Source organism: Vitis riparia, chromosome 3 (genome assembly GCF_004353265.1).
Source record: "Vitis riparia cultivar Riparia Gloire de Montpellier isolate 1030 chromosome 3, EGFV_Vit.rip_1.0, whole genome shotgun sequence".
Classification (NCBI taxonomy): Eukaryota; Viridiplantae; Streptophyta; class Magnoliopsida; order Vitales; family Vitaceae; genus Vitis; species Vitis riparia.
This window is the reverse complement of record NC_048433.1, coordinates 4,146,477-4,211,637: the sequence shown is the minus strand read 5'-3', so window position 1 is coordinate 4,211,637 and position 65,161 is coordinate 4,146,477. Positions and strand designations below refer to the sequence as shown.

The window sequence follows — 65,161 nt, the reverse complement described above, 5'->3', positions numbered from 1 at the left end:
CCGATCTTAGAAATCTACTTGCTGCAAAGCTGAAGATTTATTGCATTCCAGCCTCCCAAAAACCTCTCTATTTCATACTTTCAACTTCTTTTTGATTCCTTCATCTTAGCAGCCAATCTAAAACTAGCACTGCCCCTGACTTCGATCCCCTACCACCAGTTTCGAACAAGTCTTTGAATCCCTCAACCTTAAGCCACATGTTTTCGAATCTAAATGGAGTAGGGCCTCTTCTTATCCCACCCCTGCTAGAACAATTGGGAAATGATCAGAAATTGGCTGAGACATTCTGCTTTGAGTAACCCCACTAAACTGGTCTAACCAACTAGGGACACAAGAATCTATCCAATCTAGCCCATGCCTGGTTATTGAGACCCCCATTCCAGGTGAACTCTCCTCCCTGTAGTGGAAGATCCACTAGCCCTAGATCATCAACAATCTCAGCAAATTTCCTCATTGCTGAATTTATTCTCCTCTGACTGCTCCTTTCCCTTTGGAAGAAGGTGATGTTAAAATCCCCTCCTAGGCACCAGGGGTCTTCCCAAAGGCCTCTAATTGCCCCAAATTCTTCCCACATGCCATCCCTTTCCACTTGGTAAACAGACCATAAACTCTCGTGAACACCCAAACAACCCCATTTCCACAATCTTGAATCTGCAAGACAGAGTGAATTGGCCCTCCTCCCAATCCAGGATATCCAGAGACCTCTTGTCCCAGCAAATCAAAATACCGCCCGCAGCCCCCTCCGCATTCAGAGCTCTCCAATCTAAAAATCTCCCAGAGCCTAAACTTCTCACAATGCCCTCCGACATAGATTGAATTTTTGTCTCCTGTATACATAGTAAATCCACCCTCTGATTCCTTCTAAAAGACTTAATAATTTTCCTTTTAGAGCTATCGTTTGCTCCTCTCACATTCCAACTCAGAACTTTTAGCTTCATTGGACAACTACAATCTGATTCCCTTTGCCCTGTGATGGCCTTTCTGCTTATTCCCCCCCTCATAGTTCACAGAACATTCCAACCTCTTTAATTCCCTTTCGAACTTTGACTTCTCCAGAAGGTCTTTGTTATGAATCTTCTCCCGTCTCTTTCTGATTTTAATTTTAATTAGAAAGCTCAAGATTTCCTTTTCCAAACCCTCTGCTGAAAATCCCAAAAATTGGCTGAATTTTGCCAAACTACTTTCTTCCCATCTTTCCTCTTTCTCCTTTCCCATAGTTTGGTTCTCAGGCGTGCCAGAATCCCCCTTCGTACCCCTAACTTTATCACTGATTCTATTGGCTTCTCCCAAGTCCCAGCAAACATTATCATTCTCAGCAGGCCCCTCATACACTGTTAACCATGTTGTTTTATTACCCCATGATTCCTCCTCTATATCCCCTAAACGATCGAAAGACTCCCCCTCCGAATCCCAATCAGAATAAAGAGAAATAAGATGAGACGTCCCCAATATCTTTTTTCCCCTTGAATAGAAAGTCGAATCATACCTCAAAGCTTCCTCTTCAAGCGCCCCGGTCTGTCACTGAGAAGCAAGCGTTCATTTGCTGCTTCCTGAGATCCTTTGAATCCCAGGCCACAAAAGGCTCCATCTCTGAACTGGACCCATTTCTGGAAATGAGGCAGTCCAGAAGGCAGACTTTCTCCTGAGAGCCCTTACTTGGGGCTTGGGGGATTGGGCCAGCCCTTTCCATACCTTCAAAACCACTCAGCCTTTGGTAGCCCATTTCTGTAGCCCATCTCCTTGACGATGGGCCTGTTTTTGATCCATCATCATCCGTTGCCGCTTCTTTTGATTTTGAGCCCAAGTATCCATTAGCCACAACAGGCCCATTAGCCCTCCTCGCCTCTTTAAGGCCCACGATTGGGCCCAATGAGGACGACCCAAACGCTAGCCCATCTATGAGGCCCAATCTCGGGTCACCGGGCCTTGAACCCGGTTTCCCAACTCCCGGCCCCGACCCATTCTCCTGGGCACCCCTCACATCAGCTGGTAGGTTCAGCGTCTCGAGCCTCGCGCTTACCAGCTCCTTCTCCACGCTTTGCTCCGCGCGTGAAATCACATCACCCCTAACCTCATCACTCTTTCGACCAGACGCTTCATTGTGTTTCATCCTCACCACCGGTCTGACCTCCCACCATAACGACAAGACATAGACATCCTCCTCTACTTCAATTTCCAGCACACTCGGCCTAAGTCTCCTCTCGTTTTAACCAAAAGCCTAGCCCATTGAATCTCCCCCATCGTCTTTGTCCGATCATCAACTGCTACAAAGCCCCCGCATTCTTCCCTTACTCTTTTCAAAATCATCGGACTCCACAACGAGATTGGAAGCCTAATGATTTTGACCCAGACTTCGCTTTCTACCTCCTCTTCTGTCCAGCAGCCCATCCTAGGATTCCATTGTTCTAGCCCTAACTGAGCCCTCCCAACTCTCTATTCCCTGAGGATACGACGCGTCTTGCTTCTTTTAGCTCTTCAAATTCTAGCAAGACCCTATCCTTCTCCAATTTAGCCAGCCCTAATTTTACTTTTAGGCCCTAAGAATTTGCCATAAACTTCCCAATCTCTCCAGGTCCTCTTCTCTCTCCTGTTCTAGATTTCCAACTCGCAACAATGCAGTGCTCCAATTTCTGCAAATTTCCTAGAGTTTCCTCCCTTCTAACCTTCACTTTGATTGAGTTGAATCTCTCCAGCTTGGTCTCTTAACTACCGTCGCATACGAACTCTCCAAGGCAGATTTTCCCGCGGCCCTTACTTCCTGCATGTTTGCTTTTCTGCCAATAGATCCTTCCATTTGATGGATTTTCTCTGCCATAGTCACCTAACCCCTTTTGTCTTCTCTGCCTCTCGGTATAAAGATACAGAATCTCTTCCTTTCCAAATCAACAACCCCCGGCCTTAGAAACCATCCCGCTCTATTAAACCCTCGTGTTAGGGAATACGATTTCCCTTTATCCTTCCATTCCTTTCCCCATCTCCCTTCTTTCTCGTCCTTGATGCTGTGGATTAGGCCCTCCATGAAAAACCCTAGACTTTCCGGTCCTAATCGGACCCATGACGAAACCCCTCTCTTCTTCTCCACGATAAGAAACTGAGGTTTTCCTTTTCTTTCATCGAAGACGATCTCGAACATCTTGGAGTCCACCATAAAACTGCTCTCTTTCCTTCTTTTCGAATCGCCGCGCTAATCTCTCCTTCTTCTCCATCGCACACTCTCTCACTCTCTCTCACTCTCTCCCATAGCTCTCTTCTTTGTGCTATTTTAAAGTTTTTTTTGTAAGACAAAAACCATTTTTTAAGGGCATTGTAAGTGTGTCTCTTTCCGGACAATAATTCATTACATGCATTCTCCTTGATGTTTTGTGATTCTTGTATTACACCAAGGAAGATGAGAATGACCAGATGTATTGAAGATAACTATTAGATTGCCGCATGTTAGTAATGGGTCGTAAGCTTGGTGTATGGGTGGCTTCTCATATGATATGCTTGACTTACAATGCTAATGCATGAATAATGATTAAGAAAGCCAGTGTTGGTTACGTTAGGTGTCGGGCTTGGATCCAAATCCATGTTGCTCTAAATAACTTGTTGAAAATATCTTTTATTGGACATGGTTTTCGGAACCTCATAGTTGTATATATTTACTTAGTTTGGAGGTTCTGACTTTCTTTTTGTGATCTTTTGGAGGATTTCACATCCTTCTATGTAATTATTTTTACTATACTGTTGTTTCTCATAAATAAAAAATAAAAAAATAGCGGAAAACAAATTGGATAGAGTGTTATTATGGACTGTTGCTTGGGCACCCTAGCTTGGTGACTGAAATATTCTTCTAGGTTGTGCTGTAACCTTCTTGACAGGTTTAATTTGAGGATAATTCTAAGTTCATATGATATAGAGGCATCCTTGGACAGTTGACCATGCTTTTCCTGAAATCGATGTTGGAGCAGGAATATATATTGTTTTGTTGTGACAGTCAAAATGTCATTCACTTGGCCTAGAATTGGTGGTCCATGCTAGAGCTTGGCCTTTATTTTGTTTCCTTAGTTTTTTTTTTTCTTTTAAGGTATTTGCTTTGTATACTTTTCTGTACAGGGTTCAGGCCCCTTATTTTGGCATTTTAGGGTACTTATTGTTAGGCTGGTAGACATTATGGGCCCAAATCCTAATATCTTAAGAAGGCTTTCATTAACAAAAGAATTTTCAATGAAGAAGAGCTTTTAGAGGTTAGGTTGAAGGAGGTTTTCATTAAATCCCTTAGGAGTGCTCCCAAGCTTCTTTGCAAATGGAGGGTTTTTCTTTGGTGGAGTTCTTAGATTCTCTGTTCTGTGGTTAGGTTGACTTGTTAGGTCTCTTGTTGTATTGGTTTTGGCACTTTTTCATAGGGTGCTTGGTGTATGCTGCCTGTGTACATAGGGTGTGCCCCCTCTTTTCGTGCTTTTAATAGATGTTGTTTTGTCTATCAGGAAAAAAAAATTTAAAAAAATCCTAATATCTTGATCTTTAAGGGAAGTTGGTAGCTTAACATGATATTAAAGCTTGGGGTCTTGAATTCAAGTCTCTCCTACTGCTACTGGCCCATTTATTTATACATTGCTGCTGATTTGTCTTTCCACATGCAGATGTGGGGCCACACCTGAGAATGGGTGTTGACCTGGTGTATATTGGCAGCCCAAATCCTAAGAGCTTAAGGTTTTAGGAAATTTGGTAGCTTAGAACCTAACATTTCTTATTAAATAAGGTACAGATTGCTGTAGCTTTCCTATGGGTTTGCCTTGAGTTCTCAGCCCTGGGGTTAGTTCCCTTACCAGAGGACTGTGATTTATTCCTATTAGAGAGTGGGGTTGGGCTGGATGCAGCCATAACATGAAAAGGAGAGGTGAGAGTTAGTGAAGAGAGAAAGATTGAGAAAAAGGATGTTAAAGAGCTTTGGGAAAGCAGCAGTAGACCCCTTGCTGAATTCATTTCTTTCATCTGTTGGAATAGTCTCCGGAAATCTCCCCTGATGTAGACCATGATGTTGAATCAAGTAGAACTATTCTCTCTTTCTTGTGCCCACTTTTATTTTATGTTCTTTATTGCTTCTTAATGCATGATTTAAATTTTGATCTACTTGGCCATGTTTTTTATTTTAACCTTTTGTGAGGTACAACCAAAAAATTTCTTCAGAGCATATGAAGGTAATGGGAAAATTTTGTTTTGTGCAGAGTAAGCTTTACCCAAGACTAATTCAGGATGTTCAGCTCATGATCAATGAACTAGAAAATGTAACTGTTCTTTGGGAGGAGCTATGGCTCAGCACACTTCAAGATCTTCACTCAGGTAGCCTTTGCTCCCTTAAACGAGGCTTTTATTGTTCTGGGCACCTTTTTGTTCAAAGATGTTTCTCATGATATTCTGGTATATTTTAAAAAATTATACAAGTTTCACTTTCTCTTATATGGTCCTAGTAACAAAGAAATAAACATAGATGCTAGTATCTAAATGTAACAACCTCAAATCTGCAAATCTCTAAAAAGAGGGGGTGGGGAGAAGAACAGAAGAGAAGAGGGAAAAAAATATGCTGCATCTGTACTTGAATCCAAAATTTTCACAATAGATATGTTGGTGTGTTTGACACCAGATGATTGCTAAATCAAGAGTTTACTTGTTACAAAGTGTATCCTTAAAGAACAATGACATATCTTTACTAGATCATGAATTCATGATGAATCTTTAACTGGTACTAGCATACAAGATTTTGGGTTGACACATTTTTTTTTGCTCTTTTGCCAATTTATTTTTCTCTAAACACTGTATATATGAGCTTTGACTGATTTTCTTTCAGATGTGATGAGGCGCATAAATTTGCTGAAAGAGGAAGCTGCACGAATTGCAGAAAATGTCACTCTTAGCCAGGGTGAGAAGAACAAAATAAATGCTGCAAAATACTCTGCCATGATGGCTCCAGTTGTTGTGGCCTTGGAACGTCGTCTAGCTTCAACTTCTCGGAAACCTGAAACCCCTCATGAGATATGGTTCCATGAGGAGTACAGAGAACAACTCAAATCAGCCATCTTAACCTTTAAAACTCCTCCAGCATCTAGTGCTGCACTTGGAGATGTGTGGCGACCATTTGATAATATTGCTGCATCCTTGTCATCTTACCAAAGGAAGTCATCAATTTCCTTGGAGAAGTTGCACCACAATTGGCTCTGTTATCATCTTCTGATGTTCCAATGCCTGGTCTTGAGAGGCAAATCATAGCATCTGAATCTGATCGAGGCCTCACTGCTACTCTCCAGGGAATTGTCACAATTGCTTCTTTCTCTGAGCAGGTGGCTATCTTATCCACCAAAACAAAGCCTAAAAAAATTGTTATACTGGGCTCAGATGGTCACAAGTACACATATCTCTTGAAAGGGCGAGAAGATCTGCGTCTTGATGCCAGAATCATGCAGCTGCTGCAAGCGTTTAATGGTTTTCTGCGTTCATCTCCTGAAACTCGTAGTCATTCTCTTGTCATTCGCTACTATTCCGTGACACCAATTAGTGGTCGGGCTGGACTTATCCAGTGGGTGGACAATGTGATAAGTATTTATAGTATCTTTAAGTCTTGGCAGAATCGTGCCCAGCTGGCACATCTCTCTTCTTTAGGTGCTGGTAATACAAAAAATTCAGTTCCCCCACCTGTTCCCCGGCCAAGTGACATGTTCTATGGTAAAATTATACCAGCACTGAAAGAGAAAGGTATAAGAAGAGTAATTTCACGAAGAGACTGGCCTCATGAAGTGAAGAGAAAGGTTCTTCTGGATCTCATGAAGGAGGCTCCTAGGCAGCTTCTTCATCAAGAACTTTGGTGCGCTAGTGAAGGATTCAAAGCTTTCAGCTTAAAATTGAAGAGGTACTTTATCAGGAACTTGAAAAGCTCTTCAACTTCTTTGTTCTCGGGCAAATTGCATTCTGTGCTGAAGTTTTTCTTGCTCCCATGCTGTAGAATGCCAATATTTTATGGTTTTGTGCTGTTGAAGCTATGAAGTTTGAAATATTTCATGCTAAATGTGCTTGAATATAATGTAAAAAAATTTGATGACATGTTGGAAACACGTATAGGTACGTTTTAAAGTTAATTTGTTGCTAAATGATGATGAGGGTGTGATTAACAAGGTTTGTCATTTACCTTTAACAAGCAATATTATATGCATACCCAGTTAGAAATAAGCCTCATTTTAATGTTCATAGAATGTAATGAAAATTTAGATGGAACCACTTTTAAGCAGGTAGAACAATGGTTTTGGCCAAAAATGGATTGGATGGATATATTGGTGTATTTCCACAACAATGTTTTCAGTGCTAGTGAATGGAACACCTTCAAGTTTTTTCCAGATTTTAAGGGGGTTGAGACAAGAGGATCCTCTTTCCCCTTGTTTGTTCTAGCCATGGAGGTGTTGAATTGCCTATGGAGAGGGTTAGCGAGGGGGTTACTTGTTAGGTTTTCGGGTGAGAGGGGGTGGAAGTCTCTCATCTTTTGTTTGTAGATGATATGTTGGTCTTTAGTGAAGATTCCAAAAATTAATTGGTTCATCTAAGTTGGATACTCATATGGTTTGAAGCATTATTAAAGCTTAAAATTTATCTTGAAAAAAATGAACCGATCCCAATTGGGAGGGAATTGATCCGAATTGGGAGGCTACAGATGTAGAAGTTTTGGCAATGGAAATGGGTTGCAAGGTGGGGAAAATTCCTTTTTTTTTTTACCTAGGATTGCTTCTAGGAGCCCCTTTCAGATCTAAGCAGTTTGGGACAAAGTGGAGGAGAAGTTTGTAGAAGACTATTGATGTAGAAAAGACAATACATCTCAAAACAGGGGCAAAATTACTTTGATTAGAGGTACTTTGTCGAGCTTGACAATCTACTTCATGTCCTTGTTTGTAATCCCTAGAAAGGTAACAATGCGATTAAAAAAGATTCAAAGGGACTTCCTTTGGGGTGGTGGAAATTTGGAAAAGAAACCTCATTTGGTTTAAGGGTAGGATCTCTTCTTCAGTTACTGAAATGACTGAAGAATTATTAAAAATGAAGTATGTAAATATTATGGGATTGATGTTTGGAAAACTATAAGAAAGGGATTGGGTAGAATTATTAAAAATGATGTAACTATTATGTCTGGAAAATAAATTGTCTTAAAATAATAACAAAATCTTCGAATGACCTAAACTACATTAGCTATGTTGGTGTCTATGTGAATAAATATGTGAAGATCAATGAATGCAGGAGTGTAAAAATCTCAGTCTTTTAGAAGTTTTCTTTGTTGTATAACGAGATGAGAGATCAAAGAAGACAACAAAAAGAGGAATCCTTGGCAATCACATCAAGGCTCCTAGGCTATCACACCCTCAGAAGAAGCATGAAAGATGCTGAAATCCTTTTTTAAAATTCTGGTTATCCACTTAAAAGACTAGATAGGTATATACATATAGATTCTTATGTTTCTCTTCTTTAACAGGACAAGTTTCCTAATTCCTCATCTTTTCTTACAAGGATAGAAATATATAAAGGCCCTTTTCTAGTTAATTTTTTTGCACTAGGGCGCTCATCCGTTGCTTGTTGGATTCACTTACCGAATTTGAATGGCTCCAATCCAAGTACAATAAGGAAGATCGAATAGTATAATCAACTGCTCATTAGACTATCCTTTATCTTGAAATTCGTCCTCTATTCATCTTCAGTGTTCCATCTGAAGTAGTTGATAACCTGTCTTCAAATAGATCTTCAAGAGGATTGTAGAATCTGTTATAATGTCTAATATAGCATCAATTTGATACATTCTTACGCTAACAACCATCCCTTTTAGGTTTGAGCAAAGATGTTGCAACCCATGTCTAAAACTTCAACTGCTTTTAAGTTGTCACAGTAGTGTTGTCCTTAGGCTCTGATGCCAAATATGGTGCCGGATTGTTAGATTTCTAACAGTATACGAGCTTCTTGGGTCAGAATTGGGATGAATAGGTTAAAGATTGTTGCAAGGAAGAAAAAATCCTTGGTGACCACTGACCACACCAGGGTTCCTAGGTAATCACAGGTAACATTTTTTAAATAATCACACTTAATAAAAAGACAATCACACCCACTCATCAAAAGAGAAAAAAAGAAAAGAAAAGAAAAAAACAATCACACCTTTAAGGGAAGCATAATAGATGCTGAAATATTTTATTAAACTTCTAGTCCTCCACTTTAAGACTACATAGGTATATACTGTATGCATAGACTCTTATAACTCTCTTCCTTAACATGGTAACTTTCCTAATTCCTTCTTTCTTTACAGGAATAGAAATGGATACAAGAAATAAGTATATTTAGAAATTAAAAGAAATAAAAAATTTCCTAATGTAACAAGAAGACAAAAAGAAATAGAAACTTTTGGAAGACAAAAAGAAATTGAAACTTAAGTAAGGAGTACCTAAAATAGAAACTTAACAAAAAACCAACTTAACCTAAGCTGACTAGAAGTCTAGAACAAGCCCCAAGTAGAACTTACATCATCATTGTTGCTCTAGTCTAGATTAAGGCTTGGGCATTAGAAGCGACCTTTGCCTTCATGATTTAAAAAAAAAAAAAAAAAAAAAAAAAGAACCAACCTTTCCCTTCTTTTGTAAGTCTTTAAAGGATTTTTCTAGCAATGTTTTCCATCACAAATGTTTTGGTAGTTTCTGAAATAACCTATTGGACAGTTGAAACTAAAGACTAATGGAGTTTAAATATGTAAATGCAGAAGTCCATGATGTTGCTGACCTGGTTTTAGATACATCTTTAGACTCATAACCTTTATGCTACCTTGTTTCTTTATTGTTCTTCTTTGGGAATTTCAACTGCTTATTAATACATAAAAGAATAGGAAAAGTTGATTGAACATGAACATCTTGGGAAGCATATGTGGCAAAAAATGATCTGAAAGTACACAATGGCTTGTGTTACAGACAGATTCCACAGACCATGTGCTAGAATTCTTTACTCTGTTTAGTAGGCTAATTATTAGACATGATCATTGTTGCAATTTGACAGTTGGGATAAGGTGCCATGAAATCTTTGTTGCTTCTATGTTATAGGGATGATAGTGGTGTTGGATCTGTTCTTTAACAACATGGTATAATCATGACTGCTGATATGATCTTATGACCATATTAGTTGAGAATTTGGAAAATGTTTAGTTCCTTAAACTGGATATATGTTCTCTCCACTTGTAGGTATTCTGGAAGTGTAGCAGCCATGAGTATGGTTGGCCACATTCTGGGCCTGGGTGATAGACATTTGGATAACATTCTTATGGATTTCTTTACTGGGGATATTGTACATATTGATTACAATGTGTGCTTCGATAAGGGGCAAAGGTTAAAGATTCCAGAGATTGTTCCCTTCCGTCTTACCCAGATGATTGAAACAGCTTTAGGGCTGACTGGAATTGAAGGCACCTTCAGAGCAAACTGTGAAGCAGTTGTTGGTGTTCTGAGGAAGAATAAAGATATACTCTTAATGTTATTAGAGGTATTTGTTTGGGATCCACTTGTAGAATGGACACGGGGAGATTTTCATGATGATGCAGCAATTGGTGGTGAGGAAAGAAAGGGAATGGAGTTGGCGGTTAGTTTAAGTTTATTTGCATCTCGGGTGCAAGAAATCCGGGTTCCTTTACAGGTACTTATTCATCTTAAATCCTAATATATGTCTTCTTTTGGGGGAATAGTGGGATTTATCTGGTTCTTGTCTTTTGGTGTAACAACCACAAAATACTCCTTTTTAGTTACTATTAACCCTTAGCCTTCAGTTATCTTTCTTATATCATTATATTCCTTATTGTGCCATTCCTAGTGGTACCTTGTGTAACATCCACATGCTTAAATTACCTTTTATCTGGTGCAATGCACTGTGATAGTTTTTACTGAAGCTTTACATTTTTCATGCAATATCAATATCCTGAGGTTTTAAATCCTTGCATTTATTTGGCATTGTGGCAAGGTTGGTCTTTTTAAACTTTTATTTATTTATTGATAGGCTATAGTTTTCCTATTTTGTTGTTTTGTTTTTTTTCCATGTTTCTATTTTGGCTCCTTGGTTGTTTTTTAGGGGTTCATGGTACTTTAATGATGAGGATGAATCTCCAAGATCTACTTTAGAGAGGAATAAAAGAAAATAAAGAAATTCTAAATTATTCTATTAAGGGTATTTAGATAATTTTACAGTTTTTTAGAGTCTCTAGTGTCTTGATTAATTAGTAGTTGATTTGATTTTATATAGAATTTGAAAATTTTTAGAAATCTCCTTAATTTTTTTTTTAAATTTCTATTTTCTTAATTAATCTCTCTCTCTCTCTCTCTCTCTCTCTCTATCCAAGTTTTTAATTTCTTAAAAATTAGAAGTTTTCTTTATTAAAAACTTAGTACAAGAAGTTTTTATAATTCTAAAGCCTAAACCAGTAATTCAATCTCTAGAATTACTCCATGATCTATTCCCAACCAAGTATACACAAAACATTGACTAAACCAGATTCATAATCAGGACAGGTTCTATCAATGTGGACTGATTCTATATTACTCCTACTAACACTTGCAATTTTCAATGGTGAGTCTCCATTGATTTTTTTTTAGATGAGATTCCTAGAAGGCCTTAGTGGGATTCTAAGGTTTTTATCTCTTCTTCTTTATTTATTTTTTCCTATGGTTTTAATCTTTCTTTATCTTTTTTATCCTAGAAGTTATTTATTTATTTTCCTTGCTATCATAATTTGTATTCCTTGTTCCTGTTCTTAAGCACTAAAAGATTGAAGCCTTAGCCCACCTATTTGATTAAAACCGTCTTAGGGTTGCCCTACTTTGAGTTGCACTTCTTTTGTCACCCTTTAACATGCTATTTTATGCTTGTTTCAGCTACCAATTTGATCCAACAACTCAAACTATTAAGAAATAGACTAGCAATATATATTAAGCCAACTTGGCTATAGCCCTAATACCCCATCCACGGGCAACATTCTTTGAACTTGCACATAAGCTCACTAAAAAGGAAAATAACATTCGTGAGGTCCGAACTCATGACTTCCTGTGAACCAAGGTTCTAATAGCTTGTTAAATTATTGATTTGACCCAAAAGCTTAAGTTGTTAGGTAATGGACCAACCATATATATATCAAGTTACTTTAGGTTAAAGCTCTAATTATTCTTGCCTATTGGAAAAAAAATATATAAAGGAAAAACAAAAACACAGAACAGTTTCAGCTGGACTGCATTTGAATAAATGATTTATGGTGGAAAGGGTTCATCTCCCCTCTACAGACCCTAGTTCACATTCCTTCATGTAGATTAATGAAGTGTTTTGAAAAGTGATTTTGTAAAATCATACAGATGAATTGAGCTGTGAATTTATATCCCCAGGTGTCATTTCATATGTCTTAATTGTGAGGAATTAATATATAGACACCACTATAGCACATGACCATTTCAGTGCAACTGTCCTGGGGCTATCAGCATCCCATCACCTCCATTATCATTATAACCCCTATCACCATTGTCCCATCACTACAATTGATGTCATTTATACTTCTACAGTCATCACCATGGTCATCTCAGTTGTTATTATCTTTATACTTGGGGAACGAATGGTTTGATTCTGGTTCATCTCATTACGCAGAACTAGACCCTATAGTAAACTTAAGTTTTGGCTCCAGCTCTGGCTTTGGAAACATGAGAGAACCAGTTCTGAAATGACAACTGTCTGATATTTATTGAGTACTATGATAGTGGATTAAGATGAAAGAAATTACCATGTTGGTGTCAGGGAAAATATGGTTGCCACTCACCATCTGTTGGGTCCTATACAGTAACATCTTGGTTTCAAGTTTGAAGAGGTCATGGAAAATGAATCTTCCTCTTATAGATAGGAAATTTTGATAATTGGGAAAAGTGGGTTTGACTCAGTAATTTGAAAAAATATGAAAAAAGGAATCCCAAATTTTTTAAATCAATATTATCTTCATCTATTAAAAAATAATTTAAAATACATGCACTTTTTAATGAATCAGATAATTATTCCCTAAAATGGCCCTCTTACTTGTCATGTCAACAATACCGATCAACAAGTAGACTCTTGCTTCCCTTCCTTATAGATCTGTTCTTTATTATTATTATTATTATTATTAATATGCTTCCCTTCCTTGTAGATTTGTTCTTTATTATTATTATTATTTGGGAATTTTTTTCTTTATAAACAAACATCCCATAGGAAAAGTTGAAGTTTTTTTTTCTCCATAAACAAACATCTTGTAGGAAAAGAATCTGAATTTTTAGGAATTTGTTCTAAGAGCATTTTAGGAATTTATTCTAAGAGCATTTTTTTTGGCTATAGGATGTTTGTTTATGGAGGAAAAAAAGAAAGTTCAAACTTTTCCTTGGGATGTTTATTTTTTGAAGGAAAAAAACCTAATAATAATAATAATAATAAAGAGATCTAAAAGGAAAGGAAGCATCTATGTGGAGGAGTCTACTTGTCAATTGGTTTTGTTGACATGACAAGCAAAAGGGTCATTTAATGGAATAATTATCTAACTTATTAAAAAGTGTATGTATTTTTAAATGGATGAAGAAAATACTGATTTAAAATATTTGGGGTCCTTTTTTTCATATTTTTTCAGATTAGTGAGTCAAAACCCACTTTTCCCTTGATACTTTTTATTTTTAATCCAAGCTAACCCAAAGAACTGATCATGTTTACTTTCTTTTTATTAGTTCTTTTTCAATTGAAGAGTTTCTATTCAAAATTTCTAATGATGTTGCAAAAAGTAAATGACTGCATTACCAGTTGTATTGATGGACACCCGATTTTTATGGTCATTGTTTTAATTAAACCCATCATGTCATACCCAGAACCAGCTAATTACTTGTGGATAACTTAGATAATCAAGTAAATGGGTTTCAATTGATTGCAGAATCTCTGCCGTCACCAATTTGTTGTAAGTTCCTGCTTTTCCAAACAGTTGATTTTTAATTCAATGGAATTTCAATTCTATTGATTTCAAATCCACTGATTCTTCAACTCTTTTAAATTCATGCTAAATCCTTCTTTCAAAGAGCATCTTGACATCCTTATGTACATGACCTGGAAGCCATCCTTATGTACATGACCAGGAAGCCATATGGGTATGTAGATGATGCTTGATTTGTTTCATTTTGTTCAGGAACATCATGATCTTTTATTGGCTACCTTACCAGCTGTTGAATCTGCTCTTGAGGTAGGGAAAAAATTGTCTCATTTTTATTTCACTACTTCTGAGTTTTGAGTTTGTTTTTGAATTGGAACTCATTTTAACATGATAATTTATGTACCAGAGGTTTTCAGACATTCTAAACAAATACGAGCTTGTTTCTGCTCTTTTTTATCGTGCTGACCAAGAGAGATCAAACCTTATTCTGCATGAGACATCTGCAAAGTCAATTGTTGCTGAGGCAACTTGTAATTCAGAGAAAACTCGTGCATCATTTGAAATACAGGCACGTGAGTTTGCTCAAGCAAAGGCTGTGGTAGCTGAGATGGCTCAAGAAGCAACTACTTGGATGGAGCAACATGGAAGGATTCTTGAGGCTTTACGAAGCAGTTTGATACCAGAAATCAAAGCATGCATAAACCTGAGTAGTATGCAAGATGCTTTATCTCTTACATCTGCTGTATTAGTGGCAGGGGTTCCATTGACCATTGTTCCTGAGCCCACTCAAGCACAATGCCATGATATAGATAGGGAAGTTTCTCAGCTCATAGCTGAGTTGGATCATGGACTCTCTTGTTCTGTAACAGCCCTCCAAGCATATTCTTTGGCTTTACAAAGAATCCTACCATTAAATTACCTCACGACAAGCCCACTACATGGCTGGGCACAGGTTCTGCAACTGTCTTCAAGTACCCTTTCTTCTGATATCCTCTCCATTACTATAAGACAGGCTGCTGAACTTGTTGCAAAGGTAAATGGGGATGATTTTGATTCTATTAAATGCGATCATGATGACCTTTGTCTTAAGGTGGAGAAATATGCTGTAGAGATAGAGAAAGTTGAAGAAGAGTGTGCTGAACTGGTAAACTCCATTGGTTCAGAGACTGAATCAAAAGCCAAGGATCGCCTTCTATCTGCCTTCATGAAATACATGCAGTCTGCTGGTCTTGCAAGGAAGGAAGATACCATCTCTTCTGTGCAATTAGGACAATTTAAACATGATGGTACAAAGGAGGCCAGATTTCAAGGAGCACTTGAAGAGAAGAAGGACAAGGTGTTATATATTTTGAGTATAGCTGTAAGCTCTCTGTATGATGAGGTTACGCATAGGGTTCTGGGCATTTTTAGTAATTTGGCTGAAAGAAGCAGTGCAGATAACTGGTTGCAGTCTGATTTTGGAACTATTTTCTGCAAATTTGAAGAGCAAGTAGAGAAATGCATACTTGTAGCAGGATTTGCTAATGAATTGCAGCAAGTAATCAATGGGGATATGCCTACTGTTCGTACAGATATAGAACATTCAAGATATTATTCAGAAAGGAACTGGGCTTCCATTTTTAGAACAAGTTTACTTTCCTGTAAGGGCTTGGTGGGGAAAATGACTGAAGATATTTTACCAGATGTAATTAAATCCATTGTTTCATTTAACTCGGAAGTAATGGATGCATTTGGATCCCTCTCACAAATCCGGGGGTCTATTGATATGGCACTGGAACAGCTTGTTGAGGTTGAAATCGAGAGAGCTTCTTTAGTAGAACTGGAGCAGAATTACTTTCTCAAGGTTGGTGTCATTACTGAGCAACAATTGGCTCTTGAAGAGGCTGCTTTGAAGGGTAGGGATCATCTTTCTTGGGAAGAGGCAGAAGAGCTAGCTTCCCAAGAAGAAGCTTGTAGGGCACAGCTGGACCAACTCCATCAAACATGGAATCAGAAGGACAAGAGGACTTCTTCTCTGATTAAGAAGGAAGCTGTTATTAAAAATGCCTTGGTTTCTTCAAAACGCCTATTTCAATCTCTTATTATTGATGGTGAGGAAAGGGAGCCTCAAGGTAGGGGTGGCAAAGGTCTATTGGCAAAACTAGTTAAGCCCTTCTCTGAGTTAGAATCAATTGATAAAGCGCTCTCTTCATTTGGTGGTTCTGTTGCTTTCTACTCAAGGGCAATTCCTAATCCTGCAGATTTGATGAGTTCTGCATATCCAATGTCTGAATATATCTGGAAGTTTGACAGCTTGCTGAACAGCCATACTTTCTTTGTTTGGGAAATTGGTGTTATGGATTCTTTTCTTGATTCATGCATACATGATGTAACTTCATCTGTAGATCAAAGTTTAGGATTCGACCAGCTCTTCAATGTTATCAAGAAAAAACTTGAAATCCAACTTCAAGAACATATTGTTCAGTACCTTAAAGAGCGTGTAGCTCCTATTCTATTGGCTTTGTTAGATAAAGAAAAGGAGCATTTGAAGCAATTGACAGAGGCAACAAAGGAACTTGCTTTTGATCAAGGGAAAAAAGATCTTGGGGCTCTGAAAAAGGTGCAACTCATGCTTGAGGAATACTGCAATGCACATGAAACTGCCAGTGCAGCAAGATCAGCAGCTTCTCTTATGAAAAGGCAGGTGAATGAGCTTCGGGAGGCTGTTCTCAAGACTAGCCTAGAGATTGTTCAAATGGAGTGGATGCACGATGTTTCGTTGACCTCATCACATAATAACAGGGTCATATGGCAGAAGTTTATTGCAAATGATGATAGCTTGTATCCCATTATCCTGAACCTAAACAGACCCAAATTATTGGAAAGTATGCAATCTGCTGTATCAAAAATAGCTAGGTCAGTGGAATTCCTGCAAGCCTGTGAAAGAACTTCCATAACAGCAGAAGGACAGCTTGAGAGAGCCATGGGATGGGCCTGTGGTGGCCCAAATTCAAGTGCAACTGGAAACACCTCAACTAAGAGTTCTGGAATTCCTCCTGAATTCAATGATCACCTTACGAGGCGAAGACAATTATTATGGGAAGTTCGAGAAAAGGCATCCGATATGATCAAAATTTGTGTATCAGTATTGGAGTTTGAAGCATCAAGAGATGGCATCTTTCGGATTCCTGGTGGTGATGGCAGGACATGGCAGCAAGCTTACTTCAATGCACTAACAAGACTAGATGTCACTTATCATTCATTTACACGTGAGTAATGTTAACCAGTCTTTAATGACTTGGGCATGGCTGAATTTTTTGTTATTGATTACAATATTTTATGGGTGCTGGATGTATGGTTTTATGTTTCTTGTATTAGGTACTGAGCAAGAATGGAAACTTGCACAAAGCAGTGTGGAAGCTGCTTCAAATGGCTTGTATACTGCAACTAATGAACTCTGCATTGCTTCTGTTAAAGCAAAGTCGGCATCAGGTTCTGTCACCTTTCTTTACTTATATTCATGACCACATCCTTAGACATGCATTTATATGTGATCCATGGGGTGCGGACATACAAACATGAATATTAGGCATCATTCTTGATATATCTGTGGTATGTCCATCACTGCAAGATGAGGTGTTGATTTGTCTTCTGCAGCTGATTTACAAAGCACTGTTCTTGCAATGAGGGATTGTGCCTATGAAGCCAGTGTTGCTCTCTCTGCTTTTAGTCGTGTTACAAGGGGCCATACTGCTTTGACTTCTGAATGCGGTTCCATGCTTGAAGAGGTATTAGTCTATAATATAGACACAAACAGTGATTCCTGAGATTTTGGGAGTAAATGAGTGAATTTTATTGTATGCTGAGTAATGGAGAAATTATTTTTCTAAATTTTACTGGTGAAATTGTAAAATTTCAAATACTCTACCATCTAATAAATAATTCCATTCAGTAACCTACTGAGCCAAAGAGGATACTCAACCCCAAGAGCAGAGTTTCCATCCTTGCTTCACCAACAGGGGGTTACTAGGAGCTTTATGTGGTTAGGCTTTTATTCATGTATATATACAAAAAAGAAAGAAAGGAAAAAAAAGAGACATCACAAGCCTTCGGCACATAATATAACCTTAAATATGCATGTGCACATAAATATTCCATGACAACTTTCAAGGCAGAAAAAGGAGAATATTATTGACTTTCCCCTGTTGGGTCCATTTATTTGGAAGCCTTGGTCTCTTTCTTTCTTTCTTTCCATTTTTTTTTTCCTTCTCTCTCTATTTGTGCTTCAACTGGGTATCATAGGAAATGTAGTTTGAGGAAATCCTAACACTTCTTTGTTTTTAATTTGTGGCTACTGTCCTTATACTTCTCTGTAGGTTCTGGTAATTACTGAAGGTCTCCATGATGTTCATAGTTTAGGAAAGGAGGCTGCTGCAGTACACCATTCTCTCATGGAAGATCTTTCAAAGGTTTTCTTTCTTTCTCATTCATATTTTCTAATTTGTTTGGTTGCATAATTTTTAAAGTTAGCTAATTTCATATATATATCTTTAGTGACCCACTCTGCAACTTTCACTAACTTGATTTTTCTTCAGAAATTTGGTGATTTTGGTCTACTTTCGGGTCACAAATCCATGTTTTGATTGTTTTAATTTTTGTGCAGGCAAATATGGTCCTTCTTCCACTTGAATCAGTGTTGTCTAAGGATGTAGCAGCTATGACTGATGCTATGACTCGAGAAAGAGAGACCAAGTTGGAAATATCCCCCATTCATGGTCAAGCCATTTACCAGTCCTATTGTTTAAGGATTAGAGAGGCTTGTCCGGCCTTTAAGCCCTTGGTACCATCACTTACATTCTCTGTGAAGGGACTCTATTCCATGTTAACCAGGCTGGCACGCACTGCAAGTCTACATGCTGGGAATCTTCATAAAGTAATTTTGAGCTGCAAGACTATCATGCTGATTATATGCTTCCAGTTTTTATTTTTGAGAATGCGAGATTACTAATTAATATTTTCCTTTTTCTTAATAGGCACTTGAAGGACTAGGAGAAAGCCAAGAAGTTAGGTCCCAAGAAATTAATTTGTCAAGGACAAACCTCGCAAGTGATGCCTCTCAATCCGGTAACAAAGACAGAGAGATCTTCTCCAGATCTGATGAGGGAAATGCTGAGGATTTGCTTGGTGTAGCTGGATTGTCCTTGCAAGATAAAGGCTGGATATCCCCACCAGATAGTGTCTATAGTAGCAGCTCAGAATCTGTCATCATCTCAGATGAAGCAAGTCTTCCAGATAGCCACACTGCTCCAGCAGAAATGATGGCACGGCTCTCATATGGGTCTAATAGCAGAGAGGGCACAGATTACTTGAACTCTGTTTCATCTTCTGGGACTGATTTCCAAGAAATCTCATTGAATTGTGGGCAGTCAGAGTCTAAGTACACGGAGTACGATAACAGCGATGCTAGTTCTGTCAAATCTCCAACTAATGAGCCAAGTGAACATCTGAAAGCTGCGGCATCACCAAAGAATGAATCCATAACTGTCATTGACACTTCCAAGTCTTTGAATGAGGAAGACTTTGAGGGTAAAGATGAAACATCCTCATCAAATCAAGTTAAGATTGAAGATGAAAATCGGGAGGCCCGACTTCCTAATACAGATGCTGGCAGCCGAATAGCCCGAGGTAAGAATCATATTATCCCATCTGTTACCATTTTAGGAGCTCACGTCTTCTTTTGCTCTTTTGGTTGATTTCTGAAGCAAGTTTTGTGGTTGAAATTTTTTAACTCATATTCCTGTCTTCAGTGGTTAAATTAGCAAATGTGGAGGGTTTAAACTTTTGAACTTTTAATCAACCTACATCATGTCCAGAAATGGAAATAATTCTTGAAAGTTAGAAGTTTGGTACCACCCATAATTATGAGTTTATCAATAATGATTTTAAGATTTGACTTAGAATCAATCACTTGTTAATCTGGAAGTGAAACTAATTAGCAGTAATTAAAGATAAAAGACCCAGAACCAATCCCCTTACTAGGCCTGTTCACTTATTGGCTAGTGCTATAAACACTGGCAAAAAGTAGACAAAACCCTCCCACCCAATGTTTTAGTTTTAAAAACTGAAACTCATGCACACAGGTTCGTTCTTTTACATAGATTTTGGGATTGCTCCCTTTTGTACCCTCAGTTTCGAAGTGTGAGTTTTTTTTCCCTTTTTTATTTTATTTATGCTTTGGTGTGTGTGAATTCAGCCATGTTGTTTCAGTCTTGAAGGCATATACTTCAGTCAAAGCATGGGGTTTGATCCATTCTTGCCAATATTGTCTGAAGCGTTGTTGTGTGGATCAATGACTTCTAAATAGGATCCTAGTGCTGACATTTATTATCAATATATGCTCCATTCTTGCCAATATCGTCTAAAGCATTGTTATGTGGATCAATGACTTCAAAATAGGATCCTAGTGCTGACATTTACTTATCAATATGCATATATTGTAAGAATGTTGGAATACATGGAAAGTTGGAAAATTGTGGGTTTTAAAATATACTAATTTTAAATTAAAGATACACTATGCTAATAAAGTGAATAGAAAACTTAAGATTGATGCACATGTATTCATGTTTTCTAATCGTACATCTATTCATAGAAATACTATAGAAACTTCATTTTTTTTCCCTTTTATAGGCAAATAAGCATATATTAAAAGTGCCAAAAAGGGTGTTCCCCTAGTGCATAGGAATCATACAAAGGAATTGAAAGACTAAAAGTTGCACAAAGAAATCAGCATTGACATTCTCACTATTTAGAGCACAACCACTCAATGGAGTGTAGCATGGACAGAAAACCAGCTTGAAAATCATCTTGGTGTAGTCCTCCAAGTTTGTCCAAAATATTCTCTTTGGTACCTCCTATGATGAAAGAGTTGCTAATGGATGAGGACAAAAAGTGCCATAGCCCCCTATCTGTCCCATAATGGATGAGGAGGTTGACGACTGATTCTTCTGCACTTTTATACATATAACTATAACTCACCAAAAGCCACTCTTTTTTTTTTTTTTAAGTTAATCAGAGGTTAGGGTTCTTCCCCATTTATCTTCCCATGCAAAGAAACCCACGTTTTTTAGGAGCCTAAGAGCTGCAGCAACACACTTCCTTTGAGGGGAAAGATACTCCTCCATCCAACTCCAAGACTGAAACAGGATTTCATTGAGAACTTTTCACTTTTATTAGCCTCCCAAACCAGACTATCCTTCTGCACAATACACCTCCCTAACACTTTGAAGCTTTTAGAACAACTCTGCAATGTTGTCCACCTCCCAATCATGGAAGTGCCTTAAGAAATATGGATCCCAAATGACTTGCCCATCCTCTACCACCCAACCCTCCTTATAAGTTGCAAAAGAGGAAAGGGAAAAGAGTCTTTTAAAAGGAGAATTATCACACTAAGCATCTTACCAAAACTTGATTCTTCTCCAATTGCATACGACAAATCTTCTTCTCCAATTCCTCTTCTTATGGCCTTCCACAAGCCAACAACATACTATTTCCTTCTAATTGAGAGCACAACCTCCTGGTTCTTCCTCAAACTTTCCCATTATGACCTTTCTCCGAAGGACTTCCTTATCCACTGCAAATCTCTAACACAATTTTCCAAGTTAGGGGTTATCATGAGCGGATAACAACCCCTCTTTCTTATCTTTGTGATTGACGACCACTTCACTAGATGTGGTTTTGTCTTAGGAACCCCTCCCCCTCACAAGATATCTTGTTGAATTTTTTCCATTCTCAATGTTACTCCCTTAGGATAACAAAAAGGGACATGAAGTAAATAAGCAAAGCTACTAAGAGTACTTTTTAGCAGATTCAGTCTCCCACCTTTCGAGGGGTATTGTCTTTTCCAAAGAATTATTCTTTTTTAAAACCTCTCCTCAAGATTTGCTAATGAGAATGAGCCTCTATGGAAGCAAATTATTTCTAGCAAGTATGACCTTCAAGAGGGAGGATGGTGCTCCAAAGGAGTAAGAGACCGGCATGGGGTGGGGGTTTGGAAGGCCATCAAAAATGGTTGGGAGAACTTTCGCTCTCACTCTCGCTTCATCGTAGGGGATGGCACTAGAGTGAAGTTTTGGAAGGACTTGTGGTGTGAAAACCAATCTCTGGAAGAAGCTTTCCCCTTCTTGTTTAATCTCTCCGTCAACAAAGAAGGATGTGTTGCTGAGGCTTGGGAGGAAAATGAAGTTGGGGGTAGTTGGGGGCTTCGTTTCACTAGACATCTTAATGATTGGGAGGTGGGAGAAGTAGAAAGCTTATTAAGCAAGCTTCATCCTTTGACCATTAGAAGAGGTGTGAATGACTCGCTTCGGTGGAAAGAGAACAAGAATGGGACCTTTTCTGTCAAGTCTTTCTATAGTTCCTTCTCAAGGGACATCAAGCCCCCCTTCCCGGCTAGAACTATTTGGACGCCTTGGGTTCCAATTAGGACTAGCTTCTTTGGATGGGAGGCGGCCTAGTGCAGGTTGCTCACCATTGACCGCCTAAAGAGATGTTTTTTGTTGGAGCATCCCCAACAGGTGTTTTTTGTGCAAATATGAGGAGGAAACCACAGATCACCTTCTCTTGTTTTGTGAGAAGGCCAGAATGTTATGGCTTTTGATCTTCTCCCTTTTTGGGGTGCAATGGGTGATGCACTCCTCTGTGAAAAGGAACCTCCTCGGATGGCATGGATCTTTCGTGGGCAAGAAAAGGGAGAAAGCTTGGAGAGCTGCCCCCCTTTGCCTAATGTGGACCATTTGGAAAGAAAGGAATAGGAGGGCCTTTGATGATATTGAGAGGAACGACCAAGATATTAAATCCATTTTTTTGTACACTTTTGTGAATTGGGCTAGGGTGTATATAGAGGAACACACTCTCTCTTTGATAGATTTTGTAGACTAGCTAGCTACCAAGTAAGGGTCAGCTTGTTTATCTTTTTGTTTTTTTGCCTCTTTGTATTTTGGTATACTCCGTGTATACCCTTTCTCTAGCCTTTTGGCTCTTAATGAATTATCTTTACCTATCAAAAAAAAAACATCTCAAACATCTGAAGACTTGAAAGAAGTTCCTATAGGCAAACCTAAATAAGTGGCTGTAAGCTTCCTCACAACCCAATGCCAAAGCAAGCTCCTCCATACTAGGGACCTTCCTTACTAGAATTAATAAAAGCCTCAAACCATAGTAAAACCCAACTCATATAAGTCCATTGATATGGACAAGGATCACAGAACAGTAAGGTGCTGTCAGCAAAAAGGAGGTAAGAAACCTCCACTATCACTCCTCACCACCTCTCACCTTAAAGCCTGAAATGAAGCCTTGCTCCCCTATCTTCTCAATCGGATGCTAAAGGACTCCATCACCAAAACAAATAAATAAGTGGGTAAGGGGTCACCTTGTTTCAAACCCTTTGTACCCTGAAAAAAAGCTAGAACAAACCATTCACCAAAATTGGAAACCTTGCTGTTGAGATGCAAACCTGAATTCAATCAATCCGCTTCTGCTCAATTCCCAGTTAATGCAGCACCACTAGAAGAAAACTCCAATTTATGTGATCATAGGCATTTTCAATGTCTAACTTACAAACGACCTACCCTTTACAATTCCTTAGTCTTTAATCAATGCCCTCATTGGCAATACAAGCCACATCAAAGATTTATCTCCCTTCCACAAAAGCATTATGGGATTTCGACATCACTTTCCCTATTACTTTCTTCAACCTGTTTGCCAAGACTATAGCTAAAATTTTATATAGACTCCCCACAAGGCTATTGGGCCTGAAGTCCTTTAAATCTTCCCCTCCTTTTTGCAGGATCAAAACCAGAAAAGTAGATGCTGAGGACTTCAAAATAAAACTTAAAGGAAAGAAAGGCTAAAATTCTTGGAAAAGAAGATGGTGAAATTGCAGTACCATCACAATATTCTGTGATATAAACAACCCATGGAGTATTTTTTTCACATCATACATGCTTATATTGTTTATACCCTTTCTCAATAAGCATAATCTGGGTATCTCTTCCAATATGACATATCCAACTAGGTTCTTTCCTTCGTTGATTGGGAAAACACATAATATCATAAAAACATCAGAATGTTTCATTATGTTAGACAGCTCCATCATCCCCCTTTTTTCTCTTCTCTAATAGTTACCTAGTGCATTTCATACTCTAATGATGATTGAGTGTGTAGCAAAACTCTTTTATTACAGATTCTACTTCTCTTATATGATGATTATTTTACCTCCCTCTGTCAGGTAGGGAAGAATCGAGAAAGTGAAAAAACTGAAACTCCTTCCTTATTCTTCTTTCTTATATGACAATTATTATACTTTCCTCCTTCAGCTTGGGAAAAACTGAAAAAAAATGTAAGAACATGGTTCTCATTCTTGTGTTTGTGGCTGTTGGTATTTTAGGTAAAAATGCCTATGCAATTTCAGTTCTAAGGCGAGTTGAGATGAAACTAGATGGCCGAGATATTGCTGACAACAGGTATTTCTTCCTTGGAAATCTGCAATAATTTATCTATTTTTGGCGAAATTTGTTGATGATGTACCTTTCTTGTGCTTCTCTCAGAGAAATTAGTATTGCAGAGCAAGTGGATTATTTACTGAAGCAAGCCACAAGTATAGATAATCTCTGCAACATGTATGAAGGTTGGACGCCCTGGATTTGAACTTATGAGGCCTGCCATTATAGCTAAAAATGCTGGTCTCTAGTAATTTTGTAAAAGAGGGAGTCTCAGATCTGCAAGGTCACACCATTCACTTGTTGTACTGAAGATCTAGCGACTTGAACCTCTCATCCACCCAGGAAGTCGGCCAGTGCATCTCTCAGCAAGCTTTATTTCTTGACTTTACCAATGTGGTATCACCTGCTTCCAGCTCACAAGAGACCACTTCTGGTGAGAAATTTGCTATGGCTGCTGAGAGATTCTGTATAAGGTGCCCTACCCAAGTAGCCTGATGCATGTTCTGTTGGGCCCATGCCCTCCCTCAGGGATCAGTGGTTTCTCAGGAAAATGATATACTCCAAGCCTGTCCAAGATAGATCTCACTTTAGCAGGTAAAGCCAAGTGAGAAGGTTGGACTCTGTCTCACAATTTATCACCAAGACATTGCTTAGCCGTTAAGTCCCTGGTTTAAAGACTAATGAAGCTGTGGGTGCGGCATGCCGGCCAGCAGAATACGAGCACTCTGTTGGTGGGATTCAAAGCTTATCATTTCAAATCCCATTTCTCCCATGGCCACAAGAGTTCCAAAAGCCCTGTTAATGTGCTTGTGCGAGGATCACTCACTAAGTTGCTGAACAGAGAAACCAACATTTCACCAGAGAGGCAGTTGACTGGCAAGTTGCCAAACATCACTTGCATATCAGAATTTACTCTTCAATTTAAGCATCTCCATGTTTTTGCTGTTGAAATATTTGGCTGCTTTTCAATAATAAGAATGATAGTTTCAAAGGATGATTTTGTAGCATAGAGTCATCTTCCTTTCACCCCTGCTGCTGTTTGAATAAATGCCTTGGCAGACAGCAGTTTCTTGTTTAGGATGGATATGACTATATTCTTCATCTGTCTCTTAATTCTTCAACACCATACAAGACTATGAATTGAAGAAGGAAGATCATGAACATTCATATTTTGTAATTTCCCTTCATAGGATATCAAATATCCATTTAGCTTAAGAGAGATTAAAAATACTTGTGTGAAAAGGTCACTGCGTGAATGACATTTGAGACGCTTTCTAGGCTCAAACAGGTCACCAAGGAATTACAGCAGGAAACAAAGCCCTAGCAGAGGACTGTAATTTCTTTACAAACTTAAAAGACATTTCTACCCATATTGATTTAAGATCATTTCAACAAATCTACCATATGAGGGGTGATAATTTATAGTGATGGGTCATGTTCGTATCGTATCAAAATTCATACATTCTATTAAATTGGTCAGTCTAAAATTTTCCAATTACCAACTAAAAAAAAACATATCCAATTAAATGATTTAAACTATAAAGCTAGCACTGCTCGATTATATATATGTTTACTTTTCAAAGGAAAAGGGGTTTGTGATAATCCAAATGACGCCCCTGACCTTATCCTCAGCTCTGTGGGTTTGGAAGCTCACAGACTCTTTTCAATGCCCCTGATTCTATCAATCAATGTACCACTGCCCTGCCGTGGTTTCAAACAGTAATTAATACTTTTCAAACCCAACATGCCCCTTGTCTCTATTTCAGAGCACAGCACATAGATCTCTTCTCCCATAAACCACGTGTCACCTCTACTATAAAGACCCCCAAAAGATCACGTCTCAAAAATATCAAACACCCAAATCTTCAAATCATCTGGAAAAGCACTTGCAGATTTTTTCCTTTGCTCTCTTTATCACTCTCTCTTCATATTTTTGTCACTGAGTGATCATGTCTGGGATTGTGGATATGTGGACTAGTGAGGTCGCCAAGCTGCGCCAAAAGGGCCAAACCCTTTTCTCGAGTGGCTCGACCACTGCCCCTCCAGAGCCGACCCTGGTGGTTCCACCTCATGAAGGACGCTCATCTCTGTTGTGTCCTGTTTTTAAGTATTCTGAGGCTTCAGTTTCAGTGATTGTGGAATGGTTTAGTGCTTGAACAAGAAAAGATATATTATCTTTCTTTAATAATCAGTGTGAATATTGCTCTTAGGAAATGTAATTTTGAGGTCGGATTTTCCCTTTCTGTACTTCAAATAATGACTGTAAGTAATGTTCTTGGAGTTTATAACAAGATATTTCTGAGTATGTTTTGACTTGAAAAGTCATGAGTTAACAAAGACTTGAGGTATAATGAGTGACTGTAATGGTTTCTTCTTTCAAAAGTGTCACTGGAATGATATACAAACAAATTATTCTTGCCAAACTCTTACACAATTTCAAACATGCCTAACATTCTAATCTCAAGTATTCAACATTGCTTTAATGGAAAAAGACAAGCTCCCCCACCCCTTTTTGTTTTTTGAATTTTCAATTCTGAGTGACCAAGGGCATGTTTGGTTGGTGTTTGAGAAAGGGGATGTGTTTTTATTTTTTGTGTTTTTTATGTTATCAAAAATTATTTTTTTAGTATAATAAAAAGATATTTTTATTATACAATACCTTTCCAAGTCTCCATTTGCCTGCTGCCGGGGGGATTTGAACCCCAAACCTTTTGGTTTAAGGTTCACTCACTTACCACCTGGGCTAACTAGCCCCTTGATATATAATGTGCAAACAATATATATATACTTAAACTCAGTATGAAAATATTAAAAGAATATTTTAAAGAGTAAATTAATTATAATTATTTTATAATTAAATGCAAAGTCTTTTAATTAATTACCAAAAATATAAAAATTATATAATTTTCTTCATAATGTTTTAATATCATTAATAATTAATTAAATATTAAAAATTATATATATATATATATATATATATATCATTATTCATTTTATATTATTTAATACAATTGAATTAAATAGATCATATTTTAATATTAATATATATTTTAAAATTAGACATATTATAATCAAATATCATAATATTAGGTGTAATTTAATAATAAATGTATACTTATAAAATTCATATTTTTATCGATGCATACGATATTATTATCAATATGATAAATCATGTTATACATATATCAAAATTTTCAATAAAATAACTTTAAATGTCTATTATACTTCTAATTATATTATTATGAGGTTTTTCTTGCATTTCCACGAGTTTTTAATAATTTTAAGCCTACCAATAATATCCACCGATATATCTCCGATATATCCAATATATCCGTAAAATCGAATTACCGATATATCCGTGATTACCGATATTTTTATCCTTGGTTCCATCCCACCATCACATTCCACCCGTGAGTGTTTTCTTCTTCCTTAAATTATTAAAATTAATATATTTACACATAATTATAAAATCATCATTTATTTAAAAAAATTATAATTGATATAAAAAAATTTAAATATAATAATAATTTTTAAATTTAAATAAATTATGTATATAAAAATTATTTATATATTTATAATTTCAAATTAATAGAAGAAAATATTTTATTAATTAAAAAAAATAACTTTTAAACATGTTTTTCATATTTTTGAGAACAAAAATCATTTTTCAGAATTCAGTTTTCGAATACAATTTTTTTTTTTAATCCAGAAAACACTAAAAATTATTTTTCAGAACAATTAAAAAAAAACAGCAACCAAGCCCACCTATACTTTTCTTTTGAATTCTACTTGTTAGGGTGAGGGTCATGTATTGCTCTTCTTTTTCCACGTTACTTCCTCTTTCTCACAATTTTGGAGAGTTGGGGAAGTTGCCAAGTGTTTTTGAATTGGCCCTTGAGGAAGGCTTTCTGTCTATCGTTGTTTCTCCAACCACTTGCATGATCCTGACATGATGCAAAATGTTATGTAACATCAAATTTTAGTCAAGGGATTAGGTTATAGCAAGTTCAAGTCCTAATCTTAGTAGTTGGCTGATCAATTACTTATGATCATGCTTTGGATAAACTTCTTTTAAAATGTAAGAACTCATACTTAGTGTGGAAAACATAATGACTTCTGAAGAACTTAGACTATCTCAAATTTTAAAATTTAAGTTCATACCTTTCATGCTCAGTTATTATTATTTTCTATTTTTAAAAAATAAAAATGAAAATTCCAAAAACGATTTGATAAACAGCGGATTATCTTTTCATTTTTGAACCATCTATGCCTTTGATGGAATAAGAAAAAGAAAAGGGGTTTAGAGTCTGGGTCATCCTCATCCCTTAAAGTCTCCCCTTTTGAACTTTACAGTAGAATACAAATTCTGTGGCCCCCGCTACTGGCCAAATCACCCACCACCACATCTTAGTGAGAGCTCCTTGTATCTCTCTGGCTCACACCAAAATCTAGTATTGCAGATACTCTGTTTGTTTGATGGGCAAGACAATGAGATCAGCTGGTGGTATGAGAGCCTGATACATGGAGGGATAGTATACAAAAGTATGAGCACTCACACCCAACACAATTTCTGATGGAGATAACCTCAACCAGTTCTTTGGAATATCCCAAACATATCCATCTACACGGCTTCACCATGGGCCTACACACAGATTTTTTCCACCTCAGCCCAAAACCACCGATTTCAACAGTAGTTTTTGAAAACCACGAACTCCTCTTCCTCTCTATATAAACCCCTTCTTCATACCTTGGCATCATCACAAAGCTGTTTTCCAACAATAAACAAGTCTTGTAGAAATGTCTGCAATGGTGGAGCTGTGTGTGAATGAGCTTGCAAAGCTCAAAGAAATGGTCCAAGTCCGGGCCAGGAAGCCATTCAAGTCTGAAGCAAAATCCAAACCCACTAGTGAATTGGGCAGAGAAGGAGAATTGAAGGAGAAGCTAGAGAAGGAAAGCACACTTTCAGAAGCAACTGTGTGTTTGCTCATGGACCGTTTTGCACCTTGATGGTATTGTGTATGTAACAACAATTATAAATATGAAGGAGTTTTGACTTTGTATTCGTTCAGAAATGTATGTTTTTGTAGTTTATAAGTGATGTTGCTTGTTTATAGAAAGGGGTGCCTCAAGGAATCATACACTTCATTTTTGATATGCCAAACCCATGATTGTTTTTCCTTTCCATGCAAAATCAGGGAAATTTCAAATTCAATCTTAAGCTTCTGATATAATCTTTACAACAGCAGAAGACAGGTTGGTGGAGTTTATTTTCACTCTGGGTTTTAGGATTCTGAAAGGTAGGATTTTGGAAGGATTCTAGGAAGGATTCTAGGCGTCCACTGACCAGCTATTATGTTCTTATGTGGAGCAGAACCAAATGGATCTTGGAAGCCCATGGCTGGAAATGTATAGGCCTCTGTTTCTGCTGGAAATTTCTCTATCAAGGGAGAAGGCCAAACAAATAAAATAAAAATAAGAAAAATGGGGGAACTTAAAAGACTCAATTGTAACTTATCTTCATTAGTACCTCAAAAGAAGAGAACTGAATTGTAATTTCTCTTACATGATTGCCTCAGAAATGAAAAATAAAGGAAAGGAAAAGTCTTCTACATTCCAAATCCTCTATGGCACAGGCACCATCCTTTCAGCTCTTGGGAGACTATAAGTTTCATCTTTACAATAACATAGAAACCAATCTCTTATTGTTGTAGCTATAAAGAATATGCTATGGGTGGGCCTATTTATATACCAAGAATGAAGAACAGTGTGAACAGAGTAGCCTTCACTTAGCAGCCATTTTCAAGCAGAAAATCATGAGGTGCTGGTGTCAAGGCTGTAGGAAGAGTCACAGAGAACGTAGTTGGGTTTCTTCTCCTCTTCCCACTTCAGAATCGTCCCTGCATATGTGAGAGCTTCACCAACAGTATCAGGCTCCAATCCTGTGACTGATGAAACATACAACTTGCGTCCAGTAAGGGAATAGAACAGTGTCTTGAACTTTAGGGCGATGTAGTGGAAGGCAATTTGAGCCAATGAATGAGTGTTACTTATACTACTCCGGCTGTTGTAGTTGTGACTGACGACCGGAGTAAAGTCATGGAACCACTCACATTTAGTGAGAGGAGACTGATCGATTTTTTCCTCTAAGAGGTCGAACTTGTTGAGTATCAGGAGGAAGTCCTTGTGCTCGAAGTTAGGATGAGTGACTACTCTTTCAAAGAGTTTCTTGCTCTCCAGCATCTTGTTCCTAGAGAACCCATTAAGGCCATCAGACAATTCATCGTAGTCTGCTAAGGAAACACAAAATAAGACAATCCCAACATCTTCAAACATCTCCAACCACTTGCAGTTGTCCCCAAGGTTTTTTGGGTGCACTCTGATGAGTTCGAACCTGCGACTGATAAGGGAAAAAAAAAAGGCTGTAAGAGGAGAGATTTCTCATTTATTCATATGTGAAATCATATAATTATTGAATGTAAGAAAGAGCCATTGAAGCATCAATGTATAATTAAAGTGATGTCCCCTTTATAAGGACAGCTAGTATTCATGCAGAAAATCAGCATCAGAATTCGTAACTGCATTTGATCAGCTAGTTTAGGAAATCTGTACAGCTCATTCTTTCCTTTATTTTCACATATGTTGTTATACGTTAGTACAAGTTTAGGAGTAATTTTAGTTTCTCAAATCTGTATTTATACCTCTTCTTCTAATAAGAATTGTGTGAATCATTTTGTCTAAACCTCTATATGGTATCAGAGCTGGGGACACTGAAGTCAGAATTGCACTTAGAATAAGTTTGTCCTTACGGAACCAAAGGTGATGAGCTGTAGTGGCAGCTGCATCAGTTGACGTCGGTAGGGGTGGGCAGGTATGAGTGCCATCGACATAGCCAAAGAGGTTATAGCCGAGGAGGAGAGACTCAAATTGAGCATGCCATGAAGGGAAGTTGGTTGGTGTGAGACGTGCAGTAATTTGCTGGGTGGCATTGATGGCTATTGGAAAACTATCAGAGGAAGAAGTGGCCATAGCAGAAGCGAGAAAGACAGGAAATACTCGTTGGAGTTTTGAGGTGTGCTCTGATACCATATAAAGGTTTAGACAAAATGATTCACACAATTCTTATTAGAAGAAGAGGTATAAATACAGATTTGAAAAACTAAAATTACTCCTAAACTTGTGCTAACGTATAACAACATATGTGAAAATAAAGGAAAGAATGAGCTGTACAGATTTCCTAAACTAGCTGATCAAATGCAGTTACGAATTCTGATGCTGATTTTCTGCATGAATACTAACTGTCCTTATACCCTTGAAGGTAGCTGACAGATTCGAACATGGTCCATAAAGTTGAACTAATATGCAAGGAATTTCAATCAAACTGCCACCAATGAACTTGATTTCCGCCTTCCATTTCTGAAGTTTTAAGTTGAGAGTTGTTCAGTGACGGTGACCAAGAGATTTAGCCATGCTGAGGGTCAATGTCAAAGTGCAAGGTTTTTTATGATTCATACAGATTACAAAACAATCTGCATTGACTAGGAAAACCAACCTTGGCAATGTACCGGGCTGATTATGAGGGTCCAGGTCGACATCCTCTAATGAAAATTCTGTACAAGCAAGCCCATTTGATGAAGTAATACCCTCGGCATACAAGATATCCACATCTGAGGGCTCATAATCTACCTTTGAAACCTCAACAGACTGCATCAGGAATATAATTTTTATTATTCAAATAATAAGTATTTGCACTTGCCATACAATGGAGTCACATCCAAATTCATATGCAGCCTCAGCAAAGTCACAAACAAATTTTTCTTATGAAAAAACAAAAAATTGAATTCATATGAGCCGTACACATGCGAATTCATCATCCCGTGTTTGGAATCAATGACAAAAGCAACTAGTAATAACCATCATACAAATTACATAACCACACTTAATGCCAAAAAGGGCCATGACTAATCCAGGGATTAAAAGGCCAGAACCAGCAAAGAAAGACCATAAAGTGAGGTCTTACCTGATCTAAGAAATAACTAGCAACTCTGGGTAGCATTTTTAGTTCACTTCTTCGGTTGTATGTGGCTTGAATTGCTGCATCTTTCCACAGCTCCTCAACTAATGGTGCATATTCACGAGTAGCAGCAGGGAAAATGACTTCTAAATTACCTGACACCATAACTTGGAGAAGCCAATCAGAGAATGCTTTCAGCCTTGGGCCAATGGAATAGATTGTTTTATCATGAGTCAAGCCAGTGTTCCCTGTTGCAAAACAAATACTTTCAAACTCTTAGAACAAATTAACTTTGATATGTTCTCACTGGAAGTTTTTAATAATCAGAGTACAGTAACTTGAACTTCAAACAACAGTACAAAAATCAACCTAGAAAAGATACCATATAATGTTACATAACATGGGATTAAAGAATTTGTAAGCCATAAGAACCACTAAAATTATTTTTACAAAATAGTTCCCTAATCGGTTGTAACAGGAAATCTAAAACCAATGTTCTAGCTCTTGATGCATGAACATTCGAACAGTTTATTTGTATTGCTTTCCATCTTAATGGATCTGCAAGTCCATATCATCCCCTTCAATCACCAATTAGAGGGAAACTCACATTTATAAATGTCTGTCCCAAAAATGTTGCAGCCATCCAAGAGATCAAATAAATACACTTCCAAAAGGTGATAGAAATAAGAGAAAAAACCAGATTCAATTTTTTGCATGGCTGTCGCAGCAGATGATGCTTAAGACTAGATTGTTTGATTGAGTCCTTGGAAATCCAATCTCCAAAGCTCATGGTTAAAAAGCAGATTAAAAAAGGACATGCAGAAACATGACTATCAGAAAAATGAGAAGGTATAGATCATGAGAGGCATTTGTGCGTATTGATGAAAAAACAAGGTGTGTGTTTTTTCCTTTTGAGCTAACCATAAGAATGGACTAAAGTTAGCATTGTGAGGAACACTGTTACAAGTATAAGGTTCTAAGTGACAGGGGAATGATAACAAGGGATTTGGATGGGACTCCTGAGATGATATACACATAAGGACAATAAGCATTCGAAAATCATGCTAAGTGAACATAGCTTTCCAGTCTTAAAGGCTGATGATAATTGAACTACACATGCAACAGTCTTATTTTAGAGGTTTATATCATAAAGTGCAATATCCATTTCAAAGCAGCAAATGATCCAGAACTTGGACATCTTATTTCTGTACGTCAATCATGAATACTTTACGATAAAGCTCAGTTCTGACAAATAAATCTGGAAACAACATGATATGTAAGTGAGATGGAAACAGAAGATGAAAATTAACTCTGCCCCTACCTGAAGGACCAGGCTCATCAACAGACTGTCTTTTCTGCATTTCAGTCAAAATTTCTTCTTCAAATTGTTCACGTCCCTCAAGCAATATACCAAGATAGCAATACAAGTTGGTCTGGATCATGAACTTAATATTTTGACGCTCATCTTCCGAGAAAGGAACATTATATAGAAGCTTGGCCTGAAAAAAGCACATTTCATGTAAAATACACCAATTTTTTCTAATTTTTCACTAAAAACCAACACAACATACACAAAAGGAAAAAGAAATAATAGATTTCAACTGCATTGAAGGTCAAGTTATTAATGATGGAATATTTAGGAACATGAATATGAGTTTCACAGTGCACAATGTTGAAAGGCTCTGTGCCTCATACAACAACACTTTCTTTCAGTTGCTGGAAATAAATAAGATAAATCAACTGTGAGGTTTTGTGGTTGTTTGATGTAATCCAACCCCTTTTCGTTGTTAACTTTTTTGTAAGACCTCAAACCGTTATGATTGTTAAACTGTAGTAAAATATTTATAACATTGTTTAAGTATGAATAGAAAGGAACTGAGCAATATGTGATTAATCATGGTCAAATAACCCGGAAAAGAATATAGTACAACTGAAATATAAAGTTTCTCCGAGTATGTTTTTACCTGTTTAAATATAGTGCTTGTCCCAGATCTATTAGGACCAATGAGGAGAAGTTTATGAGATGCTTTCTGCTCAAGGCGGTTCAGACCAACCTCATTGACAGGATCATTCACTTCACCCCCAGAAGGATTTGCAGAATCAGGAAGAATTGGTAAAGAGAAGACAGCACAGAGCAGCCTCACTCCAGACTGTAAAGAAAATAATTCCAAGAGAATTGAGTGTCTGATAATTGAGCTCGAATAGGAAAAACAAGCAAGCTAATCCACATACACAAGTAAACACACCTTATTCCCTATTGGATCTATCATGTTCTTCTGTCCCTCTTCCTGATAGGTTCCATCTGCACTCAACCAGAGGCTAATATTTCCTACACATCGGATTCCTGCCACCTGCAAGCATTTTATGTAATGGAATTGATCATGCAAATTTAAAAACTTATAAATTAACAGATTGAGTATGTTCAGCACACTAACATGCATCATCCAGTGCTCCACTTCAGTAATCTCCCGAGAATTTACCAATATTTTTGTATTTCCATTGCTAGCATTTCGCTTGATTTGACCCCCAACATTCAACTGGGGGCTAATAATCTGACAAGGCCTGTGTCCTTCCTGTTTGATTGAGCCAGAGAATTTATCCCATAAACATACAATATAATGAGGTATAAATTAAAAAATATAAAATAAAAAGAGGGCAGAATTCAGAGTTCACCTTCCCCCAAAGACCAGATACTTTATCATACCAATATCTTCCGGGTTTTAGCTTTTTCGGCGGCTTTGGACAGCTCTTCAAAAAAACCATCTCTTCTTGAGAAAGAGGCTCGCCATTCACACAAACAAGTTCATGTGGCAGCTGATTCACTTCACAGAGTAGCTCATAACGCATTATCAGTTCAATTTCCAAGTCACTTAGCAATCGCTTGAGCATTTGAGAGCATTTCCCCAGGGTCCTACGCCTTGACTCTTCAATTGGGAGACCAATACAAGTAACACATTTTCTTCCTTCTGGCATTGACCCCATTGCTCTCAGCACACAACTAACACAGTATTTTGCGCTGCAAACAATGCATACCTCCTTTTCTGTGAACCGATTTCCTTTCAAGCATCTATAGCACAATCCTTTCTTCACATTCCTTTCAGGAGCTCGCCTTCTATGGATATTTCTGGCTTCAGCGTGATCGGATTCCTCTTGAAAAATGTCATTTGATTCAGGATCACGGAAAGTGACACTTGACGGTTCTTTGACATGGCGAGGTTTTTCTGTATTGGAATCCTCAGAGGACAGAACCTCTGAACTCACACCCGATTCACTGGAATCGCTACTGACATGGCTTAAATAATCTTCAAAGCCTCCACCGTCCTTGCAATCATTGGATAACTGCAACATGTCTGAACTTCCCAATAACTCATAAGAATCTTTATGGATTTTGGAAAATCCAAATCTGCCGGAGCTTCTAATTGCATCCAATAACTTGGGCGCACTCTCATCACCATTTAAGGAACCTACTGCACCTGAACTAGCTCTTGTACTCAAGCCGACAGGTTCCCCCAAAGCAGTCATTTCAGAGCCTGATTTTAACTTGTCCACCAACTTCTTGCTTAAAGGCTTACCCATTACAATTGGTTGGATAACCGGCACCGACGAGTTATCAACCAAAGAGGCTGAGACAACTGCAGCAGCAGTAGGGACTTGGTCGATGTCAACAGGAACTGCGAGAGGCAAATCATAAGTGACCGGAGGCCCATGATACTCCATAGCAAATGAATACTCAATATTATGATGATTATCATCGTCATCATGGTTTGAAGGCAGAGTAGGCAGAAGTTTTCTCAGAAACCCAGCCATGTTTGTGCTTCTTCCAGAATTCAACAAACGCTCACCAATACTGATTTCAAAAACCCATGAAGCATAAACCTTAATCACACAAACCCATTTTTCATAACCACCAATCTCAGCAACCCATCAAGCCGAACCATCAAATTAAGCAAAAACTCCCTGTTTCATTCAAACCAAAGAAGAAAAACGACCTCTTTAACCGATGGAGCTCCTTCTCTATCCGCCTTACTTACTGGAAACAAAAACCTTAACCCTAATTTCTGACAAATTTCGAAGAGTAGTGAACCGGGAGAGTACTTCATGTATGAAAAGTAGAAATGGAAAAATGACAAGAAAGTCTTCAAGTTTAAGTAGGAAACTGAAATGATCTTCCCTTGCCCTTGCCAGTAAAACGACAGATAGCAAGGAAAAGACTCAGTGGACATTTTCCCAGTAGTCCCAAGGCATTCTTTCCACATGAACGTGCAGTGAGAAAAACGCTGGGAATTGGACCAATTCGTTGGTGGGAAAGTGGAGGAAAATTTCCAAGATATTTAAGAAAAAACAATTAGTACAATGGGGTTCTTGGCGTATTTTGATAAAACAGAAGGGCAAACTTGTCATAAATGTGCATACAAAACAGAAGAACTGTAGCGCTTTTCCTCCACTAAGCTGTAGAAGAGTCACACGTGTTAACGCGTGAGATGGATCATTTTCTTTGACTTTGACTTTGACGTTTCCTTTTGTTTAAATTTCAAAGCCAACTTTTTGGAATTAATTCCTTTGAATCTTTCTTTCTCCGCAGGAGCCGCATCACGTGCCTCTGAGGCCGTGAGTCACGTGCGCCGTGGTGAAGGGGCACATAAAAAATTTTGGAGTCCTCTTTTGATGATTTTATGGTTTTCATATTCATTTCTTTTTCTTTTTCTTTTTTTTTTAATTTTATAAATTCGTCAATTTTTTTTGTAAGTGATGGTCTAAAATTCACCAAAAGAATCTTTTCAATAAAAAACAATTTCTTCACACACAAAATAAATAATTAGAAAATATTTACCCCATTCAAATCCAAAAAATAAAAATTAAATATTTCTAATATACTCAATAAACATAGTTGAAGACCTATTTGATAATTTTTATAGATAATGATTTTTTATTTTTTAAATTAAAAAATTAAAAAATATATTTGACAACAAGAAATTATTTTCTGTTTTCCATTTTTATTTTAGAGTTGATTTAAAAAATAATTATCGATTAACCATAAAGTTATAAACATAAAAATTATTTATAAAAGGCATTTAAAAATAGGTTTAAAACATTTCAGGTTATTAAATATATTTTTATTTTATGAAATATTAAAAAATTATTTTCAAAAACCGTTTTTGAAAGCTATTTTTCATAAATAAGAAGTTCATTTTTTCCAAAAAATAATCATATTTTAATAATACTCAATTACATTGATTTTATTATTATAAATATAATCCTTTGACACGTAAAGCATTGCATATATATTTCATGTGCATTCAATGGGAGACATGACATTCCCTTCTATGCGTATGGTGCGTAATAGACATTTCATTGTCATGATGATGAAAATTTGACTAATGGAATTATGACCTATTCCCCTACGCACTCTTCAAATATTCGTCTAAATTACTTGTTTGAATCAATATTGTATGATTATAATTTTGTAGAAAATAACAAGAAAAGTCATGGACCTCCATAGCATGGGTCAATATACCAATAACCAAAGTGTCTTATGTGTGGTCCATGACATATTAGATTGGATGCAATTGAAGAGAAGGTGAGTCCTTATATTGGGTTGGTGCGGAATGAGCCCACTAGAGACGGACCAACATGACCTTGATTATTTTCTTCTTGGGTCAAGGCTCTGCAATAACATATGAATGTTACAATCTAGATGGGCCATGTGACCTAAACTGCTGGGCATACCCGTTAGTGGGGTTGGAGGGTTAGCCTTTCACTTGTATGGAATTTGGACGGAGCAAATATATTAACATTGAACCTTTGTTTGCCCTCATGCTTACCTGCAAAGGATAAGATTAGGCCTTAATTTGAATAAGGAAAATGATTCTAAGATACCAAATTGTACCCCCAAAACTTTGATTTTGAAAATGTACCAAAAAATATGGATTGTTGAGCCAAATTTTTTTTTAAAAAAAATCTATAATAGAACCTAAATTGTTCACTGATTAATGTTGTTTTTTTTTATAAGTATTAAAAAAAGTATATTTTGATATTATAGCTTAACGTTTTAAATAATTTTTTTATTTTTCATATTAGTTCAGAATGAAGTCAAAACCAAAATCATATATTTGGAGACTAAAATTATAATAGTTTTTTATTTTTGGTTTTTCTTAAAAGTTAATAAATAGCTTTCTTTAGAAGTTAAAGTGGAGCTTCAAAAGGAAGCTATATTTAATTAAATTCATTTTTAAACTACATGTTTTTTTTAATAAAATTACTCAAAAAGGTGTATATATATATATATTGAATTTAAAAAATAGCTTTTGATTTCCCAAAACTCAATCCAAATAAATCATGGATGATAATTAAAAAATTTTATTAAACATAGAATAACTTCCTAGGTAAGTTTAAAATCATTTCTATGACAAGTCCCAAGTTTTTTTTTTTTTTAATATTCTATGTTAACTCTAATTCAATATGTATTAATTAAGTCTCAAAAAGAACTTTTCACTTCCCATGAATCAATCCAAAGATGATGTCAATTATTAGACATATATGTATATTTGGATGAGCCTTTTGTTTGCTGCATTAACATGCATGAGGGTAGTTCATATACTATTACAAGAGCATATAATGATACATCTGTTTTTGGAGGAAAGTTGTTGAAACAGTTCGGGCGGCTTGTCTTTTAATGTTGTTCGGCAACCGAGAAAAAGATAAAGTTTAGGCTGTGATGATGTTAGCTTGAAGTAGGCATGAATCACTTCCGCCTCTGATGAAATTTCACAAATTTATATACAAGACAGCCGAAACACTGGAAAAGGAAAGAAAAACAGCACACCAAACAATGCCTATACAACCCTAATCACCATGCAAGTCAATCCTTTCTTGATGTCACAATCGGTACAAGAAAATTTAGGGGGAAAACCCCTGTAACTCGTCAACTTTGTTTTGAAATGAAAAGGATTAAACCGAGAGAATACAAGCAAAACCCCATTTATACCACATGGTTTGCAGGTTAAGTATTGTACGTAGATTCTATATTATTTTCATGATTTTTTTGTATTATACAGGAAGATTTGGTAAGAAAATGACCACTTTTTCGTGGGAAAGTGCCTCTGATATCGGATTGTGGCTAGGACCACCGGTGCAATTGAGTTTCCCGATCATTCTGAGAATAAAGTGTTGTTGCAAGGACCATGGAATGATATCATTGATTCCCTGCTTTTTGGGTTTTTGAGATTAGAAAAATTAATGAAGCCTAGATCCCAATTACTTGGATTGAATTTGGCGTTGGAGTTGTGGCTCATTTTGCAGGAGAGGACAGGGGAGAAGGGACATAGTTCTGTGCCATGAGCCTCATTTGCTGTATATCCGGGGCCTGCTCCGAGACTCTCCATATCTTCACGGACTTATCCAAGCTGCCACTGTACACAATCCACCTCTGATCTCCCTGGGTGGATTCCTGATCTTCCTCCACCGCCAAGCACTTTACTGGGCCGGTGTGGCCGGTGAGAACAGACAAACAGGTGTGAATACCACCTTCCCTTCTCCACACGCATATGCTCTTATCCGCGGAGCCGCTGAACACGAGGTTTCCGGCTGTGGCCAGGCACAGAACTGCGTGCTTGTGGCCCCTCAACACCCCGCCATGTTTAAGATGCTTTTCGCGTTCCCAGAAGTTGACGAGGCCGTCGGAGGACCCACAGTATATGATGGCGCCTTCTGTGTTGACGGCCAAGGAGGTGATTGCAGTTTCTTGGTTCAGCAGTGTTTGTAGAAAGAGGTGCTTCGTTCCTTTCCCGTGTAACTGCCTGTGCCAAACTTTGACCGTCCCGTCAGCCGAACCGGTGAAGACAAGGCCTGCGAAGCCGGCGACAACCGTGTTAATAGCATCGTCGTGGGCTCGGATGGACTCCAAGCATTTGGAATCGGAGATTCTCCATACCTTGAGAGTCTTGTCCCAAGAGCCCGAGTAGAGAAGGCCCTGGTCTTGGTCCAAGCTCAAGCAAGAAACAGCGTCGAAATGCTTTATCCGGAGAACGCTCCGTTTCCGCCGGACCTTCACGTAGTTTTTTGGGTTTATGGAGCTCTTGAGGAAGTCCTTGAAGGTGGGTAAGCTTCCAATTCGCTTGTGAAGCTTGGGATTCTTCGGCGAGACCCTCCACACTCGAATCTTCCCGTCCTGATGGCCGGTGAATATCTTCTCGCCGGAGATAACAATGGCCTTAACCAGCCCACTGTTGGATTTAAACCCTGAATACGCCTTCAAATTCTTCCACACACGTATGTTCTTGCTATCGGACCCCGTGTACAGCAAATTCCCGGTAGCAGCCAAGGAATACACATGACCCTCCTCCCGAACCATAGACCCTATCAGCCCGTTTTGCGGCAAGCCCATTGGAGACGAAGACTTCGTCCATGGAGACTTAGCGAAGGGTGAAGACGGATGGTTCCACGGAGACATAACCAAGGGAGAATTCTCGCCGCTCGACGGAGGAACGCTGCTGTCCATCGACACGTTGCTGCGCCGGCTCATCTCCTCTTCATCGTTTTTCGGATCTGATCGCAGGATGGCGCTCAGCTTTGGCCGAGGAAGCACATTCCTCTCCGCCAACACCACGCCTCCTCTCTCATTCCTCATTTGACACTGAAAATTCTGAATCCTAAGTGAAAAATAAAATTTAATTCAGGGACATGAAGGTGATCATCAAATGTGAGAGAAGAACGAGGGGATGAATATATAAATAGTGGAGGAGGATATGTGGATAGAATATTTGGGGGCGACACGCGTAGGGAGGAGACGTAAGGAGTAAGATATGGAGGCGCCGGGAAACCGGGAGAGCCTGTAAAGATGGCGTTGTTTGTTTGGCAATAATTTAGGGGGGTTTGGGATTTAGCCTGAATTTGGTAAAACTTGTTGGATTTTTGGAACGAGGAAAACATGATGATTTGTTGCAGTGGAGAAGTGCTTTCAAACAAGGTGTTCCACCTTCGTGTAGAAGGAAAGAGGGTTTGACTTGTTGACTAGTCAAAATCCCATTCTCCATTATTAGGCTTAGGAATCCTATTCATTTAGTTCATACTGTTGGTGTGAGGAAATGGCTGATGCATTAGTATTTTCATGATGTTTTAGCTTATGATATGATGTTATTTTATTTCCATTAGAGTTTGTGACCCTCCGGCCTACAAAATACATGACTATTTATAAAATCACGAGCATGAGCACGTAATATTTCTATCACACAACTCAATTTGATTATTTTGTTATCTAAAATCAAAGAAATTTCGTATATATTTGATTCAAGAAAGAGAGAATTATTCCCTATATGTATTTAAAGACGAGAAAGTATCATGTATCATAATTTAAGAGAATATTAATTGTCGTGGAATTAAAAGTTATCCATATATCTTTAATCTATGGTGGAAACTCAAACAGTTGTAATTTTCATAAAATTATTCCTTGGCATGAACTTTTCTCAGGATACATATTCTTTCAACCATCCTTATCAAAAATAACATGCATTTTCAATCATTCCAAGACCATTGCAAAAGAAGTAAAAGAGACCACGCAAAGAAAAAAAGAAAAAAAAAAAAAACGTTTGTGATTTCTGAAGTAAGAAGCTCACAAACGATAAATGTGTTATATAGACCACCTGTCCTTAGGGTTCGTTGGCAAGGAGGTTAACTTCGCTGTCACCAAACCCCATCATGGCAGACCAAGTACGGTTCCCACCCTTCTCTTTCAGTGGCATACAGAGAATTGGAGCAAAAGAATGACTCCTGAAAATGATTTCCATGAATTTGCATTGGTGCCTTCTCGGGGCCATTTCTCTCTCTTTTTTTTCTCTATTTTTCTCGATGAATCCAATCAGTAAACCCAACTCCACAATTCTTAAATTTAATCCTATCATAAAAATACTAAGATGGTATTTCTTTTTTTTTTTACCTTTCACGGAAAGTAATTTATTTTCAGAAATTAGATTATTTGTTTTTTATTACTTTTTATAAATTTTTTATTAAATAAAAAATCAAAATATATAGTTTTTTCTAAAAAAAAAATAACAAATTAATTTTTTTTTATTTTTTAATACTTGATAGAAATAAAATACTATAAATACAGATAACGTGATATTTAACACTATTTAGTATTAAGGTTCTATTTAAAATTAAATAAAAATAAAAAAACACGACCTAAGTTATCGAGTATCTATGTAACTCAACTCATCATCTTGATTGATATTAAAGCAAGTGATTGATGGTATTTTTTCGATATTTATCGGGTTGTAATAGGTCTTATTATTATTAGATAATTCATGAAAAGGTTTATTTTGGTAGAATTAATTTTTAAAGAAGGACACTTCCGATGGGAAGTCACGAGTTGGTGAACCATATGGGTGGCTCAATTAATATTCCACCACCCATGGTGCCAAAGCCGCGGGCATTTCCACACCGTTTACGCGCCAAAATTCAACGCACAGCCATCACGATCTCATCGAGGATGGGTGAGAGATTGAGACAGCCACATCCCAGCAACCAAACATGAGCTTATCACCTTTTGGCCCCGTAAACCCAATCAGATCCATTGAACTAATAAACGGCCGCCACGTTTTCTATCAGTGACTTCACACCTAGCTCATCTTGAAACCTTTTTGCCACGTGGAGGGGTTTATGCTTCAGACGATTACTGGACTGACACGTTCGCATGAATGAGGTCATAGCCCCAAATGTCACCTGGGTGCAATAATAGAAGAAGACTGACACTTGGCAGTCCTGATTGGTAACTTTCCATTTACGTAGGTTTATTTATTTATTTATTCTATATTTCCGATAAAGAAAGTAGAAAAATACTGTCATTTACTTGGACTAAAAGTTCTCTTCTATATTAATTTTTTTTTAATACCGCTCACTTTAGCTTCAATTTTAGTTTTCAATTAAACCTAAAAACTAGAAGATATCCCAAAGTCGATTTTTGTCTATCGAGATAATATTGATTAGTCAGGTTTAAATGTTTAACGATAACCAAACCCTTACTTCAGGGTTATTTGTTGTGCCCATTGAAATTTGCCTTTTGTGACATTAAGAAAAATTTGGAAACTATCCCCTAAAGATCAAATCAAGAAATCAATCACGAGAAAAAAAAAATAAAAAATGAGACACTAGCAAGTACGAAGAGCGCTTATCTCTTTTATTATTGGCTTCGTTTTTATAACCCCTCTTATGAGCATTGATTGATGGGAGGAAGGGAGGATATGGTTTGCTCAAAGTGGGGAGTATGACCTTGCACTAGGTAGTGGCCGATAATGTCAATAGTAGATGAACTAAATTCATTGATATGTGATTAGTAGGGCATGACATGCTACTTAACGAGATAAAAATGGAAATGGAAATGTAATATGTACGTAAATTGGTTATACTTGGTAATATGTGGTTGACACATTAAACGAATCTAGACATAAAACGTACGTGCATGTCAATTTTATCATGCTTGATTAGGTTAGGTGGCTATAGTGTTGATAGGTACATAATCAGTACAAATACGAGTTCCTGCATAATCATCATATTTTAGGTCAAACGTAGATACATAAAATTTATATTAATAAAAATAAACACGAGAAAAAAAAAGTGCATCATTTAACAATTTTGATAATAAAACTGTTTGATTTTAAATATAAATCAAAAAACAAAATATTAGAGAAATTAAATGATGAAATTAAAGACAAACCATGTTTAACCCAAACAGAAACTAAAAATTGAATTATTTCAAATTATATCGACTTGAAAAGAATGCTTTAAATTCATCCAAGAAAATAAATGAAATTACAAATTCAAAAATCCAACCAATGGAGGGTTTCATCAACCATTGAAATGAAAGAGACAAGGAGAAGAGGAAGTCAATTGGTTGAATTGATGGAGTGCAGCAACTTCAATGGATGATATCATAAACTATTGAAACAAGTAGATCCATCTAGTTAATATATAGTTTTTGTGATCTTATAAGATATTTCCTTAGCTGATTTAGCCACCAAATGAGCATGATTGAAGCACAACATACTCATGGTGTCACCAATATTAATTTAATTAAGATTAGTATATATATTACACCTATTTAGTAATCAAATAAGAAATCATTGCCCCAAGATCAGAAACAACCATATGTTATCTTGTAAATATAAAACTGTTGCTGGTAGGTAAGGAATAAGTCCTTTTTGTCTGATTCTTTGAATGATGAACCACTTTAATGTACAAAACTGTTGACTTTGTACCGTGAGGACGTGCACTGCATGTAATGGTTTGCTAATATTATTTTTTTCTCCCATTTTTTCTATTTATTTTCATTTTTTCTGTTTTATTTTATCCTAAAAGATTGAGGCAATGTTCAAACTCAGAAAATACATTTATTAAAATTTTAAAAGAAATAATTTATTGAGAATTTATTATAAAAACAGGTTGTTTTTAAAATAATTTTGAGGGGTTTTTATACGTTTTTTTATAATTTTTTTTAAGTGATAACAACAAATATTTAAAAATTCTTTGAAATTTTTTATATTGTAGATAGATATATAGAACTTTTATGAAAAATTTATAAGTCAGAGAAAATTGTTTTTCAAATATTTTTTAAGAGTTGTTTTCTAAAAATTGTTTTTAAAATGCTATCAAATGAAGCTTTTTTTTTTTTATAAAAATTAAAATGTGAAAAAGAAAACGCTTATACCAACTTTTTATTCATCTTTGGACCGTCAAATTAAGTTTCATACCCTAAACTTAAAAGTAAATTAAACCTAGTAGATTTAGGATGTGATTCAACCTAAACCTAGTAGATTTAGAGTCGATGATTTGGAGTTCAAATTTCTTAAAAATGTTATAAAATTTGATTTCAAAGATCGTAAATATTTTGTTTCGTAGTAGTATATTTCCATATTAAAATACGTAACCAGTGGAGGGATCAACACTTGGAGCAACACCCACAAATAAAAGTAGGAAATTCAAAAAATGAAGCTAACGTGTCTAGGGCATAAAGTGGTTCGAGTCATATTTCATACCTAAAACCGTTGAACCCTGCACATAGTTTACTATATATATGGTGTGTTATGGACACTTGGCTGCATTCAAATGTGGCTTGTTAGCGTAGAGATATAGAGTTACTAAAATTGAACCAAATGGCAATACCAATATCCCACTTCTCTTTCGAATCTAAGTCTTTATACTTGTCTGCTATCCAACAAACACGTTCCTATCCCACTAAGCACAACTCTTAAACCATACTTTATTTAGAGATCATGTCTAAGATTTGATGCTTGCATAAGCAAAAGGAAATGGATTGAGGCTGTCACGTCGTGGGGTTTTATGATTCTTTAGGGTTTGATTTTGAAATAATAAGAAAAGAGAAAAAATATTTTTTTTTCCTATTTTATTGTGAAAAATATAAAATTTAATTAAGAATGTTTTTGCTGTATTCTGTAGTTGCCTGTTGGCAGACAGACAAGGAGTCCACATTCTCTTTGCAGTCTTAAACCAAACCTATTTGTTATTTTTCATTTCATTTTTTGACTGGGAAAATCGATTTGTTTAATTAATATTTCATGTATTGATTGCCATATGATGGAGACTGGGGGCAGACCAGCATTGTTCTGCACCATTCTTCAAGGTTGATGGGGCCAGGAGTGGGATGATATTTTGCAACCTTGTTGATACCAGATTCAGACAAAGAAGATGAAGGGAGTTAATGGCAGACCACTGCTAGTGCTGTACACATGGCTTTCATCTGTGGTGAAACTGGCCCATACTCATCAGCCCCTCCACCAATCTTCTCCTGGCTGCCAAGCTGCTATACATATTTAGTGCTGTACAGATGGGTATAGAAGTGACAATGGGGCCATGGCTGAGAAGCCAACAGTTGGGAGAAGACAAGCAGGGCGGGTAGCACTGGTCCTGGGGACTAACAAATTAAACCAATCAAACACCTCTCTCTAGACTCTTGTAAGTCTAACCCATGCTGTGCTGCACACTTGGCCTTTTTCCATGGGATGCATGGATGAGAGCTGGAGAGGGGAAAGAGTCCATGGGACATGAAATACAATAATGGGTAATGGATTTGCAGCCTTGTGGCCACATGGCGAAGAATCTCAGTAGTCTCTGTAATTTTCTAGACATAGCCTCTCCAGGGCCTGGAGATCACAAGCTTGAATGCATGGTGACAAATTGACCTTGCTCCCTTTTTCAATATCAAGCAGGTAGCCAATTGGATTAGTGGACCTAAAATGCTCTACAACCTCACACAGTTAGGACACTGGATTCTACACTTGCATATCGACTATATCCTAAACTCTGCAAACTCTCAGCTTGAAATGTAATCATAATTTTGGTCTGGTTCTACACTTTCATTTTTTCTTTGCTTATCCTAATTTCATAACATTAATGCTTGTTAACCTAACAACTTTCCTAAAAGTTTTAAAAGCTTAGGACACCAATTGGAAAGACGGAATCAACGCAAATTGCAAAGAGGGGATCGAACCCGAAACCTTCTATCAAACCAAAATCTGATGTCACGTTAAACTAATAACTTTTATAAAAACTTGAACTTGTAGGATTTACGTTCAATATACATATCATGTTGCTTAATGACGTTATCTTTGATTTTTTGAAAATTTGAAGGAAGATGCAAGGAGAAAAAAAGAAGTTAGGAAAATAAAAATTAAATTTAAAATCAATAAATTGTTTTTACATACTACAAATGCATTTTACTTATTTTTATTTTTTAGATAAAGATTTTAAATAATTTTAAAATATATTAATTTTTAACTAATTTTAATTTAAATTTATTTGTTTTCATATTTTCTACTATGAAACCAAATATAAGGAAATTATTTTTTCAACAGGTTTTTCTTTTCTTAGTATTTTCCAAGTCTTTTAACAAAAAATTATTTTGGATAAATTTCATTTAAATAAATGGTCATCTTCCTATCGTTTTCAAATTAATAATAGTAATAAAGTAGGGTCGCTTGAGCAGTCTTTATACTGGTAGGAGCTGTTTTACATATGATACCTCACAATATACTTTACAATAGGACACGCGTAGGCGTGAGATCCGTCTTGGACAGGCTTTCATTACATGTCTCCTTTTTTTTATTTCTTTAATTTTTTAAAATAACGTTAATTTAAGCTATAATTTTAGAAAAGACCAGTGTTGAGATAGAAGTTATTTATTGGAGATAAGTTAGAGTATGCATTTTTTTATTTTATTTTTTGAAATTGTAATATGTTTTATTCAAATAAAATAAGTATAATGAAATTTATATTATATTTATTAATTTAAAATAATAAAATCGCACCATTGAACTCTCCAAGTGATATTCTATGCTTTACAAATCTTAAGTGATCTCCTACATTTAGATTTTTCCCTCTCAAATAATACCCTATACTTAAACCCACCTCAAAAGATATACAATAAAATATTTTATAAGAATAAATCTAATTTACAATTTGGTACCATAGAATATTAAAAAAAAAAATAGGGTTTGAATGGTGCATTAAGATAAAGTGTGAGAAGGTATTTGTTTTTTTATCTTTTTGTTGAAAGTAATTTGTTTTCAGATTTTAAGTTGTTTATTTCTTTATTTTTTTTATAATTTATTATGAATTTTTTACTGAATAGAAAAAATCAAAATATTTAATTTTTTCTAAATGAAAAAAATAACATATTGATTTTTTTTAATGATTAAAATAAATAAAATATTATAAAAACAAATAACATAATACTTAATACTATTAAACATTCAAGTTTTATTTAAAATTAAGTAAAAAAAACAAACACCACCTAAGTTTGAAAGTAAATGCACTCTAAAAATACTCTCACATAGTTTAAATAATATTTAAGAATGATTTAAAACTCTTCATTCATACAAAACGATATGTTTGAAGCATTTAAATAGAAACTAAGAGCACAAACTAGCTTTTAGACATGGTATGAGTTCAATCAATCCACTAACTACTAGCCATTAAGGTTACCATTACCCATTTGGTTCAATTAATCTTCAATCCATCGAGGTTTAACCTCGATCAATCAAATGCATGCTATTGGGAGAGAGAGAGTCCAAGTGCATCTCAACTGATTGAACGCAATCGGATCTTCCTTGTCTTAATTAGTTATACTATAAAATGCATAAAAGACTTCGCTTTGAGATTTGAAACCTTTAGCCACTTGTATTTAACTTCATAAACTTTTTAAAACAAGTTTAGGAAGAATTAGATTTAACATTTTAATAAAAGATGTAAAATCACATGATTTATAAAAAAAAAATGAAAATATTTTGGAATCTAAATGATTTTAAATATTTAAGTAAAATTGAAATACATAATCTTGATGCACTTAACAATCGAATAAAAGAGATCATAGAAAATAAGTTTTAATTTTTTTTTTATTTCTTCTCATTTTTTAAAATTTTCTTTTAATTTAACTTATCTTTGTATTTCTTACTTTGAAAATCATATTGCACGTCCAAATATATTTTGATAAATTATTAGTTTTAAATCTTATTTTATTATTATGGATGATTTTACAAAAATATTTCAATATTTAAACATTGAATTAAAATAAAAACATATAATAATAAATATAATATAATATTTTAACTTAAAAAGATATGGAGATAAACGAGAATACTTAATACAAGAAGTCAAAAATTTGGAATTATATTTTATCAACATAAATTTTATGAATTTTAAAAATTTTAAACTAATCAAAGTTATCAACAATGTAGTATAATATTTTTGTTTTTCTTAACATCCTACTAAAATAAAAGTAGATGACTCATAATCATTAATATCATTAAAAAAAATAATCAATTTTCTTATTATAAGGTATTTTCAATCTCAATCTTATTATATCAACGTCTTCTCTTCCAGAATTTCTCTTCCAAAATCCGGATGCGGGTTGCCGCCTTTGGAAGATCCATTAGGGGTATGACCCGTTTTGGAAGATCCATTAGATGATGTCGGGTATGCCTCGAGTGGCTGTTGAATGGATCCTTTTACAAGCAAATGCAGGCGGTCCCAGCGGTTCGCGACAGTGGCTTTGGGTTTCTTGTTCCCCAATTCTCCGACCCCAAAATAGCGAACAAAGAGCTGTCTGAATAATCTGAATGCTGCAATGGAGTTTATTGTAGAAGAAGGCAAACACCTCAACAACGATTGCTCCACTCTTGTTCTGGTTCTCTCAACCTTCTTCATCCTTCCTTTGTTTGTCATTTTTCGTTGATTCCCGAGAGAATGCAAGTAGAAATTTTGAATCTTTGATTTATTTTTTTGAACTGATGTGTTGTAGAAGGAGGACTTTTGGATTATTTTATTTTGTTTTCTCGGCAACGGAATGGAGGGTTGGGGAGTTTGATTGAGTAACTATTTATTTGGTTTTATGGTTTTTGGTGTTGGATCAGCCTGCGTTGTCGATTGGAAATGTAGGGCAGTTGGCGGTGGACCTCTTGATCTCGTCTACGAGAACGGAGAGAATCGGTTATTTGGATGACCCTTATGTGCTACCTTGTGTTGGCAATGATGCATATGGCCCTATACCACGAGGCGAGGTTGCTCTGCCTCTCGAAGGTGAGCTTCTCAATCCCTCTCTTGGTTTTCTTTTGCGGTTCTGTTTGTATGCCGTGAAATTTATGGAATAAGCGAAGAAAAATGTGAATGCAAGTGCCGTAACTAGTAAATGCAGAAGTTAAATGCTATCCCCAACAAGACTGTAGTCTCCTTCTAGGGCTTGATTTTTGAGTTCGGTTGAATTTCAGGTGTTTCGCATGAAGTGATGGAAAGACGAGGTTGTTTTATTTTGTTTTAGGGCGAGTCTTCTCAGGAACCAAACAAAGGGTTTTTGAGTATTTCTCTCTGTTTGTTTCAATGGGAACAACTTTAAATCAAACCTAGTGAAAGCTAAACCTCTCCACTTCATGCAGTGTTCCTTGTCGATTTACTGGAAAATTCTTTTGGTTAGACGTGTAACATTTTTGTTTGGGTAGGACAAGCATGTCTCACGATGGTTTCCATTGTTTGTGTTGAAAAAAGGGTCTCTCTTGTATTGCATTGTAAATTGATTTACAATAGATATACAAAAGAAGGATCGATAAGATATCTTTAAATTAGGCAACATGACTTCTAGGGTCATAGTATGGAATTTACCTAGATTTCTTGGTACAAAATTGTGGATCAACTTTTACAAAAAAAAAAAACAAAAATAATAATAGCAATTCATATGGATCTTCATACAACAATCTGCCCAATATATTTTGTTAAGTTTTGGGCTATTCTTCTAACACTCCCCTTCAAGCTTTCAATCCATATTTCCATTGTTTTGAAATAAGATTCCCTTGCCTGGATTCTGTATACTGCCCTCATATGAGATTCATGTGGTGAATGCATGAATTGGCTTGCCATAGCCATAGCTTCCCCATGTCGGGTTGGGTGTGAGATAAATAAGTTAATTTCCCCACTAATCTTTGATAGGGGCCACGGTCTACCATATAATCCTCCATTTTTTCCTTTTTATTTATGATTCTACTCAATTGGAGTCTTTGTTGGTTTACATCTTAGCATCCTTATCTCCCTTTGCAAATCTGTGATATATTTTTGTTGGGAAATAAATATTCCTCCCTTTGAGTGTGCTACTTCAATCCCAAGGAAATACTTTAGACTCCTTAGATTTTTGACATCAAATTCATTGGATGGATAAGTTTTTAGTCTTTGTATTTCCCCCTCATCATTTCTAGTAATAATAATGTTGTACACACATATTTCTCATGAAGAAAAATTATGCATGATCAAATCAAATTTTTATTCATTTGAAGAATGGTGTAAGTACAATCTTTATTTTGTATTGTGATTCTTCCTTTCTAGTTGTTAGTCAAGGCTTGAAGAGGCTTGATTTCAAATGGCTTGAATTTAATTTAGGCTTTGACTTGATTTAGGTTTAAGTCTTAACTTTTTTTTTGATAGGTAAATAAAAATGATATTGAAAAACACCAAAAAGGGGCACACTGAAGTACATACGATGTATACAACGATCGTCAAAAAGTGCTAAAAAAAGGGAAAGGGAAAACAAAAAACCACTTATTCCCTCAAACCGAACCCAACCAATCAAAGAAAGACATTGAGCTTTCGGCTATAAACAACTTGGTCCTAGATAACAAGTTACCCAAAAACAAAATTTTCAGCCTTTGATAAGAGAACTCCTCATTCTCAAACGATCTTCTATCTCTCTCCTTCCATATTGTCCATAAAAGACATAAATGAGTTGCTCCTCAAACTTTTTCTGCTGTCTTTTGACAAAAGAATCATGTGGACCTAACATAATCTCTCTTACGGAAGAAGGAATCGCCTAATAAACCTCGAAAAAAGAGAACAAAAGTTTCCACAACACACCCTTACCTTGACACAATGCAATAGGATGTGGTCAATTGACTCCTCATGAGTTTGACACAAGAAAAATTTATTGGCTAACAACCAATCTATCCTTTGTTGAGTGAAGGAATATCCAAGAAAGACACACTTAAGAGCTCTTGGGTTAAGTTTATCTCTAGATTGTTTAGGAATGTGAATGAAAGAAGTACACCCAAATATTTTGGGGGGAAGAGTTCCAATACCCTTAAAGTTAGGAAAGACTTTGGGAGTACATCTATGGGGGAATTGAAGTCAGGGACTTGTGAAGGCATTTGATTTATTAGGAATGTGGTAGTCAAAATGGCTTCCCCTTAATATGATTTTGGAATATGCATTTGAAAAAGTAAAGACCTAACAACTTCCAAGAGATGTTTATTTTTTCTCTCTGCTACCCTATTTTGTTGTGGGGTATCTCACATGAAGGTTGATATACAATATCTTCATTTTGGAGATAGGTGACTAGATCATGAATATTCCCTTCCATTATGTGAACTTTTTTTTTTTTTTTTTGATAAACCTTCCATTATCTGAACTTAAGGTATGGATTTTGGTACAAAATTGGGTACAAGCCAATTTGTGGAATATTGCAAAAATGGAATTAACTTCTTATTTGGATTTTAGGAAATATACCCAAGTAGTATGAGTGTAGTCATTAATGAAAGTAACAAACCATCTACCTAAAAATATTTGGGCATGCATGTGTATTAAACTAAAAGGAGAATGCTCTTTTTTTTTTTTTTTCATTTCTTATTGGAAAAGGTACACCATGGTGTTTTGTAAATTCACAAACCTTGAAATAAAAATCATGGGATTTAGTTTTGCCAAACAATGTGAGAAACATCTTTTCCAAGAAAAAGTGGGGTGGTTGTCCCAACCGTTTGTTCCATAGCCATTTTTGATCAACTTTTGGGAGGTTATTGGTGGTAACAAGAGCTTGTGGAATAGGATTGCCAATCTTTCAATGTGTATTGAGGTAGTAGAGTCCAACTTTCCTCTCACCATGCCTAATCATCCTCCTTTTTATTTGGTCCTGAAAATATGCAATGAGAAGGGGTGAATGTTATGCAACAATTGAAGTCTTTAGCAGTCTTACTAACAAACGAGATTCAAAGACATGTTTGGAACATGTAATACATTTTTCAAGGGCCAAGGAGTGATGGAGGCTATGCCTTGACCAGTTTCAATCTCAAGGGAATTATAATGGGGAACTAAGTTACCAACAATTAAGGCTGGTTTGGGGGAAAAAAACAAGTGAACAAGTGACAACAATGAGGGCTGTTTATGACCGAGCAATGAAGGCTCTATGGATTTTCAGTGTTAGACTTCCTGCTTTGAAACCATGTTAAAAACAGAGAGGGGGGGGGGGGGGGGGGTGATCTCCCTTGTATTCCATTGCATTCTGATTTACAATATATATACAATGGAAGGGTTGACCAAATCCTTTTAAATTAGGCAACCTGATTTCTAGGGCCTATTATGGAATTTATCAGATTTCTTGGTACAACATCTTGGGTCAACTTTCATAAGAAGGGAATAATATATTGCAGGAAAAGCAATAGCAATACCTATGGATCTTTAGACAACAATTTACCCAAAATAACTTTCTGATCTTTGGCTATTCTTCTAACAGTTTGAATATACTTTTGTTTTATATCTTGGATGGCAATATAATAAGGATGTGGCATCTTGATAATTAGCAACATTTAGTAACTTCCAAGTGATTCGCCCAATTGGCCTAGCAACATGAGGCAGGATAAAAAATAACATGTAGTGTAAAAATAATCTTAGCAGGTATGCTTTAAGTTTAACAAGCAAGAGCCAACTTAGGCCGGCCCACTTGGCATGGTGCAAGTCATGGAATGCCTAGATGAAACCCAATGTAAGCTACCTCAAATAGGGGACTCCATCAAGACTTCCTCATGTGGAACATATCATGGCCTTGTGCTAACCTATGGGCCCCCTCATATTACATCAGCTCAATGATAGTGGAATGTATTTGGGGCCTTTTCTATGTTGCTTTTCAAGCTAATCTCCGTCAAATGCTCCAAGGTACATGATGTACATCTTGGCCATTGGATTCTTGTGCTTTGGCTCTCCAAGACCTAGATTGTATGCCTTAGCTTTTGGATGCAATTTACATACTGTTTGCGCTTCCTGCCCTGAGACCAACGTTCATGAGTGCCCCTCTTACACTTCTGAGATTACTATTATTATTGGAAATTTATTTTGGTCATTGTTGCCAGTGTCTGTGAAGACTTCTAGTTCGGCTGGAAAATAATCATACTTTTCAAGTTCCTAAATTCTCTTATTTATTTATTTTTTCTGTTGGCTGACCTTGCTTTGATGCAGTGGATAAAATGTGTAATCGTGAGTTCTTCAGATAAGTAATAAATCTAGATATTAGTGTTGCTGCAAATGACTATTTCTTAATTCGTTTCTTGTAAATTTTATGAGTTCTTATTATTTGTGAATGTTTTAAAAGCACAGTGATACAGTTTACTTCTGGTTTGCAGCTTATGATTCATCTCTTAATAAATTGACACTTGTCCAACAAAGATCTCCAGTTCTTAAGGTATCACTTCAATAATTTACCACTATTTAGTTTTAGAACATTTTCAATGATTTTAAGGTGTTCTTTTCCCCTTCAGAATCTGATGCAACAATTACGTAGTATCATTTAATATTTTATGTTAATAAATTGTGATAAATGCAAAAACCTGACAAAAATGTGTCTGGAAGCTATAATGGTTGCTGTTGCTTGAGTGAGAGTTGGCTATTGCAAATTAGAATTGAAATGTAAAACATAGGTAGTTACAAAGAATGTCTGTCTTGTCTTTGAAGAATACCCCTTTCTTTCTTTTCCTTTTTACAATTTTCCATTTTTTCTTTTATCCACTTGTCTCTTCTTTGTATTTTTAAATATGATGTCTTGTCCAAAGAAAAGAAAAAAAATTAAGTTGATCAAATGATTTTGGTCCATGTTATTTTTTTACCTTAAATGATTTTTATTGTTTTAGTGTTGTATGTTCTTTATATTTTTCAGATGTAGTTAACAAGCACCTAGTTTTTTTTTATTTTTTATTTTTTTGATGAATAACAGTTAACAAGCACCTAGTGCTTTGTTCTTTGGGCATTTTCAAGGGTTCACCTGTTATTGCTTGACTAGCACTGCCTAACTAGGACATAGGGCAAGCAATGGGTATTTCTTACAAGAGGCCTTGACTGCACTGTTTGACCTTCATTAATAACATAATGCTTGTCAATAACACTGTTTCAATAAATGGTTTTCCCATTTAACGATGCTTCCTGGGTCACTCTGGTTCTGTATGTTATGGCATATATAGGGTCACGGTTTTGTTTGTATCCTTCCTTTGTTGTATTGTTATCCTTGAATTTTGAAATTTTGACTCAGGTTTTGGATGGTCAACCAAACAGGGGATGATGGTTGAATTTGCTAAGAATTTGGCTGATTTTGCTGCTGACAGTGGGAAGAAGCATGTTATTGTGCTCTCTAGCCTAGATTTTGGGCAGTGGCAAAGGATTGATATGTCAAGGTATTCAAAGCAGTGATCTTATTGTTGTGATTATTCAAAGCTTGAACTTTATATATGAGCAATATTGTGATTGACAGTTATCTGACTCTCCATGTGACTAGTCATTTAGCCCAACGACTCACCCATCTTTAAATCCTTTAAAGGTTGACTGTCTGGGCAAATGCATAGGCATCATTTTTATTAAAGGTTTATTGATTGGGTGACTTTCATAATGCCACCCCTGTGAATAGTTGACTTGTAGGCACCATTTAGGTAGGATCTCCCCCCTCTTTCTCTCTCAAGGTTTTGTTTTTTTATTTAAAGATCTCTCTCACACATTCAAGGTTCTTGTTTTTGTATTTAATGATATGCAAATGCAATGAACCACCTTATTTGTTCTAAACTCATGCATCAGCTCTAGAAAGTCACAAGTTTTGTTCAATAGAAATTATTTGTTGAAATCTACTTCAAAAATAGTGTCTTGAGGCATGAGATTTTAAACATAACTGAAAGTTATTCCTAAACAACATTTCTTTCTTTTAATGAACATTTATAACAAATCTGACAGAATATTGAGTTAATTTTGACTTCTGTTCCCTGGTGGACCTTAAGTAACCAATTAGATTAATTGTCCATAATTTTCCATGCATTTTGACAATGTTGATTGCTTCTTTGGTTATTTTTTCAGTGGTTCGCAGATATATTACATCTCCAGTGCCAATATGGATGGAACAGATGATGACTGTGAAAAACTAGGGTGGAAAAAATTACATGAATATAACCCTGCTCAGAGGCGATGGAAGTATCTTAGTACATTAGCTGCAGGAAATGCTATGCAGGAAGATGGTTTGCCTTTTGAAGATGAACTTGAAGACGAAGAAGATTACTACCCAAGTTTGCCATTTGCTGCACTTTTCTCTTGTTTTAAGGTGTTTTTTCTTTTTTCTTTTTCTTTCTTTTTTTTTTTTTTTAAATTTCTGTCTTTGTTATATATATATATATATATATATATATATATATATATATATTATTTTTATTTTTATTTTTTATTATGTGCTAATGTTTACAATTGCTTGTTCTGTATCCTCTACAACATATTTTTTATAACTCATTGGATGTTTTATGCTGACATTTTTTTTATTTTATTTTATTTTTTTGTTGCAGCCCTCATTTTATACTTTAGCCTACTGATTTTCCTTCCTTATTTTGGTTTTTTCCCCCTACTCCTTCCCAATATGTAGAGCCATACCAAGGAAGTTTTTTGATGCATAATAACCCTAGGTTTAGTTTCCTAAAATCAAATATTTGTGGACAAAGTCTTCGGTTTTTTAATGGATCTATGTAGAGGAAAGTGAAACTAAGGTACTGTTAGAATGAGTAATTAAGCATAGGGTTTTAAGTGATTTAGGCTGGAATCAAAGTTAAGGTATATAGAAAAGTAGGCCGAGATTTATGATTGATACACTTCACACCCTTGAGAATGGTAGCAATTTATTTATTTATTGACAGGGACAGGCAGAAATCACAATTTATTAATTTTAAGAATACAATTTGGGTCTTGATGTGTCACTCGATTGGGAGAAGTTTATAATGCTTATATTTTTTTTCCAAGGTTTTGTGAAACCTATAAAATGTCTATTTGGTGGAAAATGGGGTAGACTATGGAGTTGGAGGGAGTGAAATTCAAAAATTCAATAAAATTTATATATTAAATTGGGGAATTTTATATAGGAAAACTTCTTTAAGCTGTTCAAATATTATTGGTGGCAAGTTATTGTTTAGTTTTTATCAGCATGTGAATTGGCAATGTTCTTGGAATTTCTTTATTTGGTAACTGCCACACTCCTATTGGTATGGCTTCCATACTTTTGGTGGTGGTGCTACTAGTCATATTCTACTGCTACTCCTAGTTGCTACTGCTTCTCTCTCTCTCTCTCTGTGCCACTTCTACTACTCTTCTCTAAAAACAGAGAACTGTGATTTGATTATTATATTTAGTTGTAACTGCAGTTCATTTGTGGACCAAGGTGAATTTAACTTACCAAAGGTTATTGGCTCATTGGATCAGGCCAAAGGTTTGAAGGTAACTTGCTTATTATGTTACTGCTCAGAAGGGGACAATATACCTGATGCTTTCAATCTGGCTGACGCGGCATGCAAACTTCTTGAGCTTAGCCCCCAAAATTTCCATGGTGAGCTTGAAACCTTTCCCATTTTCCCACCCCCTTCCTCCAAACAAAAAGAACATAAATAAAAACCTTTCAATGAGCTGAATCAGGTCAGGAATTGGTGAACTACTGATAAATCTGTTCACTCATAGTAATGTGCTTTATTCTCCAGCTTCCAAATTTTTTGTTGAATTTTTTTGGTGTTCTCAAGCTGCTTCATGTGAATGTCAAAACTAAAAATGCTGAAATCAGGCATCACATGGAATTTACTAGTTCATTATGCTTTGAAGAAAATTCAATTTGATAATCCATCTTCCATAATGGATATATCTTCTCTGTGCTACTATACCCTATGCCTGACACCATGCCCTTGTCCCATATTTGCACGGCATTCCATGTTTCCAAATCATCAGCTGGCTGGAAACCTCATACATAACATAGCTTGATATGACAGGATCCTTTAGTAATGCTCAATGAACAATTCTTCCTCTTTAAATATTTGCCATGGATTCCGTTCCTCATAAAATGCTAGCTCTTTACCGCAAAATAATAATTTTGACTTACGGGCATTTTTTCAGTCATGGTTCTGTCTGTTTATGTGAAAGGTATTTCCTGCCAGGAAACTGTGTGAGATGAGAAGCTTATCTGCCAAGTTGATCCACAGTGCATGCCATTGGCATTTTGGAATTCTTTTGTAATATTCTTGTTTGTATGAGATGTAGATGGTAATTGCTGTCTTGCTTCTATCAAACTTTAATGATTCTTTAATCATTGAGTAATTCTAGAATGCTGATGTGTGTTTGCTGTTTTGTCACATGTTGGTTATCCTCACTCAATTATGCTTGCCATTTTATTTTCTACTGAAATATTTTTGAAATTCTTTTTTAGCGTTTCTGTTATCTCTGATCTTGGATATCCCAATTTGTATTATTCTTGGCTTCACAGCATTCCTGAGTTCTGAATCTCACTTTAATTTTGGATTCATGGGGGGCAGGCTTTTGGAATGTAGAGTCCCCAATAATCATTTGTCTTTTTATCTGTTTTAACCAATGGGCTTTTTAAAATTTGTGGAACTAGCTACCCTAGTTTATTTAATGGTTTAAGGTTTATGATAAAGCATACCTTATCTAATTTACTAACATGGGAATTGTTGCATTGGAACTTGGAGGATATTTGTTGCATGCCAAAGGGTCCGATTTTATGGGTTTCAACCCTACTATGAATTGAACCTGATTTGGTTAAGCAGTCAGCCAATCAATGCTAATATTTCCTAATGGTTTTGTTCAGGTGATCAAGGAGGTAATTGGGCTATTCCATTTTCATGGAAGACTGTTTATGGGCCACCCCCAGATATGTCTCTCTTTTAGGGTTGATGATCCAATGACCTACATAGATAAGGTTTGGAAGGATGGAAAGCTGGTGCACCTGCGTTCTTTGCCATCTTTGTATTTCAAGTGTTGAGAATATACTAAGTACCTTTTTTATCAAGGTAAAACAACACGTACAGAAATGAGATGGAATGAAAGGTCACTCATCTAAGATTATTGATATATTGATTCAGGTAGTCATTCCTTTGTTTTGATTTAATTATTTTTGATAAAGACATTGTGAAAATTATGCACATGCCATTTGTGATGATGACTAGATTGCCTCCAGAAGAACACCATCTGAATCGAAACGCAGAGAGGTTCAGGACTTGGTTGTTTTTGATCTTGTCTTTTGACTTTGAGGAATGTGTTGCTTGGTTGTTGATAAGCTATGATTGAGGTAGTTTTTTTATTTTGATTAGGATCTGTTTTGATTCTTTTGAATGCTCAAAACTCTTCTTTGCTGGGTTTAGTTTACTTTCTTCTCTAGCACATTATGCCACATTCTATACACCTTGTTTTCTTCTCAAAATTTGGAATGCAATGACAATCATTAACCCGTTCCTCAAATCTTTTCTTTTCCAAAATCCCAACTTCAAAATAGCATTGAGTTGAGATCTTTATCGATGCTATTTTGGATTTTTGAGATTGTTTCATGATTGGGAGGTGTGGGAGCTGTTGGGAGTATCCTTGCAGGAAGCTCGTATATGATTGTGGTGGGGAATGGCTGTTTTCCTGTCTCAAGTCATTTTACTCCTCGGTCAACTTCCTTTTGATGTCGGGGGTAGCAAATAGTGAATGATTTCCTGTCAAATTGTTTTATTCCTCGTTAAACATTAGAAAATCATGTGCATTTTCCTGGCTTCAAGATGTGCTTTCATTACTCGGGAGGCATCTAGCGTAAAGTTTCCACTAATTGACTAGGTTATGAGAGAAGAAGATGCTGCCTACGCAACAACATATTTCCTTTCAATTCTATTAGGCCCGAATGCTCAGGGCCCCTCTTTGTTTGTTTGCTATGGATTTACGTCATTGCCGAGCAAGAAGTCGGTTGGGTTTTTTGTTTGAGCCATATGGAGGTGATTGCTGGTCATCCATCAATCATTGTCACCGTAACACGATAGGCTACTTTCAAGTTTTAACCTTTTTCCCCAACCATATTTTTTTTATGATCCCACCATCTGCAACTGTGATGATCCTGAGACAGCTCACAAGCTGAGTACTGTTGAGGCCGACAATGACGATCAAATGGTATGGTGTTCCCCCTTCCATAAGACTAGCTGATAAGAATAGACTGCATGGTAATATCAAGCTCCACGTATCCTATTTCCTTCGTCATGGGTTAGTAAAGTGAATGTAAATATATTAGTTCAAAAATATAAAGATAAAATAATTTAAATTATTTTGAATAATCATGCCTATATTCATGAAAAATGGGGAATAATTCTACTATATCATATAAAATATCATAAAGAATAAAAACATATTTAACTATTGGGTTCCGAAAAATATCATGTTTTCCCATCTCTTATGTTCGGAGCGATGTCTCATTTTTCTATGCATCACATCTTCATCTCATAATCTTTCCTCCATAACTTAAAATATTTATAATAATTTTATTTATTCTATAAAGAAATATAATATTATAAGGCATATGAATATAAAAAATATTTTATATATTATTTGTTACAATAAGGAATTTATAAGACATTGCCCGATACTAAATTATAGAATACAAAGCTAAATCATAACATAGCCAATCATGCATGCAAATAAATGAACAAAAATACAATAGAATAGTAAGAAATTGATAATTTTAATTAAATAATAATTTTTAATCAGTCTTGACTTAGGATGAATGTGTCAAATTGATAATTTGATAAATTCATAAAAATTACAGAAAATTTTTTATAGCTTCATATGGGACCCACTTATTACATAAATATTTTTTTTAATATACAAGTAAATCAATGGGATTTGTTTAGGAGATCTTTGTAAAATATTGGACATAGGCGATTTATGAATTTTATTTATTTGAACAAAATACATGAAAAATAGTTAGTTTATAAAACAAAATATAGGAGTTTTTTTTCTTAACTTCATTGTTGTGGGTAAAAGCATTCCAATTGTATACAATTTTTTATTTTTTTAAAAAAAAGGAAAAAAAGAAACTGTACACATAAAAGTTTGATTAAAAGTTGAGTTCAATAGGAATTACATCAATGATAAAGTTGTAGAGATGAGCTTCAGCCCTATACTTAATTGATAGAGCATGATGGAACGTAGCAAGAGGCATGTGAAATCACGTGTGAATTAACAAGAACCACCTTAGAACGAGATAGGTAACAAGAAAAATAAGAACATATGTAAATTTATGTGAAAAATCCTAAAAGGGAAAAACCATGGATAGACAAGAAAAATAATCTATTATGTCAAAAATTGATACAAAATATGAGAGTAGCCAACTATTACAATATAAATCTCTAAAAATTTATACACCATCCCATAAATATATATTAGAAAAAAAAAAAAATAAAGCAAGAAAATCCATTTTTTTTTTCACCATATATATTGCACCGTAAACTTTTCGGGTTGGACCAAAAAAGGAAATTGGGTCACCAAGGTTTAACATTTCAAGACTAAATACTTCGAGGTGACGGATAGTGATGTACCATTGTGAGGGAACGGTGAAAAAAAAATACCCATCCATGAGTGAAAGATAAGGGCTCTGACCACATGTATGTTGAAGAATGAGCTGACGGACTTAGCTAATGGAACCCATTGGAGGTGTAGCGAAAGTGACACATTTTTCTCATTGATAAGACTAAAACACATTTTTCTCAAAAACTTTTTACAGTCTGACCAAAATATGAATCATGCCACATGGGTGTTACTGTAATTGGTTGGTGAAATATCAATTGACATGGGTTAGGTTTTGACAGACCCACAGTAAAGGTAATATGGCAAATGTATCACATGCAGTTGCCATTATTTTGTCTGAATATACACAGGAGGATGTCAACATAATAACATTTGAAACATGTAAAATGTTTTGCTGATTTCATTATTTGCTCTTAATCAAACTTATTTATCATGAAGAATAAATAAAAAATTAATCTATCACGATCACTAAATATTTGGTTTAGGATTCAGTAAAATTAATTATTACAAAGTATTACCTTAATCTCATTGTTTTGTATCTTGATCTCATAAAAAAAATTATTCATGTGGATATTGCCCGTATAGAGGGGTTCATAGTTCATACCTTTATTTGATTTGAAATTAAAATCACACTCCTATGCAAAAACTCAAATTATAATTATACTCTTATATGGAAATTCGAAACAAATAAACATCCTTTAGGAAGTGTTTGGTATACAGGAATAAAAAATGAAAATGGATATTGTTTTTATTCTTATTTTTTGTGAATGAAAATAAATTTAGTGATTTTATTTCTAGTGTTTAGATGAACCTAGTAATTCAAAATTAGAATAATTAATATTTGTTTTAATTCTAATGTTTGGTAATAATAAGAATAAGAATGAAAAATAAATAAATTGACAATAATATTCTTACACATAGTTTAAAACATTTTTTAATTTTATTTAAAAATAATAATTCTAAGAGGTTTTTTTGTTTGTTACTAAAAAATAAGACTAAAAAAAATAGTATTATTATAGGATAAAGAGGCATCGGAGTTTGATGAATGAAATAATAATTTTAAACTATGTTATATTTTCTTATGGGATAAATGAATTAAAATATCATCTACTTGCAATGAATTGAAATCACACTTATAAGTGGGATTTGATTTCTACTAAAATAATTTTTTATTTCATTTTTATAATCATATAATTTATTAATGAGAGAGGGAATGAATGAGATGTCTGTATTGACTCTTTGATCCACGTAGCAAACACTCCATTATAGAATCAAATAAAATCTAATGTCTAACAACATATTTTCTTTCAATTCTATTAGGCCCCTCTTTGTTTGTTTGTTATGGATTTACGTCATTGTCGTGCAAGAAGGGGTTTTTCTCAATAGTACGGTAATTTAAAAAAGTTATGCTTAAATTATTGTAGTAGAAGAAGTTATTACAAATATATGGTAGTTTTTGCCACTTAGGAGAGAGGAGATAGGAGAGAGGAGAGAGGAGAGAGGAGAGAGGGTGAACGGATAATTTTTTTTTAAACCAAAATCATCTTTTCAAACTTTTCAAAAGGGAACTTGTCTATTCAAGAGACGAGTTCCATGAAAAAAAAATATATAGGGAAAAAAAATCCTAAGGGAACTCGTCTTTTCAATAGACGAGTTCCATGAAAAAATATATATATATTTTTATAAAAAAAATTCCCAAATTAAAAAAAAAAAAAACAATTCCTCAAGAACTCGTCTCTTGAAGAGACGAGTTCCATGAAAATATATATATATATATATATATATAATTCCCAAATTAAAAAAAAAAAAAAAATCCTCAAGGGAATTCATCTCTTTTCCATGAAAAAAACAATTCCTTAAGGGAACTCGTCTCTTCTTTTTTAAAATTCCCAAATTTAAAAAAAAAAAAAACAATTCCTCAATGGAACTCGTTTCTTGAGTTCCCATGAAAATAAAATATATTTTTTTTTAAATTCCCAAATTATTAAAAAAAAAAAAAAAAAAAAAAAAAAAGAAACTCCTTAAGGGAACTCGTCTCTTCAAGGGAACTCGAGAGACGAGTTCCCATGGAAAAAAATATATTTTTTTAAAAAAAAAAAATCCCAAAGAAAAAAAAAAAAAAAAAAAGCAAATCCTCAAGGGAACTCGTCTCTTGAAGAGACGAGTTCCCATGGAAATTAAAAAAAAAAAAAAAAATCCTCAAGTTCCCATGGAAAAAAAAAAAATTTTAAACAAAAAGATTTAAAAAAGAGATGAGGAATTGTTTTTTTTTTTTTTAATTTGAGAATTTTTTTTTTCCATGGGAACTTGTCTCTTGAAGAGACGAGTTCCCTTGAGGAATTTTTTTTTTTTTTTTTTGGGAATTTTTTTTAAAAAATATATTTTTTTTTCCACGGGAACTCGTCTCTTGAAGAGACGAGTTCCCTTGAGGAATTGTTTTTTTTTTTATATATATATAATTTGGGAATTTTTTTAAATATATATATATATATTTTCATGGAACTCGTCTCTTGAAGAGACGAGTTCTTGAGGAATTGTTATTTTTTTTTGTTTTTTTAATTTGGGAATTTTTTTATAAAAAATATATATTTTTTTTTTCATGGAACTCGTCTCTTGAAGAGACGAGTTCCCTTAAGGAATTTTTTTTTTCTATATTTTTTTTTCATGGAACTCGTCTCTTGAAAAGACGAGTTTCTTTTGAAATTTTTTTAAGATGATTTTGGTTTAAAAAAAAATTATCCGTTCACCATTTCTCCTCTCTCCTACCCTCTCTCCTCTCTCCTATCTCCTCTCTCCTAGATGGTAAAAACTACCATATATTTGTAATAACTTCTTCTACTACAATAATTTAAGCATAATTTTTTTAAATTACCGTACTATTGAGAAAAACCCGTTTTAACCTTATCCCCAACCATATTATTTTGATGATCCCACCATCTGCAACTGTGATGATCAGCTAACAAGTTGAGTACTGTTGAGGCCGACAATGACGATCAAATGGTATGGTGTTCCCCCTTCCATAAGACTAGCTGATGAGAGTAGACTGCATGGTAACATCAAGCTCCACGTATCCTATTTCCTTCGTCATGTGTTAGTAAAGTTTCAATGTAAATATATTAGTTCAAAAATATAAAGATAAAATAATTTAAATTATTTTAAATAATCATGCCTATATCTACGAAAGATAAGGAATAATTCTACTATATCATATAAAATACCAAGAAGAATAAAAACATATTTAATTATTGGGTTTTGAAAAATATCATGTTTTCTCATCCCTTATATTCTGAACAATGTCTCATTTTTCCTTACATTTCTATGCATGACATCTTTGTTAAATAATCTTACCTCCATAACTTAAAATATTTATAAATATATTTATAATAATTTTATTTATTCTATAAAGAAATATAATATTATAAGAAAGATATTCTATATATTATCTTTTTCAAAAAGGAATTTATACCCGTTAAGAATTTGAAACACTGTCTGTATTATAATACAAAGCTAAATCATAACATAGTCAATCATATGCCAAACTTTTTAACTAATATGCATGCAAATAAATGAACAAAAATACAA

General features: G+C 35.6%; 4 protein-coding genes and 1 long non-coding RNA gene across 6 annotated transcripts; 3 read left to right on the top strand and 2 right to left on the bottom strand.

Moving 5' to 3' along the window:
• The first annotated feature begins 5,168 nt into the window (after nucleotides 1-5,168).
• LOC117911104 lies at nucleotides 5,169-25,638 on the top strand. Its single transcript, XM_034825299.1, is given in 13 exon segments — nucleotides 5,169-5,322; nucleotides 5,828-6,169; nucleotides 6,172-6,883; nucleotides 10,224-10,671; nucleotides 14,201-14,254; nucleotides 14,352-17,193; nucleotides 17,303-17,416; nucleotides 17,582-17,712; nucleotides 18,301-18,393; nucleotides 18,588-18,857; nucleotides 18,958-19,609; nucleotides 24,369-24,444; nucleotides 24,529-25,638. Coding segments are annotated over 13 exon segments (5,982 nt in total). The 5' UTR covers nucleotides 5,169-5,174; the 3' UTR covers nucleotides 24,629-25,638.
• A 3,791-nt stretch (nucleotides 25,639-29,429) lies between these two features.
• LOC117911190 lies at nucleotides 29,430-31,628 on the top strand. The gene is made up of 2 exons (XR_004650847.1): nucleotides 29,430-29,676; nucleotides 29,795-31,628. It is a non-coding gene; the product is annotated as an uncharacterized LOC117911190 (long non-coding RNA).
• LOC117911188 (extra-large guanine nucleotide-binding protein 1-like) lies at nucleotides 29,921-36,734 on the bottom strand. 2 transcript variants are annotated; one of them, XM_034825440.1, is made up of 8 exons: nucleotides 35,108-36,734; nucleotides 34,870-35,007; nucleotides 34,681-34,785; nucleotides 34,399-34,584; nucleotides 33,756-33,933; nucleotides 32,441-32,682; nucleotides 31,973-32,106; nucleotides 29,921-30,820 (listed from the first exon to the last, which is right to left on the bottom strand). In XM_034825440.1, exons 1-8 carry the CDS (start codon nucleotides 36,239-36,241, stop codon nucleotides 30,235-30,237), a joined length of 2,703 nt encoding a protein of 900 aa, XP_034681331.1. In that variant the 5' UTR covers nucleotides 36,242-36,734; the 3' UTR covers nucleotides 29,921-30,234. The 2 variants fall into 2 exon arrangements, with proteins under 2 accessions (XP_034681331.1, XP_034681330.1); XM_034825439.1 differs by having other exon boundaries at nucleotides 31,973-32,124; nucleotides 35,108-36,733.
• Nucleotides 36,735-39,189: 2,455 nt separating this feature from the next.
• LOC117909813 (protein JINGUBANG-like) lies at nucleotides 39,190-41,156 on the bottom strand. The gene has a single exon (XM_034823866.1). It carries the CDS (start codon nucleotides 41,058-41,060, stop codon nucleotides 39,723-39,725), a length of 1,338 nt encoding a protein of 445 aa, XP_034679757.1. The 5' UTR covers nucleotides 41,061-41,156; the 3' UTR covers nucleotides 39,190-39,722.
• Nucleotides 41,157-49,476: 8,320 nt separating this feature from the next.
• On the top strand, nucleotides 49,477-59,280 carry LOC117910130 (proteasome assembly chaperone 2-like). Its single transcript, XM_034824190.1, has 7 exons — nucleotides 49,477-49,625; nucleotides 49,852-50,017; nucleotides 54,364-54,422; nucleotides 55,286-55,404; nucleotides 56,072-56,312; nucleotides 57,452-57,575; nucleotides 58,839-59,280. The coding sequence occupies exons 1-7, from the start codon at nucleotides 49,566-49,568 to the stop codon at nucleotides 58,916-58,918; spliced, it is 849 nt and encodes a 282-aa protein (XP_034680081.1). The 5' UTR covers nucleotides 49,477-49,565; the 3' UTR covers nucleotides 58,919-59,280.
• Nucleotides 59,281-65,161: the final 5,881 nt, after the last annotated feature.

Coding starts and splice junctions, on each gene's coding strand:
- LOC117911188 (XM_034825439.1), bottom strand. CDS start 36,241: ATGGCTGGGTTTCTGAGAAAACTTCTGCCTACTCTGCCTTCAAACCAT. Junction 35,008..35,107: donor TATCTGGTCTTTGGGGGAAG/GTGAACTCTGAA, acceptor TCAATCAAACAG/GAAGGACACAGGCCTTGTCA. Junction 32,125..32,440: donor CTAGTTATTTCTTAGATCAG/GTAAGACCTCAC, acceptor TTCCTGATGCAG/TCTGTTGAGGTTTCAAAGGT.
- LOC117909813 (XM_034823866.1), bottom strand. CDS start 41,060: ATGAGGAATGAGAGAGGAGGCGTGGTGTTGGCGGAGAGGAATGTGCTT.
- LOC117910130 (XM_034824190.1), top strand. CDS start 49,566: ATGGAGTTTATTGTAGAAGAAGGCAAACACCTCAACAACGATTGCTCC. Junction 50,018..54,363: donor GGTTGCTCTGCCTCTCGAAG/GTGAGCTTCTCA, acceptor TCTGGTTTGCAG/CTTATGATTCATCTCTTAAT. Junction 56,313..57,451: donor CACTTTTCTCTTGTTTTAAG/GTGTTTTTTCTT, acceptor TCATTGGATCAG/GCCAAAGGTTTGAAGGTAAC.